The sequence below is a fragment of the Fringilla coelebs genome, assembly GCF_963513975.1.
Source record: "Fringilla coelebs genome assembly, chromosome: 16".
Taxonomy (NCBI): domain Eukaryota; kingdom Metazoa; phylum Chordata; class Aves; order Passeriformes; family Fringillidae; genus Fringilla; species Fringilla coelebs.
In genome coordinates, this window is record NC_140042.1 from 9,809,968 (window position 1) to 9,880,076 (window position 70,109).

Here is a 70,109-nt window from a genome sequence, read left to right on the forward strand (position 1 = left end):
TGTGAGTCTTGGGGAAGAAGTCTCTGGATTCTGGAGAGCAGAAGAGTTCAGTTACTGATTTTTTCCTTGCATCACTAATAGCAAGTCTTCTTTCCCACATTTTAGTGTGAGAATGTGATGACAGAGTTGCTATTAAATAATTTAATTACAGTACTTCTGGGAGTATTCTAAGGTTAGAAATGCAACATTTCACATTTAACATCTTGAAATTATTTTTCCACTTTGCAATGCAAGTTCACAATCATTTAAAACCCACAGATTTTGACATACCTTCAAACAGGTTATTCCGTGTTTAACAGACAGTGGTTCCCACTGTAGTGTAAATATAATATAATGAAGCCTTCTTAATATTCCATTCTTCCACAGAAATGGTTCTGAATTTGCTGATTTGTAGAATTCTTTTGTTTTCACCCCTCCAAGGGAAACACATAGCAATTTAAATCTTATTACAATAGGCTTGCTTTTCTTGGTTACATTTCACAAATATCTTGAAAATAGTCCATGGAAAAAAAAGGTGTGCTACTCACAGGATGACAAAAAATTATTATATTAGGAAGAAGGAAAACAAAAAAAAAAAATCTTACTCAAACCATTTCAGACGCTAATAAATAAAAACAAACCAATTCCTAAGAAAATGTCTTTAATTATCATGTTATGGAAATACATATTTTGGTTTTATTTCCATGATACAAAAATTTAAATATCAAACATTTTCTGAAATCTACCAATGCAGATCCTTTTTTAAACAAATAAAGGGCTGGTGCAGTTAGCAGGTTTATCACATTTACCAAAAAACAGTTTTTACAGAATCAGGATTTAAAAGTGGGAACAACAGATGTGAAAACAAAGAAAAATTACCTCCCACCAGGAAATTAATGTTTGAGAAACTTAAAAGTTACAGTTTTTTGAAAGGGTAGGTATGTGTAAAGCTGGTATTTAGATGAATACCACCTGCACTGGGGGTGGGGGTAGAGAACAGAAATTCAAAAAATGTTCCCAGATAAAGTAACAGGTAGAAAGCAGTAAGTAAAACTGCAGTTCTACCTGCTTCCAGAATGCTGACAGCATACTGAAGCTGCCTGAAAAAACAGTTAAGTATTAGGAGAGCTGTGTTAACTCCCCAAGCAAAGGAAACAGCCTAGCACAAAATCACAGTGCCAGTTCTTGTACAGTTCATAGCCAGCATGCCAAAGGAGGTGACCAAAGGACATTGAGTCTTGCTTCTTAAACCTAACATCAGTTACAACAGCAAGGATTTCACAGGATCAATGACAAGTCATATACTAGGTGATGTACACACGAGTAAAATTGACAGTGATTGTTCAAGAAACAGTTTAAAATAATTAAACTGATTTTCAGGACACATACTGCTTTGTTAACACCACTTTATTTAAATAAAGTATGGCTTCCAAGAGGTGTATTCGCTCAACTGCTTTCAATCAATTCCACTTTTTAAGGCAGTTGTTTCCTACCATGTTTCAGGGACCTCAAAAATTCCAGTGGAACTAGCTGTGAGGCTTCCTAGAAGACAGAATCATGGAATTAAAATTACATCAAGATTTTTTTTGTTGTTGTTGTTCTTCCAGAGGCTATTAAGACACATTTTCCTATAGAGGGAGGCTCTAGATACGTTACTAGCAAGTCAATATTTACAAAGAGGAACCAAGGGACTGTTTATGATTAGGCATTAAAAAAAAAAAGGGGAAAAAAAAAAGGTTAATTTCAGGTTTCTTACATAAATGGTAAATAATGTATTTTTAACCCTAGTAATTAAGTAATTTTGGTTTTGCAATTACTGGGATGATAAAGTTAAATACTATTTTCCCAAGTGTACTTGTCATTATTTTTATTTAGGCTGTTAAGACAGGGAAGAATATTTCCATCCCAAATTAATTGGAGAATAAAGACGAATCATTAATACCAATAACACATATTCCCATAATGCCAAATAAGAGCCTGAATTTTATACTCAGAATTACAGACACTCTTGTCATTCTGCATATGCTTACAGGCCCCAACTGCCCCACGGAACAAAAAGAAGAAAACAATTTCCAGGCACAGCTTTTGAATCAACTAAGAAAGATTTTACTCTACCAAGTCAGGAGAAAGGATGTCTGGTATACAATACTACTTTCTGGATAAAAGCTGCTAGTGCAGTTATTGAAACAAAGTTTTAATTATGAATATTTGAATATACTTCAATGCAGGCAGTGCTCCAGATTACTAACATGGTATGGTCATCTGGACCAAATTAAGATACGATTTAATTTTTATTATAGTCCAATTTCTGCACGAAACTACTAACAAACCTTGAAATAGAATCAACAAGAAATAGATCTATAAAACTAAAATATTTTCATGTTTAAATTCATGTGATCTAAGCATAGTTATTTACTTTTTTTGCACAAGCTGCAGTAACTCACAAAACAGCAAAAATTACAAGGTGAAACATCATCATCTGATTGTAACCTCCCTGCATTTAGTCAGATGTTCAGTTCAAAGTATTTTGGCTAAAAAAATATATAGGTATTAAAATCTGAAAACACCTACCTTCACACCAACCCTAGGTGAAAAGTCTTCAGCCAAATAAAGCCCAATAAAGGTTATGGTTACAAATAGCACACAGAACACTGAATGTATTAATGCATACATCAAAACAGAGTGCCCTTAATTTTGCTTACAATATGCAAAACACATTGAGTAACCTTAACTACAAAGTCACATAAAAAAAAGAATACCTAAAAAAATTCAAAAAGCTTTATTTTAAGGAAGAAAGTAAGCAAAAGTAATGAATCAACTACATTCTGATTCCTTTGGTTTGTGTCAGACTGGGTTTTGGTTGGTTGTGAGTTTTTTGGTTTGGGCTGAGTTCTTTGCTTTTTGATGTTGTTTTGGGTTTGTTTGTTGAGGTTTTTTTCAATTTTTATATGATGCAGTCTTCAGTTTCAAGAAGAACTTTGAATGTAATAGAGTAAGTTACTACTAGAAGCAACGACTTTCAATTCTGTTCAGGCCTAGAACATTTCCAAACAGAACAGAAAACCATGTGCATTAACATGGTTCCAACACTTACCTGCTGGAACTTGTTCTGTCTTGATCTTTTTCAACTTTTTGGCTCTCTTCTTGCCATCTGGAAGGGACTCTGCACAGGAGTCTGTCTGATCATTTTCTGGATCTTGGCCTTCTCCCTCTTCCATATCATCAGAAACAGTTTCTTCCTCAATAGGACTCATGCTTCTCTTTCCCACTGTACTGGTACCTGTAAAACTGGAACATAGAAGAAAGATGATTGTGAAAAAGTCAAGAAGACACAGGTACATAGGTACACACTGTTGTACATCTATTAAACGCTTATGGAGGTAGAATAATAAACTGTTTTAAGTGGTGCACCATGAAATTACATGATCTGAAAGATTTGGCCTGACTATAAAATTCCTCAAATCTGCTATCTAATCTGATTTTATGTAGATCAAGGTATTCATTTTTTGTATTACTGATGTCTCAGACTTAGCTGCTATTCTGATGAGATCACTCATCTGAAATGTAATTAAATCAGTTCTCTATCCCCGCACAGTTTTACATTTTATTCTCATAGTTATGCAAGCTCTTTAGTCCACTGTCAACAGACACCAAATCATGCACAACTGAAGCCTCAAAACCACATCTTGAAACTGAAGGAGTCCACCTGCTAATGCTAACTTCACCTCTCTCCTGGAACTACAGGTAGTTTTAAAAGCATTTATATATCAAGGTAGAGGAAAACATCAAGCCCTACATATAAAATTTAAATCTGGCTTTCAAGTGCAGAGTCCTGTTATTTATGGGACCAGTAAAATAAAGAGCACAAAAAACTGCACATCATTTCATTAGTAGCATTTGAATGAAGTCTGACTAACAGAATATAAAGATGAACTCAGAGCTCCACTCCATTCAGCACACACTGAAATAACCTTGTGTAGGCTTTTGTTCCACTGCAATGCTATTGTTAAATTTCCTTAAAAAACAACCGACAATATTAAAATCAAATTAGCATGAGTATAAAACAGAATGAGGTAGCAAATGGGCTAATTAAAAAACAGTTCCCATTATGAACTTCTAGATATGTGAACACCAGCTACTGAAATGTCTAATATAATGCTTTTAGAACAACCAATTTTAAAAAGGGAAGTTTTAGATTTATGAACTTTTATTTTTTAATTAGAACTACACAACATGGCTGTATGCATCTAAGCCACATTCTATTGTATGAGTTAAATAAATATTAATACTAAGTTATAAAACAAAGCTTTACAAGGTATTTTTTTTTTAATCAACAGAAGTGAATTACAGTGTTTCAATAAGGTTTCAGCTGAAGGAAGAATTGTTAAATTTTGCAGTATACTTTTGGCTTTGAAATGGAATTTTTTCAGCTGAACATTTTGCAACTTAAAACAGAGTCTGTCTGGGATGTCCAAAGGCAATAAACAAAGATGAAACATATGATTACATCTCATGCTCTTACATCCACTTTAGGAGCACAAACACCATTTGCTTTGATGAATAGCTGGTTTCTCCTCCAAACATTCACACACAGAAGGCCCTCTTGCATGATTTCTTGCAAATCATCATTTTGAGTCATACCACAACCACCACCAATAAAAAGCTGGATAGAACTGTTAATCCTACGTACACACTTCAAGATTGCAAAACAGGCAGAAACTAGGGTTGGAAAGAAAAAAGTCTAGGGAAGAAGGAGCATCGGGAAATTAAAAACTACTATTTTTAAAAAATACAGCTTAGAAAAGCTTGTAAGAATTCTACTTTGGGGAAAGCCATTCTGAAAAATGCATTAGGAAGAAAAAACTCGGGAACCATAAATTATGAGATTTCTTCAGCACTTGGCTCTCAGAAGGGAACTTGCACTCACTGCAGGAAGAAGATCCCTTCTTGAATGGTCTTATGGCTGAATTTAATTTTTTCCAACATAAGGTTCCTGTGAAGTTATTGCAAATAAAGAGAAACAAATTCTTGACCTTCCATGCACATTTAACTGGGTACCAAAGAACAACATAGAAATTAATTTTAGATCTTAGTCCTCCTGCATATACCTTCTGGGAAAAAAAAAAGTCCACCACCAAAAAGTGGCAGCACAAAACACAAAATAGACATATTTTATAAGGAAGAACCATTGTCTTCCTTTCTCACAGATAATTTTATTTTCTATTCATTCACTGATTGCATGGGTTATAGAGGGGAAAGGGTTAATTTTTTTATGTCTTGTTCTTTTTTAATCTTAAATAAGATTTAAGATTACAGCATTAACATTATTTATGTACTTAGTAGTAAATGAGTATGGTTGCATATATGAGTGGTGCTACAAACAGCACCCTGACTTGACAGAAGATGCAGCACTCATAGTTTTAGTCAGAATATTGTATCCTTTCCTTGTATTTCATACAAGTCTTTTGGGATTGCCCTTACTCTTCTTCACTCTTTCCAGACTGATGATCAGGAGAATAAGTAAGTACAAATAGAGTAGGGTATCTAGTTTTCCACAGAGCATACCCTATTTGACTTTTCCTGCTATGGTTTAACACTATTTTGCTAAGTAAAAGCTCTTAAAGCCATGCATTTAACAGTCATGGCAGAGCTGGCAGGCAGTCATTTGCAAAGCACAACATAGCCAGTTCCATCTGTTTGCTATGTGTGTTCTGAACAGCAACAGATTTGGACAAGGGGATCCTATTTACTACTTGAAGTTTTGTCAAATGCAGCAGTTTGTCATCTACTTCTCCATCTTACATTAATAATTAGGCATATTTCCATTGAAATCAATTTTTATATTTAAGGGTAGTATTAAGTTATATGCAAGGGATACATATTAATTATAAATAATTTTACCTTGTGACAGCTATTAATACTATTGAACTTTCTTTTCTGAAGAGAAGTTTCTCTACAATACAGAACTACAGTTTTATCAACAAGACAAGAATTAAAGAACCTTTGCTACATATTTATCAAACTGTCAATTTAACATAAAAGTTCCTTACAAGAAATACTCAACAACTTCCTTACTGAATGAAAAAGTAACCAGGACACATTGTCATCATGGAGACAAACAGCTATCCTGCAGCTGTGCTCCTTGGCAGAAGCTGATGCAGCAAGCTCATTAAATAATAAATAAATAAAGGATGTAGTAACATGAAGCTATTATAAGGGATCAGCTGCTGGATACATCACAGTGCTGAGTGCTCAGCTAGATATGACTTCAACTAATGTGGACAAATATACATGCACACATACATATTTGTCCCAATTGTTTATATAAATATTAATATTACATTTTATATTTAAATTACTGTATATAATAGATAAAATAGAAATATTTTATATACCTTTAGATAGAAATATTTTTATATACCTTCTGGAAAATAAGCGTTCGTCTTGAGTGAAATCAAAGACCATGGTTTGCAGTTCCACATTCTAGCTAAACAAATTACACTTCAGAAGAAGCATTTACAAAATATAAATTGACAAAAGAATTAAATATAACTAGCAACAAATAAAAATAAATTAAGTAAAACATGTCAAAAGACCTGCATGAGAGGGAATTCAGGAACCAAATCACTTTATTAATGGAATAATAAGAGAACAAAAAATTATGTAACATCAATTACAAGAGATCTGTCAACAAAATAAAGGCTGCTATCCAAGGCTATCAAGTTGTTGATCATGTGAAAACAAAAAGCTACTTCTTGTAGAATTTTACAACACTAGGTGAAAAAAAGATTAAAAAATTTCAAGGAGAGTAAGTGCTTAGACAGACAACAACCAGTGCTCTGACACTGGGGTATGTCAAACTTTTCAGGAAAGAATTTACTGAAAGTTTTGTTCAGCAATTTCCCAAATGACATATTTGTGGTGGATCTAAAACTTCTTTGCAAGACAAAGACAACAGCAAATCAGTTTTCTGCATTTCCTGTTCTTCATGAGCTGCCATCATTATCATCTGCCTTCAACCTGCGAGGTATCCAAACTCCAGCACTCGTTGAGAGGAGACACTTCCTCTGGCAGAAACAAAACTAGAACTTAGTGTTTCTTTGCAGCAAACTCAAGATGTAGTAAGTATTTCCAGACTATTTAATAGTCTACCACCTTAGTTATAGAGCTAAGCCTCAGCCACCTGCAGGCTGGTGCCAGGAGAATCCTTAAAGAGCTGCATCTCCTCACAGCATGGACTCCCAGGGTCCCTGAGTACAACAGTTCCATTAAACTAACTTCATTTGATACGGATTGTATCATCATTCTTCCATATGTTTTTTTGAATCAAACATGTCTATAGCACATTTAGAATTCCTACCATGACAAAAGCCATGAACATTTGACAGCTTGCCAAAATACACACCTGCAAAATCATAAGGTCACGAGAAGAACAGAACAATTTTAGTAGATTTGTTATTCAACAGATTAACATTTACAGGAAGACATGAGAACTAGAACTTAATGCAGCATTCCAAGCAAGATAAAGCAGAAATACCTCAGCACTGGTTTTATGACCACCAAATTTGGTTTCTGTAACCACAGGGCAGGGAGGAGAAGACAACATCCCCAAAAACCAACCAAAACATCTGCTTAGAGAAGTAACTTACACACTACACTCAAACTTATTCTCATGTAGAATTCATAGAACTGGGGGGACAGTGCAGGAGAAGAGAGGGAGAAGAATGGCAATAACTTGGTAAGTTATTTATACAATTATATTAACACTAAAAAATCTCTTCACATGCTCAGCTACACAGATGACTGAGAAAGAAGCTGCCTGTTACCACCATATCCAAAACCTGTCATTAGTATCAGTGGATAAATATGGAACAAGAAATACACACAGCAACACAGGGAACATACTGTACCAGAACCAAAAGCATCATGTCCTGACTTAATTTTGTCCTTAAATTATGAACTAAAGCCCTTTTCAAGCTTTACACTAAAAGCTTAAAGCCATGCAAGTATCATCATTTGCCATCCTATTTCTGAAGCATAAGGACAACTTCATCAAGACTGCTCTAGAAGAGAATTTAGACCATTCTTTGTGGCACTATTATCACCATGGAAAGTCAGCCCAGAACCAGCGTGGTCTTTAAAAGGATATACGATGACAACTAAGTGTCCACGTGACACAAGCCATTCACAAATGCCATACAACTAAAGAAAACTATTTTGAGGTTTTGGTTATAAGAAATTATGCTGCTACATCAAGCTCAGAAGCTGTGATGTGACCTGCCCTCAAGATCCCAGCATTTACAAGTCTGTCTGATTGCATTCGTGATGCAATTCCCTCTGTTCCTTTACCTATCGTCCTGTGACAGCTGATGTACCACTGCTGATTTATATGGGAAGAACTACATACAGAAAAAATGTCCTGTATTAGTTAAGAACTACCTGACAATTGCTAGATTTTGGATAGAGATGCAGTAAGAACACGAGCTGGCAGCGCAGACATCTCACCTGTTAACACAGTAGTATCCGCTCTGGGAAACGTAAGGTGTGCACTGGGTTTTTAACCTCTTCCTCTCCATCTCCTTCCAACTATCTTCTGTACATTTTCTCTTGGCCTGTTTTTCTTCATGTTTTTTCTCCACATATTCTGCATATGTCTGGATCCTATAACTTTCAGCATACCGGCTGGTGTTTACAGCTATGGAGGAGGAGAATGACATTATATACAAAACACTTAAATGACAGCATGCCCTCTACTGAAATAGCTTATTTTGAAAAGCAGAAGGCTGCAAGCTATTTGTTCTGTTCATAAAACAATTTCTAGTTCCATTGTTAGCAATTTAAAAAAAACAAAACAGACCCAACATGCCATATTCTCTAGAAGTCACAATGTCTGAACTAGATGCTCAAAGATCTTCTCAAAGTCAGACTTTGTGCAAAAAGAGTTAAATCTACTTAAGACATTTCTTTTAAATTAGAAACGATCAATTCTTCAGTCGTAACCCTCTTCCAGATTGCTTGTTGGCAAGAAAAGATTTCCTGGATTTTTTCCCTTTTAGTCTCATTACTTAACCCAGCAGGTTTATTTTGCAAGTCTGCCAGGAAAAGACGACATTTGCAAAGCCTTTGCCAAAACTCTGTTTGATTGCTGTGAAACATAAGCTTATTTGAGCTGCATTTTTGGTTGCACAAGATATCCATGGAAGAAGCACTTAACTAACAGCCAGCTGTTCCATCCTTGTATCTTTCAAATGTCTGATCTCCCTTTAACCAAAAAACACTTCAAGTTCAAGGTAGAAAGATTTCTGTCAATGCAAAATTAGAAGCACTTTAAAACTAAAGAAAAAAAAACTTTCACTGCCTCCACTCAGTAACAATTTAACAACATTCCTTCAAGCCCCAGCATCTTCACAGCTCTCAGCCTTTAGTTTGTGAGCCAAGCTCTGGCCTGACGCCATCCCTGTAACAGATGAATCAGCAAATTAAACTGACTGTCAACTGGTGTCTTCTGCTGCTTTCAGCCTAGCTCTCTGAAAGAGAGTATTGTAAACCTACGAGTAAACCAGTTTAAACGTAAACAAAGCAAAACAAACCCCCCCTCCAACCTCACATTGTTTTTCTGCACATTTTAAAATACTGCAATTGTAGTGGAGACAAAAATCCTGATTTTATTATGTACTTCCCATTTTTTAGAGCCATTTCAGATGCATATCCCACTTGGGGATTCTAGCTGAGTTGTTATAAATGTATTCTGTGCTACCTCTGGTGCAAGCACTAGAGATGGCAAACTCCAGCACAAACTTTCAGAAAAGGTGAGGAAGATGGGTGGATGTGTTTTTTCTCCTCTTTCAGGATGGATCATCCATTCTGTATTTTTGCTGTGTAACAGTGAAATAGATATCTATAATACCTGCCATGGTCTAAAGATGCTGCTGTTGCAACATACATAAGACCAGGCAAGAGTGTTGACTATTTAATTTTAATCCCAAGTACAGATAGCAGTAGTTATTATTAACAGCCCCATGAGACAGTTGCACTAACCAACAAGTGTCAGACATACCTTCTTTCATCCTCTTTATATTTGTTTTCAGCTGCAAAGTTACAGGATCTGTTTGTAAGAATTAGGACAATATTTATTGCCCATGAAGTTATGGGGCAGGCATCATGAATGAATTAATAAGGCTCACTGGAGTTTACTGCATGCCAGCCAACATTCCTTGGGGGAAAATTTGTTTACTTAAACTCAAGCATGTTTTTACTTGCTAAAATCAAGCACAAAGTTACCATGGATCATCTGATACATACTCATTTGTTAAAACACAATAACATTACTTGTTTTGCTACAAGATATGAGCCAAAGTTATGGGTCTGCCATTTAATTCCCTGATAAACTCAGCCCTTTCTCAAGGAAGAAAAACAAATAATTTGAGGCCTAAATGTAATTCTAAAATAAATCTGTACAAGAGTCAGTATTTTTGTATAAAGTCAACTCTACTTTCTTGAAATAAGGCATGCATTTTACAGCAATCCATTCATATGGTACATACAAATATATTTGTGTGTATATATATATAGCATATATATTTAATATATAAAATGTTACATGCTGAATATTTTGCTTCATCATTGAAAAACTGATATGAAGCCATATGGAAAAGTCTAAAGAGCCACAGAGATAAAACAATCTTGCATGGTCTTGAATTGAAGAGCAGCTCCTTGCAGGAGTTTAATACATTTCCTCTGATGCTTTTTTGATGGATGCTGTCCATATTGCCAAACAAAGCAAATACAGTTAGGTCGTTCTGCACTCCCAACAGAAGAAATGCACTGCTGGAATGCTCTGTGAATTCTAACAAACTAAAGAGAACTCAGGGGGAGAACCTTTCTGTGAGAAACCTGACCTAGTAACCAACACCATGTGGCTGCATTTCACATTAACTAAAGCCCTAAAGTTTCTGTTTCATAGCAGAATAACAGTAATTGCAAATTATTTTAGGAAAAGCATTTCTAGAGGATGGCACCTTCCCTCATTACTAGGGAAGACATCAAACAGGCTGACTGTCATTGAGTGGTCCAAGAGGAATGTGGACAAAGATACCTTTTTGTCAAGTCCTTGCTTTTATGCAGAGCAACATCCTGACAGATGGCCACTGACTAAATTAAGCCTCTTAATAAAAAGACAAATATGTTGGTGAACTGTGTAGGTAAAAGAAAAGCCACAATATATAAATACAATAAACACACAGAGCTATACAGATTAAGGCTGCAGTACTAAACACTTAAGCTTATGAAATACTTCAGTAAAATTTCCCCTGTGAAGCCTTTAAGTGACCTCTGTATGGAGGCTGCATTAACCTTATCTGATCATGTTCTCCTTAAAACATGGGAGCACTGCCTCAGCCAGAGCAACAGAGTGCAATGAGTGAGTAGCTAAGGCAGTATTTTCTTTTACTCTCAATACTCACCATATGGTTCCACAGCCCTATTTATTGACTACTAGGGCTAGTCATGCCACATGTAACAATCCAGAAGTTTGCCATGATGACAAAAGTGCACATGCATAGTCCAGTATTTCAAAGTAAAACTCAGGAGTGGAAGCAGCAGTGCTGTGTGCCTATTTTATCAACAGAAAGCAGAAGACTCAACATCCCAAATCAGAGGGCATCTTTTAAATTAACCTAAATGGAATTAAATTGTCCTCTACACAACATTCAGGGCTGAGCTCTTCCACAGCAAATGTACAAATATACTCCCAGAGAAACCATAAATCCTAAAGAAACATGTACATGATCACGTAACCATGGGCATTATCAAGGTGTAAGCAGAATTCAACTATATTTTGTTAAATATTAGTGAAATTGTCAGTGTAACATTAATGGCCCCTTTTGTTAACCTATATACAGTTTTCAGTCTTTCAAGCATACCTGGACAATTTCTGCTGCAAGGCATTAAAATGTTAACAAACATGACTAATTAGCTGAGCAGAGTATCTTAAGTATATTTGATAAGAGCGATTATCTTCAGGCTGTACCCAAACTGATAACACCAATTTGTACATGGTGCTGCCCATCCCTTTGTTTTCCTCTCCTGTACCAGCTTAAGATAGAAGGTGCCTATACAGACTCTAAAGATCAGCTCAAAGTCAGAAACCTCTTTAAGAGATAAGCATAGAAGTACACCCATAGCAACATCTTGCCTTGTATTCATACTGTTTGACAGCCTTCCAAGGCTTTTTACAAAGTCCAGAAGATGCAGACATTTATAGGAAAAGGTTAAAAACCAGGCCACATGATAGTTTTTCCTAGGTTCTTCACTTAAGCATATCTCACTAAATCACAAGTACAAACAGTGACTTTTATTACCAAAACAATTCATTAAAGAATTTAAGATGAGGGAATAGAATAACAGAATTTATTTTAAAATGCATTTATTACAGAAAAAAAAACCCCATCAGATCCCAAACCAACAAAATACCAAGAACTATATGCAATTTTACAGTACAAATCACACAATTTTTGATAATTGAGGTTGCTTTAATTTATCAGTTTGGTTGACTCACTGCTTTCAGTATATGAATTTCTACTAACCTGATTTCATCAAAATCTATGAAAGACTATCATCACCTGAGCTTTCAAACAAATAACATTTCCCAGCATGTAGGCCACAGAACAAGCCTCCCTGCTTGTCAAAGCACAAAAAAAGACAGAGCAGTGACAAAGATTCAATTTCAATAAATCAGTTATTTCCAAAATATGTACTTGCTATAACCAAAACAGAACAAAAAAACCAAAACCAAACCTAACAACAACAACAACTACAAAAAGCAGTGGTGAAAATGTATACGCCAAGCATTTAGACAATGGATAAGTATCTGAGGTGACAGCAGTGGGGAACTTACTGCTGCAGCATCTAGGCAGGCTTTAATTGGCATAATTCTTTATCTGAAACTTCTTATTAGAAGTTATTTCATTTTTATATCTATATATGGATGAAGAAACAATGGTTCTTGCTGCTATGGAGCAATTGCTATAACGAGGCTGCTGGTGAGCCCTCAATATCCTCTGCAGAGCTATGAATGTATGAGGAAGTATGAAAAACACTCCCAGGATGTTCATAAGGAATTACAGAGATGCAGTGATTGTACATCCAGACCCTGAAAGCTTCTTTAGTTGAGCTTAGTAAGGATAGGTGATGGTAAACTCAGTGGGGTTTTCTCATCTGTTTTATTTCTTTTTTTAATTGTGGGAATTCTGTCTGAACAGCTCTTAAGTGCAACAAAATTTTAGCCAGTTAATCAGAAGTGCTACATATACTGCTGCTCACACTGGCCCCACAGCATTTGATGCAAGAGTTTCAGTACATGGGGGTGACACTACCAGAACATATCCCAAATGATCATCTATAATGGCCTACTTCCAGCCATTGTTCCCCCAAGTAAGGTTATGGGTCAGAACTCAAATATGCCCAAAAGAACTAGTAAAACCACTAAGAGCTTCTGGATTCATCTACAGTCAATCAAAAATCTTTAAAAAACTCCACCCCAAAGCCATCCCCAAACCACAAACAAACCCAACCTAAAACCCAACACACTAAGAAGACTGTTTACCCACATAAATAACAGCAATATTTTCAAATGTTCCAATAAAAATTTAAAAACTTAGGTCTGGAGAGACTGCACATTGTTCATGCACAGACTGTAGGCACATTAGCAGTCCAGGCTCTTTGAACACTATTACTTTGCACGTGTTCTACAATAGCACCAAAAGGCTTCTCACTGCATTTGTTCCTTGTAAATGTAAACCAAACTAAATGTGCATCAGTCCAAAGGGTACTTGGAGGTGAAGACCACAAAAGTCTTTGAGAGTCATACTCTGTGCAAAGTAACAGTAAACAGCCTCCATAAATACTGCACCAAGTGAAGAAACCAGCACTATTCTACCTACGGGTTTAGGTACTTGGAGGATCATGGAATGAAACACAAAACTCTCAAGCAAGTCCAATTGGGGCTTGTCTTTGCTGTCACACATGTGCTGCAGCTCCTCCAAGCAAGTCAGTGGCTTTGCCATTAGAATCACAGACCCTGCTGGCTCAGAGCATTTTGCAGGAGTCAGTTAAAGTCTTAAGGCTCAAGTAAACCCAGCAACACTCACCTATTTGTACTTGCTCTGGCTGGCTCAGTGAGACAAATGCTGATGTATCATCAATCCACGAAACCTGAATGTTACCTAGAAAAGCAAAAGAAATTTTTATGACTATTTTTATTTCAGACTCAGTCACAGACTTTTATCTGATATGCCATGACATAAAAAAGCCAACTAAGAATAACTGCACTTGAGAAGGCTTTTGTCTGCTGTACAGGTGTATAGTTCATACCCAGTTGCACAAAGGGCTGGAACTGTTCAGAAAGTCAGGGCAGCATGAGCATCCTGTACACCCCAGAACCTCACATCCTCCCTTCATGGCTTCTACACGAGTCTACGAAATAAACTGAAGTGATTTTCTGGGAATTTCAGCCCTTTACTCAAACAAATAATGGCTCTTTGAGTGATGATAAATTCCAGTTGAAAGGGGTAGGTAGAGGATTGATCACACCAATGGAGAACTCCACTGTTGGGACACTAAATTTTCAAACTCTGATTTGTGTGAATCCCACTATACATAATTTCCTGGATGTGAACTAAAAATTTAATTTGAGTCAATATGAGGACAAATGCACAAAATCATGGACCTCATTTGGAAGCTGTTACAATGGAACAGTGACTGGAAATAAGTCCCTCTATTCATCAAGCAGTTAGTGCATTTTCTATGTGAATGGCTTAAAATGTCACATTAGCACTAAAAGAGCTCATAATCAAGCAAAAGCAGAGGAAAGGATTCCCATTCCAGATACAAGGTCTTATTATAGTCTGAAATCCATTTACATCTCCTGTGCTTACATCTCCTGTCCTTATCCAAGTGCTTTACTGTTAGTACAACTCAGATATTGAAAACTGGTGCCATTTTTTTCACGTAGACTAGAAAATCAAATTATATATAATGTTACACCACCATTTAACCTTCAGACATTACAAGGTTAAAAACAACTATGCAAAAAGGCTTAAAATACATTTATTCTCAGTTGTTTAATCTATTGAAATCTAATTTAGTCTACAGGTTACAAGGTTATAGAAGTCTCTTCTGAAATCCAGCCAGATTATAAACAGATTTTCTAATTATAAAAAAATAAAAGCCTAGATAGATTTCATTTGCATGCTATACATTTGAGTAGCCAGCTATTTAGGAATTTAAGTTATAATCATTTTGATCATTGCCAAAACCATAATTAATTCAGTATGGTCTCTGACATCTCCCTGTACTGAAGGGCTAAGTCTGCCATTAAGATGAGCCTACACTATGAAGTTAGAATTTCTTCAAACACTTTTTAGGGCACATCAATTCAATTTCTAATAATTTTGCCTTTGAAGAACACAGAACTTTGCTGCCCATGGATAAGGCTCTTTGGTGTAGGGAGAACATGCTTTTGGCAGGACACTAACATTTCACAACGCAAACAAGGCCTGGGCTGACTCGTGATTGCAGCTCAGAACTGTAGTGAAATTTGGTAGGACCCCAACATGAAGTTTCCTTTAAAGGACAGGAATTACTGTACTAATTCATATTTCTCTAAATGCATGGATAAATCTTTGCTCTAAAATTATTTATGTATGAAGTTCTCCAATTTTGTATTAATAATTACAAGATTTTCTAAACAATCATTTCAGACATCTGAGACCGTATTCTGTTGTAACTGTGTAACACAAACGCTGTCCAGATTGTATCCTTTTCCTATATATACAGTTTATTAATTTCAATCTACCTGAGCAGACTGAAAGATAGATCAGAAAGAAAAATTCTCCTGAATACCTTGCAATTGTGCCCTCAGTATAAAATAAGATCAGTGATAGACAAAAAAAATCTCCTAAAAGAATTCAGCTACTATTCAGGACTTCAGCATCCATATTTTCACTAAGTGCCAAATAAAAATAAATTAATAAAAATCCAACCTATTGGTGGCACATAATTTCAGTATCACATCCTTATTTATTGTTCCAGAAAGGTCAATGCATTCCATATGACTTCTGACTTGGTATTTTTAGCTAATAAAGGGTTTCAACACCTGTCAACATATCTTGCTTTTATACTCAGATTTATAAATTTTAAATACAGAATTTAAAGAAAATCAAACATTAAATAGCAGACACTGAGTTCCAATCTGAAGCAAACCACAAGAAATGCTCTTATGCAACTCTCCATGCTTAAGAAATGCTCTCTTCAGACTGCCACATTTCATCATTATTAAGAAGTAAGAATTTAGGAGAGATAAGATTAATAAATTAAATCATTCAGCAATACTGCTAAGCACTCAGTAAATATTGTGCATTTCAGAAGTATGGTGAAATGCAAATAAAGATCTGGAAAGCAAATGCAGCTGCAGTACAATATTTAGCAATCACCAGAGCCCCGTGCCAGCTCACTGCAAGGCCAGTGCCGATAAGGCATGGACAGCAATGTAATGGAACAGCAGCTCTAGAGAAATAACCAGGACATTTCTCTCTCTGCACTTCTAGAATACATCAAGTCTTCAATACTTTGAAGAATGCTGGTGGTGACACTGGTGGTGACACTGGTGGACTATGACATCAAGGTGCAAGTAAAATGTATTTCTTCTATAAAGAAATTTGAAAATTCTTCATATATTAGCTCAAACATGCAAATAAGATTAAATCCACAGAATAACATCATACTAATGGATTACATCATAGAAACAGTTTCCTTTTTATACTCTGTTCTTGTACATTTCCTACATGACTTCGACTGGTAATTAAGCAGTACTTTTTATAATACTTTGACAGTATGAGTTTTAATCAAAAGCCCAAAGACATTAATTTAAGTAGAACTTAAGGCTATACACTAAAGCTGTATTCCAGCAAATCCTGTTTTAATGACTTCCTATTTCACATCAGCATGACCAAATAAACAATGCAAATTGAAGAATTAAAGTCTTCTAAGAGACTGCATAGTGCTGCAAGTACTTGCATAGTGAAACTACATTCACCCCTTAGACTATAAAAACATCTTGCACGAACAGGTGTCCACTTGGTATGCAGGCAGTCCTGAGGGATTTCAGAATCATGAACACTCCTTCTACAGTAGCAAATGTAAACCAGTTCCAAGTGTGACACTGCAGCCCTTTCAGCTGTTTCACCACATTTTGTTAGAAGCTCCATGGAAGATTATAACTCTGCTTGAATTCATTCTAAAATAATTTTTCTGTAAAATACGACTAATACTGCTTGATTTCAAGACACTTTGCTTTAACAGATGTAATACCTTAGAATAATTCATGTCTGCTACTGCCTTTTTTTTATTTTGTAGCTTTTGGCAAATCACTCAACCTCACGCTGTACCACTCTGCCCCTATCCACTCACAACTACAAAACCATGGGTACTTCTGTATTCCCGAATTTTGGAAGGAATAATCTGCAGTTTATTTTGAGATACCATGGCAAAAAGACTTTTAAAAAATATAGATTAATTATCGAACCTGAAGTTTGTAAATGGAAATATGAAAACATTCAGCTCTAAAATCTGGAGAAGTGCGGGAATTGGCAAGCCCCAAAGCGAGCCTTTAGCGGTGTGTGAGCGCGCCCCCTGGCGGCGGTGCCCGTCCCACGCACGGGAAGCGGCGGCGCCGCGGGGCACGAACGGCCGGGAGCCGCGAGAATCCTGCCATTTCTACATTCTCGAGTTCCACATTTCTACATTCTCGAATCCTGCCATTTCTACATTCACGAGTCCTACATTTCTACATTCTCTAGTCTCCCAGGCGGGGCCATTAAATCCTAGCCACTAGACTGATCCCTGCTGCAGTGAAGGTCGAATGCTCACAAGGAACTGAGGGAGCTGGATGCAGCTCCAGAGACCCTGCAGAGACAGAGTACCAAGCCACAAGAGATAAGGAGCAGGAGACCACCATCTATTAGTTCAGCTGTCCAGGTATCTACATTTCATACTTCTACTTAGTAGAGCTACAACAGCACTACTGGTCCTCAGTTATTAACTACCCCTTTTGCTGTTACTTCTCACTTGGATGGTTCACAATCTGGAAATCAACTTGGTTATTTTCAAGCTTGCTTGCTTGCCTAGACTCACATGCTGGAGTTTGGCTTTACACTGACTGGAGGATGAACCTTGTTCCTAAAGCCTCCATCTGCCCCACACCAATCCCCATTCTGTTTTTCCACCTATATAAACTCTTACTTCCTACCAGGAGAGGCTGTAAATATAAGGATAAAAGATCCACAATATTCAACAAACACCAAAATAAAGATTTCTAAAGAGCAGTTAATAAGAACAGTACTTTTCAACACATCATTACAAAGTCCACAGGACATCAAATTAAAAAATTACAAGAAGAGATTCATCATTACCTACACTAGGAATAAGTCTGCACCCATAGACTAAAAATAACAAAACAAACCAAAAGTTTACCTTATTAATAACAACAACAACAAAAAACCCCCAATAACAACAACACCAACAACAAAAAGACAGACTATATCACTCACCAAAGGCACTGAAAAGCTGGTACAGGTCACTAGTCTTCCACTCTTTGGGAAAAGTGACATGAAGAACATGATCTCGTTTGGGCTGCACTACAAAACAAAAATGCTTCTGTTAAAATAAGAGTCACTGCTAGTATCTTTAGAATATCCTAAAACAGTTATCTAATGTGGTTATGTATTTTCTTTCTTCCCTTCCCTTTTAAAATACAATAACAGGCCAAGATTTATGAAACTGCATCAGGTACAGTGAGAATGTGCCTGCACTTAGGCATGAAAGATATACTAAATCCTACTAGCTCATCTGTTTAGGAAATTGAAACCTGACAAACAGAAACATACAAATTACAACAGTCACCTAGTCAGCTGTGTCTCAGCTCTTTTTTAAAAATACAGACTCCAAGTGCAGCTCCCACAGAAACCTGGCTGTACTCTTTAGGTGGCTTTGCTTCTCTGCAGAACGGTCCCCCACAAACAACCACCAGACTGCTTCCTCAGCCTTCAGTGGGGTTCACATCTCAGAACAGCAACTAAATGGCTAAACCAGCCAGCCCAACGTGCCACCCCTGCAATGCTTTCTGTTTGGAGGCTTAGAAAGCCTCCTTGGCTCAGGTTCTCCTAGAATATCTGCATCAGTCTGTTCTACAGGAGTGGCTTTCAGATAAAAGAGACAGACTTTCAGAGGCAGACTCTTTTTTGGCAACCCTTCTTGGCAAAGTATCAAAACAATCCTGTAAGTTGGCCAGCAAGTGGAAGTAGCATCTTTACAAATTAGTAGCTTTGGCACTCTCTCAATGACCCAAAGTATTTACCCATTCTTCCACTCAGTATCAAACAGTTGGGGAAGGAAGATGCAATGTAATTAGATTACCATTCCAGCAGAGCCAGAGCTCAGTGATCTGACCACCAAACTGAATTTAAAATTAAATTTATGCCCTTACAGCATGTACTTTCCTCTCCAACAGTTACTTCCATGTCTCTAAAACTGCATTCTGCTACTATTACACTGGCATCTAATAGAGTCACACTCCAGCCTGAGCTTTCCAATGCAAGGAGTAGAAAATGTGTCCACATCAGTACTGCTTCCAAATGGGTATAATTTTCAAGACACTGTGTATCTGACTCCTCAATATAAAATTAAGCTTTTATCTGATCAATGACCAGACTGACCTCCAGGGCTTCACATTTTCCTAAGTCAAGGAACCCTCAACCAAAGTTTTCCCCCTCATAATGAAACATCCCATAACAAGTAAGGACATTTACATTAGTAGAATCTATTTTAATTTAAATATATTATCAACTAATTACAGCTTCAGGTCTGTAAACTGAAAAAAACAGAAAGGTAAAAATGTTTTAAGTAATATTTTTCCACTATCATAATCCCATGCGGCAAAAGAATCCTGATGTTCAGGCTGAAGGTAAGGAGAGGTACTACTGCACAGCAATTGAGAAACAAAGTGGCCACAAGATTTTCAGAACCATTTTCTACTCACTAGTTTGCATTCTGTATTTACTGCTGGGGTGAGGGGTCAGCGTTAAGATCCCATTTTTTATGTGATATGGAACATAAGAATACTAACCCAAAATAACAATAAAGCTGTTTATTTCAAACTCTCATTTAGTAACATTAACTTAATCTGCTCTCGTCAGCTCCCTTTATAATGCAGATTCTCTGGTCAAAGTTAAAGAATTTCTGGGTTTACTACTTTGTTAAAGGAAGAAAAGGGAGCAGACACATTTGAATAATTTCATAAGTAGCTAATAACCTAAACACAGCTGATAGATATGCTGATATCCTTGCTTTAGATAGACATAATTAATCTTTACATTTCCTTCTCCAGGAGTGTGTCAGAATGGTACTACTTTTACAATGAGAGAAGCTACTTACAGTCTGGTCCTTCCAAATTGAGATATGGTATGTCCATTACTCTCATAAGAAATAGCCTAGAAGCAAAATGGAAAAGAACCTTTAGCAAATTTCTGCCTGAAGACCTTTTCCTTTTTATAGTTTTTTTACATGTTTCTTCTGAAGAAGCAGAATAACCATCCCAAACTTATCCTAAGGTATCTTAAAACAAAACAGACCCTCTAAGACCAACCTCTCATCTAACAACCAGATTTGAGTTACTTGGCATCATGCCAGGAATTTTACTTATTCGAGAAAACAAAGGCAAAAAAGGCTCAATTTGTTACTGCTAAAACCGATAAGGACAAGTGGGGAAGGAACATTTAACAAGTGGCAGCTCTGTGCAGTAAGAGCCCCTTGCACAGTGGGTAGTGCAAACATTGCCATCATTCTAAATACACATAAATCTCCCCGTTTTCTGAGCACTTCACCATGCTTTAGACAGAATGGATCTTAAAACCCCAAACTTCGTAAGCCATCATGACTTCTTTGGAGATACATGTTAAAGAGGAAAAGACTCATTCCAGGTATCTGAAGAGTTTCTCAGAACATTCAAGAAATGCTTTCAATAAAAGCTCTTACTCAGCTCTGAAAACTGTTTCCTTCCAAAGTAAGATGAACAGCTTAAAATCCTGTTATAGGTACAGATGCCACATTGATGTTACAAAACATTTGCTGTGTATAGTGTTCACTGGAGGGCTAAAATAAATAACTTTTTCAACATAACTTTAAAAAGCTTCTAAAATGCTTATCAGATTGCAGCTACAGCATTCAACTAAGTACTAACTGATGTAAACAGCTAGTTTTTCTAAGTATACAGACTGTTCTGTAATTCCCTAGAGATTCTTTGGAATCATACCACACTCACTAGTAGTTCCTAAGAGTTTGAATACCATGCCCTTATGATTCCCTGTATCACTGATAAGTCTACTGGAATGCAGTTGTTAACTTGGTTTTGCTACCAACAGGAGAAAAAAAAATGCAAACACTGGGGTAAAACAGATTGTATGGCAGGTTTACAGGTGAGCCACAGGGTTTGAAAACTGGCACCACTTGTGCCACACACTGTCCCACCTAATTTATCCTGAGTCTTGGCAAAAGTGGAAGGTTTTATTTAAAAAAACAATCAAACAACAAAAAGTTGTTTTAAGCCATGTTATTATCTACTAAAAACACAACAAAAACTTCTGGGGAGACGACTAGTTAAGCTTCCCTCCCTAAGGTTTTATCATACTGAGGAAACAATCCAGTGGCCAACCTCAAGAACACACTTATGCCAAAAAATACATTTACCTGAAATTAATTAGGATCAGGTTTTTATTCCCTGAGACAAAACCTACATTTATTTGTTTGGCCAAACAATTATGTCACTAAACACCACATACACACACACACCCTATAGTCTAAATACTGATTTTAGTATGAAGTGCACTTCAGGTGTGTAACAGCAGTAACTGCATCTTGCAGCACTAACTTACACCACATGTAATACAAACACCGAGCTCCAACATAATCCATAATTAAGTGTCCATAACTATGGTTCTAGGATTCCTCGTCTATCTGCAGAACATTTAAATTAGTAAGACTTTTCTGTATGACAGCATGAACTCTATATTAAATTAGCTTGATTCATGAAGTTGTGAGTTAATGGTGTGAGAATCAGTGTCATAGCTATATTTCTTTAAAAGCTAAGCAGACCAAGCTAAAAAACTGTTATTTCCTACACTGTTTAGGGACTACAGCCAGACCACACAGTCAGAGGACAGAGATCCATTTCTCAATAAGAACTCTGAAGTATTTTGAGGAAGCTACTTGGAAAACAGTTGTTTCTGTGGCAAGTCAAACAGAATGAGGAGAGGAAGCCATCATTGTGCCAGTCACAGCAGTGCATAGTCTCAAGGAGTCAACATTGCTCCTCTGCACTGAGCTAGGATGAAAGTTTTCACAGCTGTGTGGTGAACTGTGCAGAGAAACAAAAAAAACCACTTTTTTTTTAACCCAGCTCAGTTTACCAGTCCAGGTCAGTGACTACTTCAGCCATGTGTGGCTGCAAGCACAAGAACAGCAACTGTTTATTCCTACAGTGAGAGTGGGAAATTATTGGTCAAACTACACAAAAACACACCAATCTCCTTTTGCAGTAATTTTGCAAAGAAAAGTAAATTAATGTAGAAAAGCTGAGGGATTTTCAATACATGCTAAAGAACATGGCTCCCTATGAGAAACTTTCTACAAATATGGCACAAACCCAAGGAATTTGCATGCATTTTGGTTTCTGATATCCATTGTATAAAAAACATTTCTAAGCTAATTTCTATTTCTGCAGACCATGATCCTATTCAGCTCAATAAAATATGGTGTTCTCATTTCTCTACACTGCTTCCACCCCCTGCCTCCAGGTACATCAAAAGAATAAACAGCATTCAAACAACCCAAGGAAGTACACAAGAACATTGTCATTAAAAGTTTGTGGGGCTTGTGGGTGGGGGCAGGAAGATATGGAAGAGCCATTGCCCTAATCAGTCAGAAAATTTCAAACCAACTCGAAAGTATGAGACAATAACAGTATCCAAATTATACACATAAGAGTTTAGATACTGCAATAAAGAGTCCCATCATCTCAACTCATAAATGTTCATTGGGGATTACTCCCAGCAGACAAACAGGATTTTTCAAAGATGTTGTATATACAATAAAGCATAAAGATTACAGAAATGCATCTCTGGAATTTCTGCCTTTTTGAGTTGTTTATCTATAACTTACTGCATTTTGCCTAAAAGAGCCAAACAACCCTAAGGGAAAGTCTGTTTTTAATCAGTTCCACTCTAACAAAAGCCCTAAAACTAAAGATTTTACCTATGTTCATCATTAATCTATATGAATATGAACATATATCCTGGCCATAATTGTTGAACAGCCAGCCAGGAAGTTCCATAATTTTGCTGACATAATGAAAGACATCAAAATTACTCTTGAAAAGAGAATTACGTTCATTTGAAAGCTAAGTTCATAAAAATCAAAGCTTGACTTTTTTAGTTTTAAATTTACTAATTTAAATCACATTAGTGACAAGCCCATTCAAACAGGAAACATTTCCAAAGTCCTAGCAATGACATCAAAGTTTAATCACTAAACTGTAGTTAAGTATTAACATCTAATATACAGATATCTGAAAATTAAGACTTTATACACAACCCAAAAAATCACAGTCTGTTTTAAAGAACATTTTCAAGATGGTCTGGATAATAATTTGAAATTCAAACAGAGAACACTGCTTTCAAATAGCTGGCTTACACTAAACTCCTCTGCTCAGCTTCTTTCAGGAAAAACTTGTGACACAAGGTATAACTTTCATTTGTTAAGCTTACTGTTTGCATGTTGTAGTTTGTGTTTTGCTTGAAGAATATGACTACAGCACAAAGGAAAAGGTTTCCTTGTTCTGACTGCTGCCCACAGGATCAGGTAGAACTTCTGGAGGAAGGAGGAAGATATTTTTTTTTCTTCCCAGCAGGAAGAGAGGATGCTCAGCTAGGGAAATACTCTACCACAAACTAGAGACAAATAGCAGGCTGGCTGGCAGCCCGGATCATACCTGCCAAAAAGCCCCAGAAGCAACACACTCACTAAGGGACCTTTAGGGAACTCTGAACTGCAGAGCCCTGGATGCTACAACAGGTGCTAAAAACACCACGTGCTGCAGACAGAGACCTGCAAGGACTGACTGAACAGAGCAAAAGACTTGTTCATTTAAACACCCCATAGCTCTGACTTCTGACATGTACTTAAACATTCTTTATCAAAAAAAAAAAAAAAAAAAAAGAAAAAAGAAAAAAAGAGTTGTCTTATTCTGGTTTGTTAGTTTTACATTATAGGAGAAAGAAAACTAGCTTGAAAAATACAAGCCTTGGTCTGCTTGCTGTAAGGAAAAGGTGAGAGTCTCACCTCTAGGCTCTGACTTAGCTGATGTGGCAGATGTTAGAATATGGCAAAGCTTCTAAAATTATGTGAAGGTAAGACATGGCAAGTCTTCCAAGTTTCCATGATTTAAAAATAATATATAGCTTTTCTAAAACAAGAAGCTACAAGTTCTCAATAATGACAGAATGGGCAAGCATTCTTTTATTGCAAACAGTAATTTTCATTTCTTGCTTAAAAAAGGGAAAAAAAAAAGGCAGCTACAGTTTGTTAACTGTTCCTTTCTTTACAGGCAGTTAACCCTGAAGCCAGAACAGACACAGCAGGCTTCCTCTCACTCACTCTCACAACTTTGATATGTCACTTCTAGAGCAATGTCACATTTCAAGTACACAATTAATTTGAAAAGCTTAAATTGAACGTACTATTGTGACAGCTCTAGAAGTTGCTGTTTGTACTCGTTGCAAATATGCATTTCTAAGAAGAATTTTGGTTAATTATTGAAAAATTAACCTGCTCAATTGGCACCTACTACTTGGCATATGGGTTGGTGTTCCAGAAAACAATCTAGTGACAAATCCCATCTTAAAATGAAATTGTGCTGATCAATTCTATCTTTACCCTCACATTCAAATCAAGCAATCACTGTGGGTCCATTTTTCATCTAGGGAATATTTGTAGCATCTGCTAAAAGATATGGAGTTACTGCCTCACATGTCTCAGTGTCAAGAGAATCACATAACTGCTGTCACTGTAATGATATGATTTTCAGAACAATGAAAGGTGAAAACCACTGATCGCAATGATTTTCTCATTTGTGTGGGCCATCTGAAGCTAAAATAATTAATTTTGCCAACTCTTGTATTAGAGGTTTGAAAGGATGGAATTGCTCCTGAATTTACCCAGACAGAGTAAATTCAACACTAGAATCTTTTTAATTTCAACTCCTTTTTCTTTATGTGATAGATTGCAGCATCTTTAGAAGTTTCCTAAGGTAAAATCTACAGATGAATTAAAAGGACTGACTCTGTGCATAAAGGACGAGTTTTCTTTCAATTTGTTCAAGGAGTTTGCAAGAAGATCCCATTCAAAAGCAAAATACTGCCTATAGCATCATCCCATAAATCATACATGTATACTTCTTATGCCATCTTAAAAATGGGTTACCCAACAATGTCAATACCAATGCTTTGTGTTATTTGGACTGACAATACCACAGGGATATTTTAGTTTTTCCAGACTGCTGAGCATACTCAGTTTTCACTATCACCGGTTACTGAGGGTCCTACAACAAAGAACACCTGACCAGTTTTTCTTCAGTTCCACCACTTCCAAAGCTTACTCCAGAAATAATGACAAGGCCATTAAAGCAGTCCAGGTACTCTTCTAAGTGTCCTTTCACAGGTCAGCAGAAAGGAAACCATCCTCCTCAAAAGACAAGGTATTGACTTCATAGCCTCTCCAGCATTACCAGTACGAATCAGAAAGCCAAAAAAACTTCCATTTAAAGAAAAACGCAACTAGCTATTGATTGCACGGCTAGAGGGAGATCTGCTGAAGCTGGTGTTGTACTTCCTTGTTTTAGCAGGTTTTTTATACAACTACTTACTTGTTAAAAAAAGGTTCAATGAGTTTTGATCTAGCAGACACATGGTTTTTCGGAGGACTGAGGAATGAACCTGATGAATGAAGAATAAATTCAGTATGTAATAAGCAGGTACAGAGAGCACCAAGAAGAAGGTTTGGAAAAGATTTCACATGTACCTAGGAAATTAGCCATGGAAATGAAGCACAGTCCAGTAATGTAAGCATCATATCCTGCTTCATGGAGTTGTTCAGATGCTGTATTGTAACTTGGAAATCCTTCTGCACTTTCTGAGGGGAAAAAGACATTTATAAATAACTATCAGAGAAGATAAAGTTAGTCCTGTGTGCTTACCCACAGGCTTATTTTGTTAGAGAATAACATCATTTGGGGAAATTCATACAACTTTCAGAATCTTTGAATTTTCTTAAGTTCTTAAAAAAGCAGTTTTGTTTGGCATTTTAAAATAAGAATAGGTTCATAAGATGTAAAGTCTTTCCCATTAAAAAGCCCTTAATCCCCAGACCTGCTCAGCCAAAATGGAGCATTAATTGTAAGACAGTGACAGCAGAATTCCCCACAAAGAGTCTCTTTTTCTGACTTGCACTTAAAAGAACAGTCTAATTAAAAGCTTCACTATTAACCAGATAGATAGGTCAGATTTTTCAAGATATTTAAATGAAGACTAAATGGAGTGATTTAAAGATATCTTTCTTGACAAATGCACTTGGTGTTTATGCTCTGCACATTCAGCAATATAAAAAAGTACTGCTCATCTTTATTTTGATCAGGCATTGAAACTTTCCCTTTCAACACACTCCACTCTACAGTACTGCTCTCCCCTTTTCCAAATTAGCAGCTTAAGAAAAATTCCAGAACCTTGAGCTAAGCTTGCCCTTTGATTAAATATCCTTCTGTTCACCTCAAGGCAAAAACCCCTTTTTCCTACTAAAACAACTTTAGTAATTTCTAGAAAACACACGACTGGTCACTGCTGTATAAGTTTTCTTAGTTTTGTTTGTCCAAGTGCCTCCTGGAGTGCTCTGGCTTTGATCTAAAGGACAATCAACAAATGAAAGTTTTGAACAAATTTCAAATTAATTCCCAAAAATCAACCTACAAGAAAGAAATCCATCATTAGAAGATGATGAAACTGCTGTTCACTGAACTCATCAATTTTTTGTTGTCTAGATTCCTAGTAAGTTCCAGGTACACTTCTAAATATAATTGCACTGTATGTACAGTGCTCTCATTTAAAGTCCCTTCATCAAGACACTAAGTACTAGCAGGGAATTTATATTTTAGACCAAGAACAAAAATAATCAAAACATTTCAGAAATAGGAGCATTTTGATACATCCTTACCAACTTTAGGAGGGCTGAATGGAACCTCTTTTAAACGTTTTTCCAGTTCTGCAAGTGATGTATTATTAATGAGCTCCTGCAAGAAAAAGCTATCATTAATTGCCAATACCAAGCACATTTTCCCTGGAAACTGAAATCGAACAGGATCAAATGAGTATTTACTGCTGCCACCTGGTGTTCTCCAAGGATTTACACATAGCCCTATTTCAAACTAATGCACCAGAGGTGTGTCAAGACAAATTTCAGTTACCTTGCCACACTTGCATCGTAAGCATTTATTAATGCTGCTCAGAATTATTGAGGGATTATGCCAAAGTAATACTTCTATTTGAATCTGGTTTCATGCAGGGTACACGTGGCAAGGGAAATGGCAGCACAAACAGCAGGGCAAATATTCTAAACACTGATCATAATGGTTGAAGGCATTCAAGGTGAATATTGAAATGTGCTTGCTGACTGGACATCACTGAATAGTTCTACAATGTAAATACTGCTGATTTAAATTAATAGAGACAGTGAAAGAAGTGTGACAATCAGCAAGTTGCTCCTACACGTCAACTTAGTTGAGCAGCACCAGTGAATCTACTGATGAATTATATCCATAAAATAAAGAGCCACAAAGATGTATTACAGATTAATTCCTTACTGAAGTTCTTAATCAAATATATATTGTCAATCAGTACAATGGAAACATGCAGAATCAATAGCCAGAGAAAGCAAAACATCTCACACAATCTTTCTTAAAGTTGTCTGAGATCTATGAGGACCAGATTTCCTTTGGTTCTCAATCAAGCTTAGCTGTTTACACTCATCAAGTCTGCAGACTGAAAAGTTATCAAGAACTAAGTACAATGAACAAGCTCAAATGATGCATTCATTTGGCATCCCAAAAGCAGGGTTACATAACAATAGGCTAAAACCCCAAGCATCTGATGTAGAATCACAAATATCAATATAGCTCTACCAAACATGAAACTTGTGGAGGTTTCTTACTTTTCAGTAATCCAAAGCTTCTATTACCACAGCAGTGTGCAACACAAACCTGACAATACCTACAGGTATATTTAATAGCACTTCCTTATGCAATGCTCTGGAGTCACAGAGCCATGCACAATGAGAGATGCTGCTTCCTCAGCATGTTTTTTAATTAATTCAAGGGCACATTAATTCAAGGGCACATGGGAAAACATATCTCAATACTTCTTTAGAGGAATAAAACTCATGCTGTAAGAGATTTTAGGAGAAACCTGTAATTTTTTTTCCTCCTGCTGACTACCCGCTGAGCAAAGGCCACAAGAGAACCTAATGATGATAAGGCATTTTTCCAGACAAATCTAAGTCAGCATTCTCAGTACTCTAAGGCTTTGAATATACAAGCAGCTTCCAGATCCTATTTGTTCATGAACACCACTTTTTTTATCTCCTGAGGGGACATTCTACTTAACAAGAAGAAAATCATCTACTAATCACATTTTACCTAGCAAGAACTCTACATATTTTAGAATCCAAAGCTGCCAAGTTACCATTAAACTTCAAACAAAAGTGACAAAAGTCACTAGCAGGAAAGTAAAAATTTGCATTCTATAAATTCTGTAAGTTTAGATAAGGGGTAAAGAAAAATAATTCATCTACAATAAAAGGAACATCACAGAAAATATTGTTCAACATCTTTCTCCACAAAGAAGTATCATTTGTTTCAATACACATGTATTAATGCAATTTTGTATCTTCAAATCATTCCATAATATTAACTTACTTTAAAAGGTTGTGTACTTGCCATCAGTTTAGTATCCAGTAACCTAGAAACAAAATAAGAACTAAATAGGTTGAAACAGAAGAATGCCCATTTTGCCAAATCCTCAAAAAATGTTTTAGTGTATTAGCTGGGAAACAGCAGATACACCCTACTGAAAATTACTGTTGGATTTGGAACAGCCAAAACATTCCTTGGCTTTGTTCAGCATGAAAAAAGACAGCAACCAAGGAACAGCAAGAGATGCAAACAACTAGTAGCAAACAAATCTTGTTCCAAATGAAGTGTAGATTCAAAACACCAAACATCATGCCCAACCCAGGGGAATGGCAAGGGTGCATCTATTGCCAAGAAGTGAAGCAAAACACTGCTTTTCTGGAAAAAAAAGCTGCTCAAAATTACTTTAAAAATTGTATTTATCTAACTTGATCCCAATTTCCTTTCCAATAACAGCTAGGGTACAGGGCTAGGACAAAAAAACATCAGCTTGCTACAACTATACTGAAATGGTTGAAAGTTTGAACTAAGAACTTACCGGGGAAAGACACAAGACGTTACTTCCTTGAACTCACTTAGGTCCTAATTTAACATTAAACCAGAACATAAAATCCAAGTCAGTGAACTGTTTACAGTCTCAGGAGGACAGAGAGCATAGCTACAATTATCCAAACAGCCTCTAAAAGTGAGCTACAGTAACTGAATTCTCACTGTAAGAGATCTATTTGTCAGCACTACCATAGACACCACCTGCAATTACACACAACTACAGATTAGTATTTCTGATCTGTCATTAGTAATAAAATGTTCTCTCACTGCCAACACCTTATCCTATTTTATACCCTAGGCTACTTCTGATTCCAGCCCAGTTAACAGCTCTTAAGTGTTCCCAGCATTTTGTATTTCAATGGAATATAAGCAGTCACTCCAGGTATGCAGGGACTGCCTTCAGGTTTAGATCTGCCAAGGGTCAAAAACACAGGAACTCCTGACAATTGCTCACATTCCAACATCCAAACTGGTCGCAAACTTCTTTTTCCCATCTTATGATCAAGTCTTTCCCCAAACACCATGTGAGCCATCCTTCCAACAAGACCTTTGGCTTCCTCAGACAATGGTTTTGGTGCCAATGCACTGCGTAGTTTAACTGTATAGTCCAGTCATGAACCGTTAGACAGCCCTGCTGCAGTGTGCTCCCTCCAATTATTCTGACATTATAACTCTTCATCCCAGTGAACATCAACCTGCTACAAGACTGCTTATCATTTTAGAAAGTGTACTATATTATTTAAAACCACACATTCCCATTTTGTAAACTACAAAGGAGAAAACGCCACGTAATTGTGCTGAAGCTCCACACCAGTATCGTATAACACATCAGTAAGTTAAATACACCTGACATAAGCAAAAAGCACAATTCTACTATCTGATTTGAACCTTTTAATAATGCAAAGGAGATCAATCCAACTGAACTTTCTACATAAATATTTATGACAATAAGGCAGTAGCCCAGAAGTACCAAATTTTTTTTTTTAATACTTTTTGACACTTGTTCACAGGCTGACCAATTCTTCCATTCAGAAGAAAGCGTGGAGATAATATTAAAAGACAAATATATTAAGGCATTTATTTCATCATCCGAACACTCAAAAGATTACTTACATCAGGTAGGGGGCAATAGAACTGATGTATGGTGTGCATAACATCCAGCAGCATGTTGTGCCCAATAACAAGTTTGCCCTGTGAAAATAACATTAAATGTCTGTTACATTTCCAGTCCTGGCCACGGCAAAGGGCATCTGTGAAAACCCCTATCCCAGACGCCAGCCAAGGGCACATGGGAACAAGTACACATCAAACCTCCCCATTTGCTCTCTGCCTGCCCCACACATTCCTTCATTCTCTCAGAGCAGCCACTTCTTTTTACTGTACTCCCACCATTTATCACAGGCTTTCACAGCAGCTTCATATGTTGAGAAGACGCACTAGAACAGCGACTTGGCTTCCAATCTATTTAAGATTGAAGTCAAGGCATTTCTTCATCAATCACCTTTTAATTTACTTGTACAACAACACAGTATATTCCTTATGGTTATAACATACAATAGTTATTAAGGGAATGGTCTAGCTTGTCACAGTGCAGAACCTTTCATGCCAGATGTTGTAAAAGCAAGCTCTTTGAAAAGCCCCAAGCGGTTGTTTTAATTTTAAGTTTGATTCATTTGACATGATAACAGTCCCTCTTTGACAGCTTTTAACTGCCAAGAAAAAAAAAGGGAAAAACTTCAAAATCTTTTCAGAACAAAAAAAAAAACCACCAAAGCATATTTACATAAGAGCCCTAAGAAATTGCTATTCTTGACTCTTACAGATAGTAAGATTTTTCGTGTCATTCTTTATTTGAGCTTACTTAACCTACTACACTCAGCCACTGTAAAACATGAAACAATATAAACTTAAAATGTCACTCTAACTTATATTTCATCTTCTCCTCCAATATGTAACAGCAAAAGAATCCTTTCTTTGAATTATTTATTTTTTCTTACAAACAAAGGTAGGTTAAAAAAAAAATCACATTAACTTACAGAATTAGCAATGGCGTGAACAACTCTGGAAAATCCTACAGCATCATTCAATTCTTCCTGTAAGCAAAGATTCTGACATTAGCGAGACACAAATAAAAATACTACCACAACTGTGCCTGCAAACTGCCAGATGCCCCCAATTTGCCTCAGTTTCTCAGACAGCCAAGAACAGATCATGAAGGAAATGTCAGTATTTGGAAGACAGAAGAGGTCAAAGCAGGATGCTGCTCACAGGATTTCCATTTCATATGTAGCTCTAGTTCACTGTCAAGTAGGATGAGTCACAAGCTGCCGTCCTGGGCTGCCCCTGGACAGAAGCCAAGCAGCCACTCTGCCCTTTGCTCACGCCCCTCACCCGAAATTCAAAGGCAGACAATAAGATTTGTTGATAAAGATAAGGAGAGCCCATCCCCTCCAGCCTCCTTGCTTTTGGGGAAGGGTGGGAGGGAAAGCCTCTGTGCAAGTGCTATTCAGCAGCAGACAAAACACATGGATGGTATCACTGGTGTTTTAGCCACAAAGCAAATACAGGCTGCTGCAAAGGAGAGTAACTTCTCCCCAACGAGAGCAGTAACAGCTGCAATCAGTTCATTGTCAGCACATGATATCCAATAGTGCTCAGCAGCTATGACACTGCAAACAGCTCAGAAGGTATTACAATCAACCTACATATTTTCAGCTGTACTTTTTACATATATTGTTACACATGCAACAGGTTGAATCCTGATTGTCACTCCTATTAAATCAGACCATACTTTTATGCTACCACAAATTGAGGAACAAACATTCTTCATTATTTATATAAACAAAGCCAACGAGAAATATTAAAATGTGCAACTCACATTATATAACACTATAGTTGTATAAACTGACTTTTGCTTAATTTGGGGGGTTCTGACTACAGCACAAATTGTTCTGTAATGGATTTTTCTTTCTCAGGTCTAGGGAAGCAGTTTCTGCCTTGTGTTATCCATCTTTATTCAACCAGAACTAAAATTCGATAAAAACATTCACTGTTACTTCAGCTCTGAAAGCTGCTAGTTTGAGGAAGTAATATCCTTACTAAAAACACTTCAGAAAAACCTACTGTAGTAGGAAACTGCTCCTGACCTGCCTTCTGGATACAGAGATGTCATATTAGTTAATGTCACTTTAGATATCTCTTTCCCTCTTAAAAGGCTTTCTGCATAGAAGTATTATTTACTCCACCCAAACTGATTTTATCTAGGTATATGAAAGCATAAATCACAGGAGTTTGATCAGGAACTCCCACAATTCAAGTCTTATGACCTCCTGAAATTTGCATCACTCAGTAAGCAAAGTAAAAGTCTAATAAACAGTGAGAGTATCTGAATACACCACGTGTGACCTCCTGATCAGTTTGCTGCCACAGCAGTAGCGTGCAGTGTGGTTCTATCAAGAAATGACACATTCACTGTACAGGACACTAACTCAGCCAACCAAGAGCAAGCAAGCTTTGTAAGAGAAGGGAAGACTGTGAATCCAAACCATGTAACAACTTGTTCAAGAATTTCTGCAAGAAACTGACGTTTTCTCTTACTGGGACACACTTCTGTGAGAGCGGAGAGTCATATGAGGAGGTAGTCACTACTCCAGAATACTCATTCAGTATTCCACAAATTCTGATTTTTAAAAAATTTTTAGAGTGCCTTGCAACTCTTTTTGCTCTGTTGCAAGGCCTAAGTTATCTGGTAGAATTTATAAAATCAAATTCAGCCAGCCACAGGAAACCAAAGGGAAACAATACCAAACCTACCCTGCATTTTTGCACTGCTGAGTGAAGTCAGAGATTCTCACCCTTCCTCTCTCACATAAACTAATGGAATTGAATTTATTTACCTGTTCTTTTGCTTGTTTCTGCTGCTCTCTTCTTTTTCGTTCCTCTTCATCTACCTTAGTAATAACAATATATCTCTCCTTCTAAAACAAAAAACGTATAGTTTGAGGAATGACTCTGAGAAGTTCAGATTTAAGGCTGCTGCAAGTTTCTGTAAATTTACATTGTAAAGAAAACTGTGATACCTCAGCAGCAGTTACCTGGCAACACAGCTGTTTCTATTGTAGGCACCACATTATCACCTACTCCCAGAAGCCTATTTTAGAAAGCTGTATTTGCTTCATCCCCCAAACCTGATTTTTCCTAAACCCACTTTTTACTTCTCAAAAAAGATTATCAGCATTTCCTTGTAAATAGTTTGTTTCAAATACATTTTGAAGCAGAGATCTGTGCTGGTATGTGAGGACACAGCACATGATGTTGCTGGTTTTCCTCTGAGATCACAACCTGCTTTTCACTAATAGTGAACATCAGACCCTCTGTATTTTAAAACACCTTTTAGTATCCATTTAAAAAGTAATATTAAGCCACACAAATACATGCCCACACTCCATATGTTGGTCAGATAGAAACTAGTTCACTGTATTCAATTTAAAATGCTTTGAATTTGCATTAAAAAAGCTCAAGTTAGATATAAAAATCAGGAGAGATGGTGAAACTGAGACATACAATTTCCTTTCAACAGAACAAATGTTAGAGGCGGTAACAGGCCTAGCTACCTTATCTGACTCCAGAGTTTCCACGTGGATACCTTTTGGATACCTACGTCAAAACAAATGAAAAGTAAATATTAATAGTTATTCACTTGGCATTTAGCATGTTGAAACCACAACAGTAATTTAGTAATTTCATGTCTCATTATTTCCATAAGTCCTAGGCCTAAAAGAACTATTACAAGTTTCTTTTTAATTTTAATAGTGCAACATTTGAAGCAATAGGCTAGTTTAACTGGCCTCCTTACATTACCTAACAGTAACTGGCACTTACACAATTTCCCATGCTATTGTTGTGGAACCTGTAATTTCTTATTTTGGTGATATTAAGTAAACATCATATAGATATTTCATCACAGTCTAGAATCTTTGCTTTCAAGAAATCCAAAACAAGAAAGCTCTCATTTACTTGCAACCCCAAGACAACTTCTTTGACGACAGCATCTCTTTAATACATCACTTATTTAAGGACTTATTAACAACCCTGAACTTTCTGCTACCAGTAGATTTTAGTAGGAATTATTAACTCAAATGTCATCACCTCTGCTACAGGGTTTAATCACACCACTACAATCATATTTAATTTGCAAAATAACACTATTCAGAGCGCATCCAACTAATAGCAAAAGTAAGAGAATATTGTCTTTTCCTGCTTAACCACTAGCAATTACTCTCATAATCTCATTAAAAGAAACTAACCACAACTGTGCAACCACTTCAGAACCAGCAAGCTTCCTTGTCCTCTGGCTACTCCCAAAATTAGTACTGGAGAGCACACTCCAAACACTGTTGTGACTCCTCACACAGTTTTGAGCCTCCATCTCATTTATGAGCTGCCTCATGCCACAAACCTTGGATGCATCAAAACATTGATGCACAAGAGAATACTTCAATAAACGACCTGTGAAGAGGTCAGGACAAAAGGGCAATCAATAACTTCATTCTTCTGCTTTCATTAGCTCCATGCTACCTTCACAGCTTGGATTTCTCTCTCCAATACACACACAGTGTACACTGCTGTACTCTCATAAAGCAACAACCCTGAATGTTAAAAAAACCACCAGAACACATTCTTCCACCCACTCAGAGAAGATGCAAGGAAATGTATCAGACAAACATAAAACTACATGCTACAGGAAGCTACAGATGTTAAAAAAATGACTGAAAAATTGTTGAAAACACATCTGCATTTTTTCAGATTAGTTCTCAAGCTCACTTCTTGAGATCCCATTTTCTAGAGAGAAGCCTTATTTTATCTGCTTCCAGTGTAAGTAACAGTGTGCCAGATTCAGTCCTGCAACACTGAATTAACTAAACATACAAAAATAAGACGTGCGTATTTTCTACATCTTACTACTGCAGTCAGAACAGTGAAAATCTTACACTAAAGCCTTGAAGTTTCTCCTAAGACTTAAGAGATACATTTAGGCAATATACTAAGTTATCAGAAGTGCTTATGCTTGGCATCCAACAGAAAACTATATCCATACCAGTACCTACTATTTTTTCAGTTAAAGCCCACAATCTCTATAAGCACATGCACTTTCTGCTCACTAAAAAACCTAGCATGCTGCATTTGTTACATAATTCTAGGCTGTGCTGTTCTATTCAGAGATTTTACAAAGGCTAAAACAAATTCTAAGCTTTAATATCTAAATTAATAATCATAAATAAGTTTAATGTAATTAATCTCCAGAACATTACAGAAGTCTTCTTTTAAAGGGAAAAATAAAGTCTAAATCAATCACACCAAGGTCAAGCAGATATATCTTACCCAGATTTCTTATCAAAAGTACTAAAAATATACAGTAAGGCAGTATTACCAGTAACTTACTTCCAGCTCAAGGTCTGATAAATTAATTTCCTTTGAAATCTAAAACCAAAAGACAATTGTGTTACTAATAATCCTTTTACAGAGTGTCTCCTAGGAATGATTTCAGTTTAAGCTAAACTTTTTCTGAACATTAAGCTGAACATTTGTAGAAAGATTTTTAAAGCAACAGTCACTGCTAGCAGAACTATAGGCTAGGAAGAAATTTACTGAATTCTGATGTTCAGCTGCCAAAATGTAAAAGCATTTACACCATGTTCTAAAGTCACCGTGTATCTTCTCATCAGAGAGTATTGTGTAGTCATAATCACTCAACACAGATACAGTGATGGTACCTTATCCCCAGCTTCACCATGTTCTACTATTCCTAAATTAGTTTTTTAAAACATTTTTTAAATAATCATACTCTCCAAATATCTAGTTTCCAAAGCTAAACAGAATTTTGGGAAGGAAACCTACTAAAAACAGTCACACACTGCCAACTGTGAACAACCAATAGCTCAAAAGTTTCTTTATAAAATGCATCTCCAAGGCTTATGGATCACTTCAGCAGTAACAAAAGGCAGCTCACATATAGAAGACATCTCTTGACTATACTTAAAATATTTTGCCACTACGTGCAGAAGTTACAGCTCAAAATAAATTACACCCCCTGTATACATTACCACATATTCTCAACATTCAAAAATTAGACAAATGTAGGTTTTGCTACAGTTAACCCAAGTAAACATATTCTTCCCTGTCACTCCCCTAATTCTATGACTAAACTAAAAAAATTTTTCAGAAAAATGCAATGTCAGAAACTGACCCTGTACATGGCTCCAGTTCCAAACTTTCGCTTTCTTCATTCTTTAATAAGTCTTCTATCCGTTCCCTGGAAGAAACAGATTATTTGCTTCTGTATCTACTATTTAATTTTTTGGAAGTTTACAGCTGTCCCCAGAAGAAAGTACTTCGTAACAAAAAGAGCATCATTTTACAAACAGTGAAATAACAGAAATGGCTTCAACATGTGAAAATATCACTACTGTTAATATTTTAGTTTTAACATCAGAGGATATTAAACAGGGTTACTTACACTACTTTCTCTACAAATTTTTTCTGATCTTCAGGAATTGTTACAGGGCACTTTGTGGAATTAGGAGAAATGTATGACAGAGATCCTGCACCATTGGCTTGAGAATGTTTTTCATCATACTGTTCCCTTAGCTGTCTCTCTTCTTCCTGATTTAAATACGGAATTCCTAACAAAAAAAGGTAAAGCTCATCATAATTAGAGACTAATTAGAGATGTGTAGGGATTCAAGCATTTGCCTCTGTTACACCCCTGCAGACTGAAAGCAAACCCTTCCCTTTCAGTGATCTGCAGTAGATGTGTGTCTGTCCAGCCTCCCAGCACGTGCCAGGTTAGCTGGTACCACTGCACTACAGAGCCTCCTCTGCACAAGGCATGAGCCCCAGCACTGCAGAGCTGCAGGTCACAAGCACTGAAGTACTGAGCGCTGCTCTCCTTGCTCTGTGCATCTCCAATAACAGACTGCAGCAGCCCCAAGCACAGCGCACTGGGATCCCTTTCCTGTGCATTCCTACTCACATATTACACAGCTCCACACCCTGTTACTCTAGTCACGCTTTGCCTCCATACAAAAAAAAAACAAAACCAAACAAGCTCTCATGTTAGTGGGAATTCCGTTCTGCTGAACTATGCAATGAATTCTTAGAAAGGGAGTTACCATCAGCACAACAGTAGACTGGATAAGAATAATTCAAGAACTTCACTGTGTGTTAAGACAGTATCATGGATGGCAGCCTTTTTTCTTTTGCAGAAAAAAATGAAAGGTGTCATCACAAATTTTGCAGACATTGAAAGAAATTGAAAACAAACCAAAACAACTCACCGTTGCGAAAAACTTTATTAAAATCAAATCCTTGGTTTGCTAAAAAATCTATACTTGAACTCTGCAACAAGAGAAAAAGGCTTTACAATTGGCAAAAGTAGCTGTGGCATCAGTTATTTTCACACTTTAAAAGAAATTATACAAAGTCCAAAGCCAAGAACAACTGAGTTTGTGACCCTAAAGAAGCCACTGAGAGTTTAGGCTATACTACTTTTCTTATTGATTTTCAACTTCCATAAGGTAAAAGAACCATGAATATGGTAAAGGATAAAGATGAAAGAACAAACTATGTGGAGAGAGGAAACAAAAGAAAGCAAAATGTGGTTCAGGAGAACAAATCTGAGACCAGAAAAATGTTGGCAATTGCCTAGGAAGCAGTGAAAGCAAGATAAGCAGATGAGACTAAAGGATCAAAAAAGCAAGGAAACTGGAAGTTCAATGCGAAGAGGGAAAAAAATAGAATCATTTTGCCAAGTTTGGAATACTATCTCAAATTCCAGAAATCACACATAACAAGATTTAAAAACTGAAGTCAAGGATATTCCCTTCAAGCTTCCATTTTTGGGATTGCTCTTAACAGATGCTTATTTATTTTATAAGAAAAAAAAACCCAATGCAGAAACTTACATTTTTCTACCTTTAAAACTGAAGCTTGTTTCAGGTATACCTTAACCAAAAAAAATTAAACTGCTTTTCTACTAACCTGACAGACAAACTTGACATCTGGTGAATTTCTGTTAAAGGGTTTTGGAAAAATATAGAAATTAAATGACTTCATTATATACCTGTAGAAAAGATGAGTTACATGTCAATACAGCTTGTCAGTATTACTTTAGAAAATCCTCAATTAAGAAAACAAGAAATAAGAGAATTACATACTTTTCTTCTGTGTCATCATATTTAAAAGTGCAAAGGCCAAACTGAAAGAGCAAAAAATCCATGGAATGCTGTAAAATGAAAGAAAAATGTTGCATGAGAATAAAACATCTACATATTTAAACATTACCAGGGTGCATCCTCATATGATTTCTCTCCATTTCAAAATAAAGTGAATCTTCTTAACCAATGTTCATTTCGCTGGTAATTTGAAAGTAAACGCACCAGAGTTCTTCTGCTAGTTTTCATCCCCATTAATCATCTTACTATTGGCCCAAGATGACTTTAGCATGCAGTTCCATTCCACAAAGAGACAAGAACTGAGCGAAGTTCCACCTCTCTCTCCTCCTGTTGGTCACACAAACAAGATGCTGCACCAACAGCAGCTTCAGTCTTCATTTTAGTCCATGTAAACACTTTACCTTTTTAAGTTTCTGATACCTTTCTTCTGGAGTGTCAAAGCCATTTGTTAATGCACTAACAGAAGGCCCATCACTGATCCCTGAAAAGGCAGAACATATTTTGCTTTGTGTAAGCTTTTCAAAATTAACCACAGCAAAGAAATGCAAAAACTGGCAATTTGAGAAAATGCTTTCACTTAAAGTATGTATTACAAATATTTAATTTGAGGAAAATACTGCTGCAATAAGCCACTCATTTTAATAGGGGTGTTCTAGAAGTAAAACTCTCCTGCAAAAGCTCTGTCATTCTGGCTCCTATTCAACATGTCAGTAGCAGGCCAAGACCTACCAATACCCTAATGTAAATGGGCTTTACAACTCAATGAAGGATCAAAGCCAAACTAAAAATGGGAAGTGTTGCCCAGAGATTTATTGAATAGTGACCTTAAGCAATATGCAACAACTGTACTTCCACAAACACCACATGTAACAAAACCTAGTCTCATCAGTGAACTGAACTCTGCATCCCAAAAGTGACATACCAACTAAAGCATCTCTCTGCTGCTCATACCCTCAGGGTTTCACAAGCACACACGTTCTTAGCGCTGCCCTTCCCTGTCCAAACACTTGCAGGATCTTCCTCACTTATTCCAATCTATGGCTTTCATGACACACATAACGCCTTCTGTTTTTTTTACCTTGAAGTGCAACAACTATCAGTTGTCATGCTGAAAGATTACTGTGGGAGCACAAGCATGATTACTGTGGGAGCACAAGCATGACCAAAGCCTTGCAATCGCACATGTAACAGGTGGTTTAACCTCTTTGTGGTGGCCTCAGCTTTAGCTTTTTCAAGCCAACCCTGAGACACATCACAGGAGTGAACTCGGGCACCGAAGTCAAACTACCCGCCTCAGAGACTGCCAACAGTTCACAATGACAAAACAGGTGCAACTGTACCTGAAAACTCTCCATCGATGGCCAGGAAGTCCGACTCTTCAATGGCTTCATACACTTTGTTTAGATTATCCTTAAAATCTGCGGGTAAAGGGTTAAAACAAACTTGAGACTACAAACGACATCCACCGGCAGCCCGGCGCCCCTAAGGGCCTGCCCGCCGCCCCCTCAGCCTCGGGCCGCGCCTCCCCGCCCAGGACTGCGCCTCATGGGTGAGCGGGGCAATGGGGACCCTTTCGCCATGAACGAGAGGCTGAGGCCGGAGCGGCCGCCAGCCCAGGGCACGGACGCCGGGACACCGGAACAGCTTAGCGCCAGCTAAGCTCGGGACGCGGGGCCGGGTGGTCACTCACTGCTCCTGATCACCTCCATCCCGCGTCCCCGCCCGCCGGAGCTCGGCCCGGCACCGCCCGGCACCGCCCGCCGCCGCCGCCGAGCGCTTCCGGGGCCGCCCCGCGCGCCGCACGTGAACGCGCACGTGAGCCCGGGCCGCCGCCATCTCCTACCGGGGCGGAGCCCTCAGGGCCGCACCGCCCTGTCCGGCCGGGGCTCGGCGCCGCCGGCTTTGAACGGCGTCTTCAGCAGCTCTGCCGTGTGGTCTGAGCGGGCCGTAGGACCGGAGTGGCTGCAGCGGGGCTGCCGGGGGGAAGGAAGTCTTACACTAGCCGCGGTTCTGTGGTGAAATGTCATGGATGTGGGCCTCGCTCTCAAAGCCAGAAATACGAAACTAGCACCAGCAAGGAAGAAGGCATGGGACTCTGCCTAGGAGACACCAGGAGGACGGTGGAGAACTGCTAGCGACGATGCCTTAATGATGATAATTCCAGGGGAACTGGAGGCCTTGCCATATTACAGAAGGAACGTCTTCCTGTTCCGAGCGGCACTTTGACAGCTCGCTGTAGAAGAGCAGCAGGATGGGCCCGCAGCAGCGCTGTGCGAGGAAGAGCTGCCCCGGAGAGCAGGTGCTGCACAGGGGCAGAGGGCAGGAGCTGTGGGCACGGGCGGCAGAAGAGTTCAGAGTTTGTGCTGCAGGGCTGGAGTTCAGAAGGCTCATAAAGTATCTTTTCCAGAATTCCAGCAGAATGAAAGCAAATGAAAAATTCTCCACAAACTGTGCTTACAGAAAAAAGATAAATAATTAGGCAGGATGTACTGGAGAGAGCTTTTAAAAATTCTTCAATATTAAGCTTTGCCTTTTCAGTATAAGCCATTTATTCAACAGACATTCCCAACAAATCATCTAGTATGATTAAATGGCTCCCGGTAAGATATTATTAAAATGGCAGAGATGTTTTTATTTTGCAGTGAATTGGCTGAAGCCTAAAATTTTCATGTCGCTCAGTTTTTAAGGGGCATTTCTGCACTTTCTAGTTAAAGTGGCACTTTAAAGTGATTGATGGCTGTTTTAGAAGCCTGACGTTTTCCCACAAGTAGCAGACAAATCTGGGAACTCTTTGCTTCCCTCACCCACAAAATAAACTTTAAGTCAAACAGTAAGGTACTGTAATTAAGTGCTTCAATAGGAATTGAAGTACTATGTCTTACAGATTAGACATTTTTTACTTCAACATGCATGTATTGTTACGTAAGCAGAAGGAGCACCCAAAAAGTGGGAGAGGGCAATACAAGCAGTTAGTTCAAGATTCCATGGCTTTTTATATGTCAAAAGTTTTATAAACTGGAACAGAAAGGCCATGTTTTCACATCATTTAAGCCTGCTGCACAGACTATCAAACACTTGTATGCTCTTTTACTTTACTGAACATTGAATGTGAAACTAAGTGAAAAGACACAAAAAAGTAGTAAAAAACTATATTCTAGAACAAGTCTTTTGGGCTGCATTTTCACCTTGCATACTAAGGTAGATCTAGATGCACTTCCTCAGATCTAGAAGGTTGAATTCTTTCATGCTAAAGATCTATTGATTGGTTCTCTGGAAAAAAACTGGATAATATGAGAGAGAAAACAATGAGAGACTATTTTCTTTCTTGAAATAGGCTGGAATAATTAACTGAAATGTCATTTGAACTGGACTTGTAGCTTGTATCAAACTGAAACAAAATCTTAAAAGAAAATGTCACTGTTTTGAACAGTTGAAAAAATACATCTCAGAGGTATACTTTAAAAATTCACAGAATCAATTAGGTTGGAGAAAATCTCTGGGACCTCTGGGATCATTGAGTCCCATCTGTGACCAAACACTACCCTATCATTTAGACTGTGGCACTCAATTCTACGTCCAGTCCTTAAACGCCTCCAGGGACGGTGATTCCACCACCTCCCTGTGCAGCCCATTCCAATGTCTGATACCCTTTCATAATGCCCAACCTAAACCTGCCCTGGTGCAGAGTAAAGCTAAGTCCTGTCACTGGTTCCTTGGGAGAAGAAGCCCATCCCCACCTGGCTACAACCTCCTGTCAGGGTGTTGTAGAGTGAATCAATTTTTTTTGGACTAGTCAAAAAGAATTTCGGTAAGGGAATAGAGACTGATAGAAGTAATTGTGCATGTGACTCTTATGTGCTAAGAGTAGTCTCTGTGCACGATGCGTTAGCACTGCAATCAAACTAGCACCTGAAAGTCTCATTTACTTCTAAGATTACACCTCGAATCTCTACTGTAAAATCAACCTTGAATAGTTTCTGCGAAGGAATGCTGCCTGGGTGCGTAGTGTACAGTAAGCAAGCGTACCTCAGTTCTCACGAATATAGAAGTGTGTGTTTTCCCAGAAATGGGAGTGTAGCAGTGCTCACGACCCGTGATAACGCTTGAAATAAAAGGCGAGCGGCTGCGGTGTTGGCCGGCCGCTGTGGCGGGGGAGGAGCCGCGCTGCCGCCGTGCTCGCGGGGCGGAAGCGGCGGGGCGGGCCCGGCCCGGCCCCTCCTCGGCCCGGGGCTGCAGCCGGGGCGCCGCGGGGCCCGCGCGAGCCGCAGGGGATCGGGCTCGGGCCGCCCCCGCGCCGGCCCGGCCGGGCAACGCCGCGGGCCCGGACCGCAGGTGCTGTGCTTGAGGAAGCAGCGCGGGGTGCAGGAAACTGGAGCTGGGAAGAGACAGGAATTATTCTTCTGCTGGCTCTTACTTGGCGCAGACTGAGCGGTGAAATACTTTTCCTGTATTTTCCACGGAAATTCTCTTGCTTCTGTCTTTCAGGGAAACTAGAAGAATGTTTTTAGGGGCAAAATCTTGTCTTTATTTCTCTTCTTACAAGTGCTGTTTCAGGTTTTAGATAGCCAACAGCCTGTGCTTTGCCGTGGAAATACAAGTTTGGAAGTCTAAGAATTCTAATTTCACTATCGGTTTCTGTTTTTGAACTTGTGCTTTTTTCGTAATTTCTGTTCTTTACCTGCTGGCGTGTTTACCTCTTCGTGCTTGATCTGGGTGGCAAGTTGGTAATTTAGCAGTAAGCAGGAGCCTCAAGGTGGAGAGTGTAATCATGTTTTGGTTTGGTAGTGTCTGAGAAGAAAATTGTCTAGTTCTTGGTATCTTCTAAGATATCATGAGTGATGAGTGAATGATCTGGATCACTGTTTTTCTTAAGAAATATACTGCTGACTAAGAGACTGGAGGAGGAACATCAAGCAAATATATTTTTTGTAAACTTGGAACCATCTTAAACTCTTATCTGTGCATTTTCTGTAATGTTAACAAAGTAACTACAAGTAACATTAATGTGGAGTTTAGACCTTGGCTGACAAGGTGTGCAGATCAATCCCTTATGATTCTGAAGCATATGACTTGGTGGATCAAACTTTTTTTTTTTAACATTGCCCAGCAATGTCTAGCATTGATCTCTGTTAGTAATGTTTTCTTCCATATGCTCAGAAAGAAGAGGGATTAAGTGAATTAGATCGTTACATTATACTGGTATTTTATTTTTGTATCCGCTGATTATACTTTTTAATTATGTTTTCTTTGACTGGTTTCTTTTACTGAAACTTTGATTAAAGCTACTGTCAAAAGTCATGTGAATCATAGGGAATAATTTTGTATCACTTTCATGTATTTTATAACATGGGAGAAGAAAGCATAGGGAGATTGAGCCTAGCTATTTACATCTAGAATCTGCTTTTGATTGTAGTTGGCAATGAATATATTGTTGAAAAAGTAGATCATGTTTCATTTTGGGGCGGGCTGAGTTACTTAAAAAATTTAAAACCATCCGAGTGTCAAAAGCGGTGCAAAGATAAATCACATTGCTTACAATTCTATAATAGCTGTTTTCATGTTGCTTTGCAGAAGTAGTGCCTTATCTGGATTGAAGATCTAAGAGAGCTTTCTGTTTGTGTAAGGCATAAAGGAAAATGGAAGAAGGTGAGACTTTACGAGAGGAAACAGAGAGGGCAAAAGTTGAACCGTGTGCTACTGCTGGCCTGGGCCGGCAGATATCAGTCAGTGAGTTCCTCTGCCACTGCTGCTACGACATTCTGATCAATCCCACCACCCTGAACTGTGGGCACAGCTTCTGTAGGCATTGCTTGGCCTTGTGGTGGGTGTCATCCAAGAAGAATGAATGCCCGGAATGCAGAGAAAAATGGGAAGGATTCCCCAAAGTTAACATCCTCCTCAGGTGAGTGAACTATTTTGTGAATGTCTTCTTTACATAAATAAAACCACAGAAATTAGCTGTCTGGTTTCTTGAGCTTGCTGCAGGTATTCTTAGATAATTGGTAATCTGAACTGTCACAAAGAAATTTAAATCCTAAAGACTTTCAGATTGTGCACTTGTAATGAATTGTTTAAGTCCATGGAATTAAGGGGTAGGGTTGGTTGGTTTTGTTTTCAGGGTGGGCTTTCCCCCCTCCCTTCTACATTTTTTGGGAGCTGGAGAGGCAGGATCCTCAGTCTTCTAATATAGCTGGTTGTTTTCTAATAATTCTGAGTTAGATTGATCTTGGGTAATTGTGCAGTAATTTCTGTAATAGGAATTATGTATTGGAAGAAGTGTGATCATTTTGCAGAACAAAGCTAAAAATATCCACTTGGTGTCTTGGATTACTCACAAGTTCTTTTGTTAATAATAATTTATCTGGGGTTAATCATGTTTAAATAAATAGATGGTAGGCTTTTATATGTTGTCTTTTGTTTAGCATTTTTTAATAATTGAGGCTTGCCAGTGGCACACAAAATTCTAATTTTATATAAGAAATAACTTGGGAGTTATGTGATATTTTAGCTTTAGAAGCTAAAGAAAATGGGTTTTTGGCAGTGATTGATAAAATTCTAAATTTACTAAGCTTTAATAACTAATTTTTTCTTGCTTTTAAGTCTTTAGTAAAGGCTGGAAAACAAAAATCCAAAAATTACTCCCTTTCCTGAATATTAAGCTTCAATGGTTGCAGTATAATGACAAATATTTTTGCTATTAGGGATGTTATTGAAAAGCTATTTTCTGATGCCATTGAACAAAGAAAAGAAGATATTCAACAGAACAGTGATGTAGCACGCAGCTTAGCAACTTTCCAAAAGCATGGGAATGACCAGATGCCTACAGTTCCAAACACAGGAAGAATTCATCCTCGAGGAGGGTTTTTCTCAGGCGTTCTGACAGCTTTAACTTGTGTAGCAGTAAGTTTCATCTGGTTGGTTTTCCCTATTTGCTTCCTTAAGCATGCAATCAAATATTCTTACATTACATGCACAGTAAAAACATTGTCAGCACAGAAGACACTCCAGCTGGGCAGATTAAGTAAGGTGGCCTTCAGAGCTGTCTGTCAGGAACTACAACTGCAGTGTACAGCAAATTGAAGTTAGTGGGTAAAACTTCAAAATACTTACTTAAAACCTGAATGTTCTAGTCTCCATAAAATGGAAGACTCTACCTGTCAAGCTTCTTATTGTATGTTTAGTTATATCATTCATGCATTTGCTTTGCAAGTAAAAGATCTTTGTTTATTTATCTTTGTAATCTACCTGTAGGTAGTTCTACTTGGCTATCACTGGAGTAGCAGAGAATTTGAAGATGATCTTCTTGTCCACAAGCCTGTTGCTAAGTGGACTGCTGAGGAAGTGATACTCTGGCTGGAGCAGCTGGGCCCTTGGGCTTCACATTACAAGGAAGGATTTTTACTGGAGAAAGTAAATGGAAGGTGAGAGGCCTTGTGGTCAAGGACAACTGTTATGTGATTGGACTACTGACAGATTCATTAGGAGTGGCTTATTGTGAAATGACTGTACTGTGTTACATAGATTGTGGGAATATTCTGTTGATGTATCAGAATAAATTTCAGAAGAAATTTTAACAGTTGCTGTTGAAAACTTTAAGTAGTAGATACTTAGCAAGCTACCTGAAAATTTTCTAAGAACTTTTTAAAATGCTGACAATGGAGACTGAAATGATACCAAGAGTAAAATGCTACTGATGTATTATCCACCCCTTGCACCTTTCCTTTCTTGTGGAAACAGGTATGTGCTATATGCATATGTATTCCACCCAAGAGCCATGCTGAAAGCAGGCAAGAGGAAACTGGAAAAGAAGGAAATTTAAAGCCCAGGCTCTGAGATGCAGTTGGAATAGAACACTTGATAGGCAATGTAATGATGATCTTCTAAAGTGTGCCAACCCAAAGTATTCTCTGATTCCTTAACCCAAAAGGTGCTACCTTGTATCAGTAGCTTGTTGTTTCAGTATGCAGTTGTGTATTTGTTAGTCATCTATTTTGGTGAATAGGCACTGTTTATCTTCTTAACTCTTCTGCTTTTGTAGACTCCTCCTAACACTGACTGAAGAGGATTTCACCAAAGAGCCTTACAGTGTAGAGAACAGTAACCACAGGAGAGCTATTATAGCAGAACTGGAATGTGTGAAAACTTTAGGTGTTAAACCACCACAGAACCTTTGGGAATATAAGGTAAATTTTATATAAAATGTGTCATGTCATGTATATTAATTATTTTTAAAGTAATACCTTTAAAAGAAGATTCTCTTAAAACCAGGAGGAATGTTAAAGTAGTGGAATTACCTGTGTTAAAACTGCTCAGTTTAATGACCTGTTGTATTTGAAAAAAAACTCTTTGAAAAATGATTGTCAGAAAATCTAAGAAGTGGCATGTGCCTTTCATATTGTTTTTTTACTGATTGAAACTTAATAATTTGATATCTTTTAGGCCGTAAACCCAGGAAAATCACTCTTTCTTCTGTATGCACTGAAGAGTTCTCCAAGACTCAGTATGTTATACCTATATTTGTTTGATTACACAGAAGCTTTCCTACCTTTCATCCACACAATTTGTCCTATGCAAGAAGACAAGTATGAAGATACTGTCACAAAACTACTTGTAAGTATTCAAACATTAAATATGATACTTGCTTTAGTTATATAAGCATTTTAAGACTAGCAGCATAAAAACACATGATGTAATTATTCATCGTTTTATCTCTTTACACTATGACTAAAAAGAGCAGATCTACAGAGTAAGTAGTTCTTTGATTTTATTGTATGCAATCACCAGTGTTGCAACCATGGCCTTTAATAGCATTGATTTTAGGCTTTTAAGACTTTAACTGTGTGAAACTGATTCTTCTGAAGTTCACATGACTACTGAAAGTGATGTTCTAATCTAATGGAAATTATTGCATTACAGTATTACCTACTAGCAGGTATAATAAATTACTGCTTTCAGTGTATAAAACCCCCAGCTTTTCAACAAAAGACTAGTGGAAATAAGCCAGTATTAAGTTTAATAGAAAATTGATTAACAGTCTTTTTGTCCTAATTTACAGGACCTTAAAGATCCTTCTTGGAGGCAATGGAGAGAATTCACTGTAAAGTATTTATTTTTGCCATACCAGCTGATAGCTGAATTTGCTTGGGATTGGCTAGATGTGCATTACTGGACCTCAAGATTTATAATTGTAAATGCCATGTTGCTTTCTGTTCTGGAATTGTTCTCCTTTTGGAGGCTGTGGTCAAGAAGAGAATTGAAGTAAGTCTTACAAAGCTTGTGGAAGAGGGTAGGAAGTACAGGACCTTAGGAAGGGGAAGTAACAGCCTTACAATTTCACAGTTGCTCACTGGAATGAGTGTCTAACCCAAACTCTGAGGTTAATAATAACATGTGAATCTGCATTCCCACATATGCTACTGCTTGCTCTTGGATACCTTTATTTCTGTGCATGCTTCCAAGGGTTTCTTAGAGGTGGTTTTACTTATCAGATGTAGCAAATGTGGAAACAGCAACAAGCACGTGCTTAACCACTGGGAGATATTAAACCTTACCTTGAGAGCTGCCTCTTATGGTGCCTGGTATTAGCTGTCAGTTGAGAACTAAGTACACCAGAATGTAGTCATGATACAGTGTAGTTATTATGGGATGAGTCCTCAGACTCATAAATAAGTTCAGTTATACTGATACTAGTTCTGATAATTTATCAAATTTTCTGTTTTCTGTTACTACCTCAGTCTTAATTCAAGCATATTAACATTCATAGTTGGTGTGATCTTTGGAAATGGTATGGGAGAAATTCTTGTTTCGGTGTGTACTGGGTTTTCCCTTTGCCAGCCGATAGAGGGCAGAAGGTGCCCAGAGCAGCACAGGGAGCAGGGACAGCCTGAGACACAGAGCTGTGGTGTGGCACTGGAACCTGCTGGGCTTTGGGGTCTAAATGCACTGACAGTGCTTCCTTTTTAGATCTGCTACTGCTGGATTCTAGGGAAGTTTTTCCTGGAGTGCAAAATGGTGTTTTTTACAGGTACCCGAGGAAGGCCCAAGTAATGCAAAGCTGTAGCACCTATTAGGTTTTCTTAGAGCTGGGTAAAAACAAACCAGAAAGTTCCTCTAAGCCTTTCCCTTTCCTTTTTCACAGGACTATTCCTCACAGAATGTGGAGACATTTCTGGAAAGTCTCAACCCAGGGACTTTTTGTTGCCATTTTTTGGCCTTTTATTCCTCAGTTTGTCTGCAATTGTTTGTTTTACTGGGCCTTGTATTTTAACCCAGTTATAAACATTGATCTTGTGGTTACAGAGATAAGGCGTCTGGAGACACAAGTGCAGTGATTGGCATTGGAACTCTTGAGCTGTTTAGCCTCTAAAAATGGACATTTTGAATAAACTTTGCTTTTCTTCTTTATGTATGTCGCAGTGAAAATGGTGGATTATGTTATTTTAAACATGAAAAAGCTTTAAGATAAGTTACTCTTAAACCAGCTGATTCTAAATTGGAGGATGAAGGAAAAAATGAATTTTCTATTGGAAAAAAAAGCACATTCCTGTATAGCCATGTAAAACTCATAGAATCATCTCACCGTATTTGTATCAGATAAATTTCTTTATTCTGTCCTGAGCATTCTGTGTATTTTCAAGCCTGCCTTAAAGTCAGTGTCTTCTGCACTGCTGCAGTGATTTCTTTCTTTTTCTTTTTAAACTTAGCATTTCATACCAGCAGTATATTCCTCAATTTCAGTTTGCCAAAAGAATGCCCTTCCTGGACAGGCTTGATGTTGAAAGAACTTCATTTATCTCAGTCTTCTTTACATGTAGCATTGTGACTGCCCTATACAGTCTCACAGTAGAGTTTGTTCCAAAATTCCTGCTGTTGAAGGCAAAGGCTATTGAATTTTCTTGTGTCTTGGAAAATGTGATAATTACCATGGAAATTTTTTATTCAGCTCAGTTAGACTTCATAAATAGCTCCTTTCATTCTCTCTTCTTGAATTCTGTTGCTAATTCTTAAATATCTCATAAAAAGGATTATTTTGGAAAAGTGACCTGACACTGTAATTACTTATGGCAATATAATGTGTGTGTATCTATGTCTGTGAGCAAATATTGACTGGGAAGTTATTTGTGTAAGCAGGATTGATGTTTGTTAATGTATGTTCCTTTGATGAATCAAAAGGTAAGTTTTTTTTCAAGAACTTTGTCCCCTTGCAGTCTGCATTGGTTTGTTTTTTTGTTTATTTTGTTGGTGTCAGTAATGTGAACTAAATTTGCCTATGAATATTTTTCGTGATTAAAGATCTCTCTTGAAATCTTCACTATTCCTGTAGAGAATTTGGGTTTTGATTTTTGTTTGGGTTTTGATTTTATTTATTTTAATATTGAAGTACATGTAATTAGCTTTGACTTGCGCAAACTTGTTCTTTAGCCCTGCATCTTTGAGTAGGTTGAGGTGGGTGAAAGTAGACATAAAACATTCCTGGATCTATAACTCCTCAAATCAGCAGGTAGCAAACAGTGTATTATTCTTCAGTTCAGGGTACTGATTTCTCTTCCCGAAGGGTTAAAAATAACTGTGAAGTGACCCTAGTTAAAACCAGCTTTACACCCTGATGAGGTGTATATACTTCTGAGCTTCATAAACTCTTGCTGTGCAGGATCAAACACTTGTGAGAAAGCCAGTTGGTCCCAACAACTTCTACCTTTTTTTTCATGTTTCTGTTTTGGTGATGGTTTGCATTTGCATTTTTAAATCTGGCTCTAAAGTTCTAAGGGTAGAATTCCTCCCTGTGCTTGCAGGAAATTCAGGGTGTACATAGAGTAAGGAGTCTGAGCCTTATCAAATAATCAGTTAGTGAGAAAACTACTTAAAAAGTAAATGCTGGGAAAAAAAACCCAATTCTATGATTCTTCAATGCAGGTAGCATTACTCCAGGTGAATGAAATTCAACACTTCAGTTAGGCTTTGTAGTAGGTGTTTAATGTAGATGAGAGGGCTCTTTGTGCTGACACTGTCACTTCATGGACTTTTTTCAGTCAGTTCAAAGTTAACAAATGCTAAGATTTGTTAGTGGAGAAGTTTGATTTGTATTTTATAGCCAGTGGAGGGGGGATAAAAAGTTCACAGTGAATGATATTATCAATCTGAAAAATCTATGAATCTGAATATGAAAAAAAATTAACATTGTCAGTTACTCCTTAAGCTGATAAATTCAGATTTCTATTGAGTCAATAATAAGTGCATGGGAGAAAGCAAATAACAAGAAAAATGTCTACTTTGCCCGTTTTGAGGTGGAGAGGCTGAGATGGAATGAAGGAGTATCAGGAAAGGGGAAAATAATTTCTTGTCATTACTGTGGCCAAAAAAAAGTCATTTTAGATTTAAATATGTACAAGAGTCATGTATCTAATACCTACACAAAGGCTGAATCTCACCACACAGAAAGTCTGGCCACAAAAGGTATTTTCTATGGTAGGGAGCTTTAGAAAAACATTTGACAGCTTCACGGTCACATTCACATGCCATTTTTTGACATTTATCTTCTAGTGAGTCTGAAAGAAAACACAGTAAGTTTGATATTAGTCTGAAGAAATTAAAAAACCCCAATGGAATACCGAGAATTGTTCCCTCATGTTCCATATTTGCAGTACAAAGGCCTTACATTTCAAGTGCAATAGGAACTGAGCTTTGGTAAGACTGAGAACCTGTGCATCAGTCAGTAATCCCTGATCTTGGCAGGTGAAAATACAACAGCCAGATGAAGTCTTAAATACTCTTCAAGTTTTTTAATAAAGGACCTCTGATAATTGATCCCTCTTTAGAAAGTGGTATGGGATACTCCCTGCCTTCCCTCTTGCTCTAGTGAAACTTGTTTTTGGGAAGATACTCCATTCACATACCCTTTATAATCTACTATAGGATATAGCATTAAAAATAATACATGGGATATATACATGGCATGCAAAGGTGCTCCGTGTCCACCCTAAACTGCCCACCTTTTTTTATTAAGGGGTTCAGTAAGAAGTTAGGAAAAGTGTTTGTGTGATTAATCCATGTCTTGTCATGTTTGTTTTATAATTGTAGTGTTGTAACTCAACAGATTTCTTGGCATGAGTGTTTCTTCTTGGCATGAACATTTTCTTCTACAGCAACGTATTTTGGGTTCAGTGTGCCAACCCAGAAGTGTGTGGTTTTTTTCTCTCTGTAACTGTGTGTAAACTGAAGAATCCTTGATTACATTTTGTTTGAGTATTTACCATTTTAAAAGCTTAGCCAAATCACTGCTTGAGATTTGTCCAGGAACAGAACAAGTGTTCCGTTTTCTGAATGAACTCAAATTCTGCTATGAAAGGGAAGTGTTCTTAATGTTTATGCTGGTGTGTTTATGCTGCAGCTAGTTACTCAATAGCACAGATAGCATGAACAACATGATAGGATAAAAAATGAAAACATGTTAACTGAGAACTATTGCTTCTTCTGTTCTTCTCCTGGTATTGCTCCAGACTTTATCTTCTCCATGCTATGCCAGGGACTTGGTTTCCTGACACTGTGCCTGATATCCTGGCCGGTATTATGAATATTGTCAGGAGCAAAATCTTTACAGCCAAATAAGTGTGGATTGTAATGTGATTAATTAGTGTGAGAGAAGATGTTTTGTCCATCTGGGGTAGGGGAAGATTTGAGCAAGTAGAGATTCTGAATGAGGTAGACACTTAGGCAAAGTAAAGACTGAATATGAAGGAGGAAAGGAAGTAATGTCCAAACTTTCATTTGTTTTCAGATCTGGCAAATTCTAAATTGAGTATGAAATGAGAGTTTTGTGTTTTCTGTAAATGGTCAGCTGTTGCCTTTAAACCATGGTAGTCAGAAATCCAGACTTGTTTTAAACAAGTTTATGTAAGGGTTTTTGCATTTCTGTAGTGCAAATAATAACCAATTTTTAAGCTCATTTGCATTCTAGGTAGAAGCATAAAATTATATGCAAAGTAACTGACTGAGTATCTGATTTTAAAAACAAAACAAGCAAACAAAATCCCAAACAGCACACAAACAAAAAACCAATATAAAAATCTGACAGCAACAAGAAAAAAACTCTGTAAATATTGGGGGCTTGTGAGAAGCTACAATTTCAATGAGTATAGTGGAAAGCATCTGCTAAAACTTTGGGAGTTGTGAACAAATAATGCAAAAGAAAAGCTGCTTTTTCCTGTTAACCATTTTTTGGGATTTTTCTTTCTTTGTGAGTTCTTTGTCCTTCCCTTACCCTAGCATGGCAAGTATATTTTGGAACAATCCAACAAAATTTATCAGGATGTGGTCAGCAATCTGTTGCAATTTGTACGCTTGTGTTATGTAAATATTTTCAAATTAATATTTGTTAATTTAACTTCCAGAAATAAACATACTCATCAAATATTTTATTACCTCATTGTTTGAAACTGTAATCTGTAATTATGAATTCATTCATAAATTGCAGCCATCAGTGCAACTGATCAGGGATAAATATTCCAAAACCACGTCCATTATGAACTTACAAACAGTGGGGAATATTTTCTGCTAAGCAGGGAAAACGTCCTTTTTAAACTGTCACAATTTTCCTATCTCCTGTTTGTAGTTGCTCTCCAGCTGCAGACTTGCAGGGAGTTAGCATAACATGGGTTCCTTAGCAAATGTAAATGCTAAGTAAAAGGATGGTTGTGGTTGTGTTTTCTGAAAAGGTTATAGATGCTTCTAGCTCACAGTTTTGTTTGCTTATGTCAGTCAGAGAGAGGATTAACTGTGCTTTCTGGAGGCACAGTGTATCCTGGCAAAAAAAGTTACAAAAGGAAGGATGGTAAACTAAGAGTTTTACAGTTAATTAAGAAAATACCTTTTTAAAGAGTTAATTAGTAGAATTAAGAAACAATCAAGCCAAACAAATAACCCAACACCAAAAAATTCCCAAGTGCTCACTCACCACACACAACAGAATTGTCTTTGCATTCCCAGTGGTAACTTTCAGTCTTTGGCTGACAGCCTGCTTGTTCTGCCCTCCCATAGCAGCAGTCATGGTGAAAGCAGCACCTGAGAGGAACAGAGATAGTGATTTATAAATCCCACAGTCTGGGTGGGGTTTATCAGTGGGTTACTACAGCTGTGGAATAGAATACTCAACATCGGTGAGTGTACAAGCATTACCTGCTCAGGAACCAAACCAGGGTAATGGTTTAATAGATCACCTGGAAAAAATAACTACTTTCTCATGTAATAAGTGATGAGAAAAATGTCTGATGTACATTGAACTAATTGAATTTTCAGAGCATGCTCAGTTATATGTGAGTATGCTTTTCTCCTAGCCCCTTCCACAAAATGAACTGTTAGCTCATTATCATCAGAAAATTTGGAAAGTTGCTCAAAATTACTGTTTCAAAATTGTTCTTGTCATAATTGGCAAAGATAATTTTTAGGCTTTCTATTGACACTGTGAAACTGAACAGTACAGGTAAGAATTAATGGCTTTTTAATGCTTACAAAAGGCATTAAAATATGCTGGTGTAGTGTCTCTGGTGTGGAGTCATTGCAAGCCCAGAAAAGCAAGGAGAGGAGGTAACAAGGACCTGAAATTAGGCAGCTTTTAAGTTTTTGCTGCAAACTAATTGCATCCTTTCTTTTGACTTGCTGGAAGAACTGGGTGTATCCACAAAGTGCGTGCATGCATTCATTCATTCATTCATTCATTCATTCATTCATTCATTCATTCATTCAGTTTCCTCCTGGCAGACTAAAACCATCAGATTACAGTAGGTAGATGGTGTTTAGATTGCCTGAGGAACTTGTGTCTGCAAAAGGAAAAGTTAATGCTGTGAGCTCTCCCTTTGCAATTACAGTTTTTCCTGTGCCTATTAAGTAATTACTTGGTCATTCCCCACAAATCATTGTGTAAAGATCCTGTGGTACATAACAGTTGAACAACACTGCTCCGTAACTCCATTTCATGCATAGAAATTTTTTTCAAAACCCCAAACCACACAACAGAACCCCAACCACAAAACCTGAACAAACCCCAAAATCATCTTTTCAGTTAATGTTCAATTATAAGTTATATTGATGATAGTATGCTGTGATTTAGTACTAAATGGAAAGGTTTGGGTTTTAGAATTATTTTTCATCAGGTTGAATTTTGCATAATTCTTATGTATTATTTTGAATACTAGTAAGATGGAAGACAGTAAAATCAAAAGACTTTTATTGCCTTTGTTTTTTAATTTTTACTTTAGATAGCTTCAATGTTTGAACTTAAAAGCTTCTCCAACAAGACGTTAGTTATTTAACTCTTTGCTGAAACACAACAGCAAAGAAACTCAGTTGTACTGTGAATCATGTACAAATGCAATGAGAATTTGAATTAAAGGCAAGATCGTGTAGATCTATAGCAACACAATTTGAATGCCTCAGAGTTTTTTAGCAATCTGAGCTGGGTTTAAAGTCAGTTCCCTCTTTCAAATAGGCCTAATTTATATTTTAGTCCTTTTATTTGTCATCTGCATTCAGCACTCAATTATTCAGATCAGTAGTTACTCTCACCAGTCTACTCTGTCCATGGGCCATCCCTTTCCCCCCAGGCCGCAGTAGCATCCGTAGCGCAGGTAGGCGAAGGGCGAGCGCCCTGTGGTGCACCTGATGGCTCCGGCCAACTCCAGAATTCCCCTTCGACTTCTCACACGGCCTTCCCCAAAAGTGCCTTTAGAAACTGTGCAAGAAAAACTGTTATGGAATCTAACATGCAAATATGAAATAGTTGGGATTGTTTGGGGTTTTTAAAGTGTTGATAATAAATTACAATACTTAAAAATAATCCAGTTTTATTTTTGACACTTTGGGGCCATGCTGCATAAGCCAGTCCATAGTGAGCAGAATACTGAACACTGAGAAGAGCTGCAGTGGTTTCCTCCCATGGAGGCAGTGTACCATGGCAGACCAGTCATTTCCAGTCTTCCAGCTGGTGAAGGCCGGCATGTGTTCTGTGGCCCAGGCCCACCCAGTTGCTAAGATTAGCTGCCCCAGGGTTGCAGCGTTTTCTCTTTAACATAATGTGCAATTTTGCCCATATTATTTTGTAGAATGTAGTGCTTTACATTGGAAGGAAAAGGTCCTTTATGATAGGGTTTTGGTTTTTCTCATTTTTAGACAAAGCAGCCAAATAACTGGTCGGGATGGTGTGGTGGATGTAAGGAAGGGAAATGGATGGGGTGCTTGGAGTTTTTTCCAGGGAAATTAGAAAGGTGGGTTTTGGTTATTTTCCTGTTTACTTTTGCTTGGAGTTGTTGTTGAAGTGATTCTCACTGTTATTTCTCCAGAACAAAATTTACTTTAGGAACTATATTTTAACCATCTCATATCAGTACTAAAGCAGGAGATCCCAAGCAGCAAAAAACTGTTGGGACATTGGGTGACATTTTTAGGGGTTCATGTCATGCTGAGAGATTGAACTAACACACTGAAAACCCCAATGGTAATGGGCAGCCTCTCCTTGCAGTGCAGGCTCCAAGCTATTTACAGCAAATTTTAAGAAGCTGAATGACTACAAAATAAATTTGTTTTAGAAGGCTTCTGATTAGAGTTTCTTCTTAATTAAGCTAATTACTTATTTTGGTATGAGGAGAACAGTTTATAAACCTAAACTCCAGTACTAGTTACAGATTCCCAAAGGCATTAAGATTTAACAATTGATAATACCTGTGATGGATACAGACAGCAGAAAAAAAATAGACTTCATTGTTGAAGGCTTTGGTGGTTCCTTTCCTACAAAATAACTATATGATTATGCAGTTTTTATATAATCTGCATAAGCACATAATCTATTATAATAGCATAATAGAGTAACCTTTTGTAATAGATTATATCATAATAGATTATATGATTAACTATAATCAGTTAATGGAAAATCTGACAGAAAAAATACCGGTCCCAACACAGTTGGGTAACTTGAAATATTACTCAATGTGGGATGCTGCTGACCTGTGGCACTTGTAATGTCATGAAACAGTGGGATTTAAACACCTCATGAAATCACCTCAGTAAGAAATTCAATTGGTTTGTGTGTGAGAATGGTAAAAAAACCACTTTAGGAAGAATCTGAGGCAGCATCACTTTCCTGACTAGTGAGCACACCCAGATCTTGTCTCTCCTGTTTTCTGGGCATGTGATCTAGGGGCAGAAGTGTTGAAACAAGGGTGTTTAAACTTGCACATGCAGCTTTGGCCATGGATTAAAAGCAATCATATCCTGAGGAATTAAGAAAAGCTTCCTTGCTATGCAGTCAATTGCAGTTTCACTTCAAAACTGCTGAGTTGGCACTAAGCTTCCTTGCTTAGACAGTGAACAGGATCTGTTATGCATGGCTCCTGTTCCTGAACATTACCTGTGTGTTTAGTGTGAAGTTTTGGTTCTGGGTAGCAGAACCATCCATTTGGTTATAAACAGATTCATTTTATGATAGCATTGAGAGTGTTATCTTCATTGTCAGTACAAGTTCAGTACATTCTGAGCTGAAAACCCCACAATAAGGCTGCAGCATTACAAGTGACAACTGGTTATGCTCTTCAGTGTCAGTACTGGTTACTCTTGTAGACAGCCAGTAATGTCTGGAGCTCTCCCATGGTTAATGGCAGAGCTGTGTTTGCTCTGCATGACCTTGGGGATTCTGAAAAAAGTGAAGCATTTTTATGTCTCGGTTCCTGATAACTGGAGAAGGATGGTGTAGGAGAGATACCAGTCATTAAGAAGAAAAGAATGCCCAAATCATATTCCTGGTTTAATCAGAGAATTGTTTGTTAACTTGGGACAATTCCCAGTCCCTTGATTTAAATCCATGACAAGCAGAACTGGTGAACTCTGATGAACTCTCTGACCTAAGGAGCTCAAGTATAATATGCCATGCATCTTACAGGAAAGGTCATAAACTTTTTGTCCTTGTAATGTATTTGTGTTACAGCATCTGGACATCCAGTTGTGAACCTGCATGGCATATGGATACTCTGAATGTGATACTCTGTTGCAACAGCTTTATGAGCTGAGTTAATAAAAGCAATGAAATACCATCTGAGAATGCACAGAGCTACAGAAACAATCAGAGTATCGATATGTTGATGATGGTGATAGTATATCCTGTTTTGTGAGTTCACAAAGAATTTTTAAGCCATTCTTTCAAAGACTGAGGGTACAGAAACATTTTTGTATGGTAAATATATATAAAATTTCCTTTAGGGGTATCTATGCAGTCATAGTGCTCCAGTAGTTCAGAACTTGAAACTTGGGAATAAGCAGACTTTCTGATGCATTTCCAAAATCTTGGAAAAAATAATTGTATGCCTTATAGAAACCTTAGGTTTTGCTTAGATTTTTACATCTTGTTTCATAAGCCATCAGGAATGGCCTTTTTCACCTCATTTTATTGCCCAGCCAACTTACATGCTATCTCCACAAACTCTGGTCACATGTAAATTTTCTGGAAGGTTAAATTTGCCTGTTTTGATACTTTGGACCAGTTGGGAAACAGGTAAATTGCATTTCCCGTGCTCCTCACTGCCCACGGAGTGGGTGACTGAGGTGCCTGACTCAGAGCTATCGGAGCGCAGCCAGGCTCTCTGTAATGAGCGCTCCAAGCTGGAAGAAACAGTGATTTCATTGCTTTCCTTAATGTTCTTCTGGGGTTTGTCCCATGCAAAGGATGAAGTCTGGAGGATGATCAAAATGCAGAAGGAATCAAAGGGGCAATCTGAGGTCAGGAAGTAGAATTGGGGCAGGGAGCTTGGTGGGCCCTAAGTTGGCCCCATTATGCAAGCACCTTACCTTATGGGCTTTAATCACAGGACTGCCTTCCCCCAGACCCTGCTCCATTCTGTGCCCAGAATCTGTTCTAGGAATTCATTGAGGTTCTTTTCTTTAGGATCCTGCTATTTGCAAGATTTGGTGTGGTGAATTTGCAAACTGTGTAGGAATGTATTAAAAAAACTGCAAGAGAATCTTTTACTTAAGGCAGCTGATTGCTATTCTGGAAGACAGGATTTTATCCTGTCAGCTGTCACAAAGGTTCAGCATGATGTTAATTTAATCACTTTAAAACAATGCCTATTGATGTTTACAAATAGTAGGCTCCCAACCTGCTGAATATCCTGGGATTGGAGCACCAAGCTACCACAGCACTCAGTGAGAACCAGGCTTTGAGTAGTTGGAGTTCCACCTAATTTTTTGTAGTTGTAAATTAAATTGGGTTCTACCATGCCACCATGGGAACCTAAAATTAGAGGATGCTTTTTTGTGTCAGCCCACATACCTATCTGAAAAAGAGGGATGATAATATAGTTTCAGAGAAATTAGTACAATCAGATACTGTACTGATGAATACCTCAGAAAACCTATGAGGAAATAGACTGTGAATTGTTACAACCAGTCTTTAACACTGATTAATAAATAGGATGTAGGAGACAAAAAAAAAATAATTAAATATTTGCAAAGTGACTAATTGGCTGTGTGAAGGTGTGAGGCAGGGGTCCTTTAATTATATTCTCACATCATAACTTATTCATGAAGACTGATTCATTTTTCAGAATAACCCAGTTAGGGTTTTGTAGGCGATCTCAGTCCTAGCAATTCCTGCTTCTGAACTGCTTAGTAACTCAAGTGCTCCGTGACAGCTCACTCCAATACCCAGAGAAAAGCAGGGGTAAAGCTACTGACTTTATAGAAAGATTGTTATTGCACGTGCAAGCTGCAAACTGATTTCAAATACGGAACTTCGTTAGCGGAGTTGAACATTACTGATGAACTTTACAGAAGTGATGCGGCCCCTCCAGCCCCGCTGCCTTGTGCAGGTGCGGTCGGCCGGGCTGTCGGTGCAGCTCCAGCCGCCGCTGGCAGCGGCAAATCGGGGGCTGCCTTGGGCGGGTCCCACCCAGCTGTGCCCGAGCGGTGGCCACCAGTCACAGGGACTGCTCCGGCGTGGGAACACAGGCAGCTCCCGTGAGTGTTTCTCCTAACACCCCTTTCTCTACCCCTCTTCCCACCCGCCAAGTCCCATCCGGTCGGGTCCGGACAAGGGAGCGCATCCAGCAGATCCCGCGGCCGCTTCCCTGCCGGGAAAGGACCGTGTGGATGCCGAGCCCCGGCCCGGAGCCCTGCTCTACTCACCGGCCGCCGGCAGCAGCAGCAGCAGCAGGAGCGGGGGCAGCGGCGCCATGGGCAGCGACGGGCGGGGGTGCGGGTCCCGGCAGCGGCGCTGTGCTCGGCAGCGGAGTGTGTAGGTGTGAGTCGCAGCCCGACGTGCCGGCTATAAAAGGCTGCTTTCTGCCCCGAGCCGGGTCCCCCGGAGCCCAAGTCCAAGCTGTGCTGTCCATCTGGCCAGAAGGGAGGAGCTGCCGCTGGAAGAGCCGGCGAGAGCTGGGACCTGTCACTCGGGCAGCGGAGCGCGGTGCAGGCACAGGGGTCACACCCCGCCGGTCTCTGATGGGGGCCGCCTCTCCGCTCCTCCGCACCTTCCTGCTCTGGCAGCTGTATTTTCTTTTTGAATTACAGCAGTTCCTAGGTAATTTAATCCAGATCTAGAAGAGGAAAGCAGGAACTGTGTTGTAAGTTAGCCTAGTGGTTAATTATAACTAGTGCTGAAGACGTGCTCTATCTGGAGTCTGCATCAGCCAGACTCCATCTACTGATTGCTCCTTTCCTTGGATGACTAAAGGACAACTAACTCCTAAACCGGTTACAGATATTTGTAGCTTGATAAAAACTTTTTAATTGTACCTCAAACAAAATAAACTCTCAAAGTGAGTAATTTTGTTGTACATTGTATATTTGCATATTTTTCCATTCCCTTTCCAACTCTTGTATTATTTTGTAAAAGATAAAACTAGGTGTCTTATTACAATCAGTTTCATTGCTTCTCTAAACACACAGACAATACCACTTGCTTTTATGTGATCTTTTTCTGTGTTCACACTTTCCAAGTATTTCTTCAGACCTTTTATTACTACACTGAAACCAGTGCCTTTCCTGTCAGTTGTTCAAGCAATCAGGAGCCCTGAGTATTAGAGTATTGATTTTGTGTGCATGTGTTTTGTCTTGTGGTGCTCATACTTATTCTTTTTTTTTTGGCATTATTATATTCCAGGATATCACCCCCATAGAATTCCATTGAGGCCTACACTGCTAGGATATGGAAAGAGAAATAAAACTAGTTTTATTTATGGAACTTACAAAGAATTTTTTATTTGTCATGTCATCTTACTATTGGAGAGAAGCTGGTAGTTTGGTGGGGGGTTTTGTGAATGGTGTTTTCATCAAAGAAGTAAGATCATTTTTTCATGCACATACTGAGGAATAATTCTATTTTTGCATTAAAATCCTCTTGATTTCTGCATTATAACATTCATCTTTATTCAGGAGAGGTAGAAAATCATATGTGATATGATTCCAAGAAACAAAAAGCATGCACAGACAGATCAGATTTGTTTTTGTTAAGCTCTCATTAATCCAAGCTCTCTGAAATGTTTGTGTTGGCACTGAAGTGAGGGTAGCATGGGATAAATGTGGAACATTGATTGGAGGCAGAATGTTGATATACCATTGTACACCTGGTGGGCCTTTGTGCAACCTCTGCAGAACACCAGGCAAGGTGTGGCAGCTCAGCCAGGACTGTGCACGGCACTGTGCAAGGCCGAGGGTGCCTGTGGGAACTCCACACAGCAGAAATAAGCAGGATTCCCACCAGAGTGCTGGTGTTCTGCAGAGAGAGGAAGGTTTCTGGAGGCTTCCCTGATGCCTGCAGATCTGTACCAAGCATCCACAGGTGCTGTGTGCTGGCACAATGCTGCCAGCCCGTCCCTCTCCTTCCGCCCCTGTGCCTGGCTCTGGCCAACATGGGGAGCACAACTGCCACTGTGTGCCCCAACACAGCTGGAGTGGAGTACGAGTGAAGTGGCTTGTGTGGCCACCAGAAAGGCTGCTTGTGACCCTTTTAAGTGTTGGTAGAAAACCCATCTGTTGGGGATTTTTTTTTTTTTTTAACATTTTTTAAAGATTTCGTTGCTATTGCCATCAACTGGGTCAGGACAATTTTCCTATTACTCATGGAGTCACATCGCTAATTACTGTTACTCTGGTCTCGCACTGTCACTTATACTTCATTTGTTTACCCACTCTTCCGGTCAATAAGTCACACCTATTAGAACACTTTAATGGTGTCCGAGAGCTGCTTAATGAAACTTCCACTTGAACACTGTCCCATTCAGCATACCATTGCATATGACAATGAAAACAGTATCCAAGGGAGCAAGATGAATTACATTTCATGTTGTTCTTCAGCACGCTGACTGATGCAATGTGTTAGTGCAGCTGATACGTTTTTCTCTGAAAAAAGGAAAGTAGCCTTAAAACCACTGAAAATCAAATGAGACTGAAATGCTCAGACTACACAGAAGGTACACAAAGATGTGTGGGACTGAAACTATGTAGTGATGAAGTAAGGAATGCAAGTCATGAGTTCTGATCCCTCTGAGTATAGTAAAAAGTTCAAAGGAGAACATCCAGTGAAATTGGTGAGAGGGGAGGAAATCTGATAGAAGGAAATACTTTTATTGAGGCAGAGCTAGATTGTCCAGTTAATTGCCAGGCATATAGCTTAGAAAATATACCAGTAACAGACTGGAAGTTCCTATGGATTGCAATGATTGAGTCATATTTTTAAAATTAGATTGATTATCTTTAAATTTCTTAATTAAAAAAAAAATATATGTAGCAGTGTAGACCTGTCATATTTCTTTTTATAGTGTTTCTTTTCTTCTATTTGAAGCACTTGGAAACGGGCCTAAGTCTATGTGACAAATGGCATTTTCCCTCTTACTGATGAATTCTTTCTGTCTGTCAACTGGAGCTGTGCAGGGGCAGGGAGAAGTCTTTGCTTTTCAAATATACTTTCTCAAAAAAGGCTGCATGTGTCTTATGATTGCTTTAATTGTTTTTAAATGTGAGAAATGGATTAATATAATTGAGACACATGGCTGTACTGAGGAATATTCTCACAGCATACACTGTTATAGGGAAACTTGTTAAATGAGTTCTAAAAGCTACATTTCTCAGGATGCAGGATTATGTACATGCAGGAAAATGACAGAGTATAATAACCCAAAATGTTCAAATGCTCATGGAAAGTACTAGAATGATCTAAAATATAGTTAATGTAAGTGCAAGTTATCCACTACCCTGTGATCAGGTGAAGGTAGTGATCTTATGAGAAGTGTAGCAGTAGATTTACTGCTGACTTAACAGCTGAAAAGCTGTATTTTTGTAGTAAAAATAGTTCAAATAAATTTTTTTTATTTAGTAACAGCAGTTATTTTTCCTGAGAAATGAAATAGCATGACACCTACCTTGGTCAAATGTATAAATACTCTGTATTTAGCTTGTTGTGAACCAATGTAGAGTTGCTGCTGATAAATACAGAAGTACTAGGGTCTGTAGGTGTCTAAGCAAAGTCCTAAAAAATGCCTAGAGCATTAAGCATGTGGTATTTGGCATACTGCTGCCTCACTGAATTAATGAACTAATAAAGAATGGTGAAAGAAATTATTTCCCCATTTTTAGAGATGGGAATGGAGGCAGGATGATTTACTTAAGGTGCTTTATGATGGCTGTAGCAGAACTGGAAAACAGAAATTTGGTGTTTTGCATCCCAGGTTAAGTCCCAGATTGGGTTCTTCTGTTCTTCTCCTTCCTGGAGGAAAATAAGGAAAGAAGCACATGCCTTACTGTGAGGGTATCAGAATAATTCGAACTGAAGAGTTGCTTCCCAGCAGTTAAGTCAAATGACTGTGTTTACTTGTTGCTATACTTGGTAAATGTCTCTGGGTTATCCCACATGTTCTTAAACATTGGATTGGGACACAGGTTTTGCTTGGAATATATCCTTTACAATTGTATGTTCCTTCAGATACTGAATGTCCATGTAGTACACAACTTCTTTATCATTGTTGTCTTCATAAAAAACCCAAACCAAACGGCCTTAATTATCTGAGTGTTTGGAAACATTCAGTGCCTTTGTTCTCATTTTTGGAGGTTTGGCTGGGTTTCCTCACTTTCATGTCCTTCCATGTTTTCTTAGTTCCTTTTCACAACCAATGCTTCCTGTTTACCAATGTTTTCTTCAGCTCATGTTGTTGGAGATGTTGTCCCAAAGTGTACAAGAGTTATAAAGCCAAGTTTGGAGAGACAAGCTCCATGTGGAAGATTAGAAAACATTCTGCTAAGCCATTTTATAATATTTTGCAATGCACATGTATTATCTCAAATCCAGTTCTAGCATGCACAACAAAATCCAACTTTAAGACTCTACCAGCCTATAGCATAACTTGTAATGTCTCTGGTAATAGCAAGTCTCTGAGTAGCACATTATGTCCCAAGAGAATTTTGGGGATCATGTCAGTAGCAGTGTCCTTTCCTGCCCTTTGGCAGCAGTGTTATTCTGTCCATACTGCAAAGACACCATGTAGAGCGTCACTGCCCATAACAGACAGTTGTGTGGAAAGGTTGTTATTACAGAAATGTTCTTGAAACTGCTAAAATGTCTGCAGAGGAGCTGAATTACTCCTACAGTTTTCTTCTCTCTTCCTACTAGTTTTGGTTTTTTTCCTGATCCCCATTTTTCTCTCTGCTCCTCTAGTACAAGAGCTGCTAGCACAGAGTCCATTCCATCCATACAACCACCCAGGCAAGTAGTGAGATCCCAAGAACATCCTCAGAGCATCATGTATTTACCAGTGCAGTTCTGTCCATTTTTATGGCATGGAAATACATTGCCTATCTTTGAGCAAAGGCACACACTAGAGATGCTGGGGAAAGACTCTATAAATAACTTGCAGCTTACTTGGCTCTTAGGTTCTGACAGTCATCTCTGCCTTCCAGAAGATTTGCACTCTCTAAGTCAAGTTCTGCATTTGGCATTTGCATCCAAAAAAAGACTCACGTCCCGCTTCTTGTGGAACCCAGGGCTACTTCTTATTTTTATATCTTGAGAAACTTGCATGTTTCTAAAACAAAATTTGAAGCCTCCAGCATATCTCTGGAAGGATATTTGACTTGCTTTCTTTATATAGGTTACATCAACTTGGATTCTTGAAATGGCTGATATAATGACCAGGATGATGGGATACAGTGACCTCTCAGCACATTTGTGGGTGATACCAAATTGGGGGGAGTGGTTGATACACTGCAAGGCAGGGCTGCTACTCAGACCTAGTCAGACTGGAAAAATGAGCTCTTGGGGACCTCATGAAGTTCAGCAAAGGCAAATGCAAAGCCCTGCAACTGGGTTGGCATAACCCCCCAAGTGGGACAGGCTGGGAACTGACTGGATAGAGAACAGCTTTGTAGAAAAGGAGCTGAGGATTGTGGTGGACATAGAATGTGAGTCAGCTGTGTGCTCTTGGAGTTAATGTGCCCAGCTGCTAACTGGGCTGAGTAGCACTTGTAGGTTTGGAGGGAACTGATTCTTCCCCTCCATCTGACACTTGTGACACCACATCTAGAGCTCTGTGTCTCATTTTAAGAAAACCATTGACACACTAAGGCAAGACTACCAAACTGCTCAGGCAACTGCAGTTCATGTCATACAGGAAGATGAGAGAGCTGGATTTGCCCAGGATTAAAGATGGTGAGTGGAGATCATCATGCTGTGAAGCATTTTGTAATGGAAGGGTGTAGAAGAGATGCAACCACATTTTTCCCAAAGGTGCTCAAGAAGCAATGAGCACAAGCTACAGCAATTCAATATAAGAAACAAATTAATTTTTTTTAAGGATCAAATACTGAAGCAATTTGCCCTGAAAGGCTATGGCAACTCCATCCTTCGGGATATACATAACTCAATTGAACATGATTAAAAGCAAACTGCTTTAATGGGACTTGCCATGAGGAGAAAGTTGGACTACAAAGCTTGCAGAAGTCCCTTGTCACCTACACAATTCTGATATTGTGATGTGATAGCAAATACCTTCAAATTAGCAGTTCCACCCTGCCAGGGAAGGAGACTCCAATATCACTTCCTTTTGCCTAAAGGTTTTTATGAAACCATGGCCTATAGGCAGGGAAGGCAGTAGGCCTGTTCTGCAATAACAAATTAATTGATACTAATTTTTTCCATATATCACCAAGTAAAAGATGCAAATGCACTGGGGAAATCATCTGTGCTGAATCCAAAGAGACTTGAGATTTTGCCTGCTTTTATTATCTAGACAGCTTTGTCACAAACAGAAGCAGTGCCCTTTTCATACTTTCCTACCATTTTAACTCACTGTTATGAAATCCCTTTTCTATGCCTTTGTCCTTGTTGACCATTTCTGAATCTTCTTCCAGTTCTATTTTTACTGAGACTGGGGGGAGGCTGCAGAATTGAATGCAGTATCCAGGGTAGAGACAGAACATGGATTTATAGAGACTGCAGACTATATTTCATTTAAGAGAGAAGAAAAACGAATTCACAGGTCTGTGTAACTTTTACCATGTCTACTGGCTTTTTCATTGTCTCTAAATGTTTTAAAAAGCTTGAAAACAAAATGAAGATATTTTCATTACCTGTTTATTTGTTCACTTCTTAGTTGTTTTGTTCTTCACCCTGTCAACAGTGAGCACCCTATTGGTCTAGTCTGCTTGTCTTGCAGCTTTCTTTCAGGAGCATCTGTGCAGTTTTATGGCAACTAAATAATGTGTTTATCAAAGGAAAGGTGAGTAGAATGTAGCCCTTGATTGTTCCATTCTAATCTGCACAAGAGCCCTCTGTCTTTAAACACCATCCAGACTGCTTTGGGAACTGGGAAGTTACTGAATTTATTGTTGAGGGTCAAAAAATCCCTGGAAGTACTGAGGGGTAGGGAACAGGGGATTAGCTAGAGAATTTAGGAGTAGGAAAAAAGTGAGTGTAGGAAAACCTGTATCTTAAGACATGTAAGATCAAAAAGGTGCTGGATAGTGCTGAAGAACTGAGTATGTGTCACTTGTCAAGTAGGTTCTGAATCTCTCATCTCCGAGTCTCTGTGGGATGGAGCCCTACTTTTATTCTTTGCTTTTGCAGAGTGGTTGGGATGAGGAGTAATTGAACCAGAGAACTGTCAGCACTAACATAATGATTTGCTATATCTGAAATAAACTAGATACTTCAAATCAGCCACACGAGGAAAGAGTCATTTGCTGAGAGCATGCACAGAGTGCCAGTGCACAACAGGAATGCTAATACTCAATAAAATGTTGTTTAGGCACCAAGAGGTGCTTGATTTTCAGTGAGAAGTGGGGACTCAGTATTGCATTGGAAGGCAACAAATGCCACGTGTACTATACAATATAAACAAATTGGAACTATTTATATAACCTATAATTATAAAGAGTTAAGCTTTTGCTTCTTTGGAATATCAATTACTGTCTTAAGAATACATTTTTCTAAAAAGAAGAAAGATTTTATAATTCTATAGACTTTGTATTTCCTTTAAAAAGATCAGTTATGGACAAAAGAAGACATATTCAGGACACTTATATGCAAAAGACTTGTGGACTCATTGCCACAAGGAGCTAAGGAAACAGTGGAGTGTGAAGGAAGCTGCTGAATTGAAGTCCCAGTACCTTGTACATGTGACAGTGCTCAGGGAAGATGATATTTAACTCTTACAGAGTTCAATCAATGAATCTTCAAAGACAAATAGAACTGTTGCATAATTTCCATAGTACAGATTGAAAACTAGCACACCAATGGGTTTGGCAGTCTTCAGACTTGGTCATTCTTTTTGATTTTATTTTAATACAAGGAGGATGATCATCTGGTGACTGAGCACTAGAACAGATTGCCCAGAGTGATTGTAGAATTTCCCTCACTGGAGATCTTCCAGAACCAGCTGGATGCAATCCTGTGCCATGTGCTCCAGGATGACCCTGCTTGAGCAGGGGAGTTAGACTGGATGGCCCACTGCAGTCCCCTCCAACCTTACCCATTCTGTGATTCTCTGACCTGATCCAAATACATCAATTGCTCCCTTGGTTTAATATAAAGCAAGTTCCTCATGTGGTACTATATTTACAGATTTTCATCATGAGCCATCTAGAAAAACTCTTATCTACAGATCCTGTGACTAATAAAGTTCATATCAACCTAAACAAGCAGAGCTGCATTCTTTCAAATAACAAGTATGAAGACTTTTGTTCCTACATATAAAGGAGAAAAGGTTTTAATTGCATATGAAATGCCATCATGAAATGAAGAGACCAAATGCCATGAAATGGCAATATACCAAACCAAGTGCCTCCTTGCATTTACTATATAGAACAAGGGAGTTGGCTGTACTGTGTGTCCCAGGCCTTGCTAACTGGCAACAGGATGTGCAAGACAGAAAGGAAAAAAGGGAGTGAGGAACCAGTCCCAGGAAAGGTTTAAAATGAGTATTTTTATCTTCAGCTGTTAGAGGTGTGAATCTTACTAAATAGATTTAAATTCTTCTGAGTACTTATCCTACAATACATATATGTAGCATCCAATCAAGGGTGATCTCAAACCAGCAGTCAAAAAGTGGCTGTTGGTTTTACAAAGTAAAGTAGTTCACTCCTCTGACTCCTTTGGTAGCTTTCTAGTTTCAAGTCAAGGTTACAGCCTTCATGATTAGCCTTTGAAATAAACAGACATTTTCCCAAATAGCCATATTGCAGTCTTCACAAAAGTCCTTCAGATGGTAGGTACTAAATATATTTTTACCTTTTTAGGGTGTAAACCAGCACATTTTAATTGTGTCTCAGTTACTTAATCAAAAGTATCTTCATCTAAATTATGCTCAATAATAAAAATTTTGTCTAGCTTCTTTTCTGGCTATGATACCTCAAAAATAGGAGTAATATGGTACATACAAAATTTTATGCTGACCATATTCAGATTACCTTTTAAAATAAACAGCTTATGCATACTTGACATTTTTACTTCACAGAGCAAAACAGTTCTATGTACATAGATTATTCAGAATTTTATGCATCTGCACATAGGATCTGCATGTTGAAATGTAATGGTGATTTGATGCTGCTGTGATGCTCACAACCATCAAATTTCCAAATTCTGTTTGCAATTCTTTATTGCCACATTAATGTTTTAAAGTTCCTCTAGTTATCTCCCCTCTCAGAAAGAAGAAAAGATAAATCCTTATTAGTTTATGCACCATGTAATCCCTAGGAAGGATTTACCTGGGACAGATAATCTTCATTTATGTTGAAGTCTTATTTAGAATGGAGGGTCAACTTAATTATATAAGCAGGCCTAATTTTTATTCTGTAAAATATTAGATTGAATTTTTGTTTAGATAGGTTCTTCCTGACAGCCACTAAAAAAATACCTGTGTAGTTTTTATCAAAAAACCCAACAGCCAATACTGCACATCACTCTTCCAAATGTAGGGACATGCACAGATAACTGTGTGCAGAGATGCTGCTGAACATCCCTTTTCTTACCATCAACTGGGCTTTTTCATTTACTTATTTTTGTTGAAGCAACACATATTTTGTCTACAGATGTGTGCAAACATGTTTTGCATATTCATACAATAAAGTTGAATTCAAATGTAAAACAATGTAAAGTAGTAAATTCTCTGTAATGACTTAATTCCTGTTCCTATGGGAGGGAATGCATCTTAAGATGTAAATAATACAAGCACTAAAAAATCACTTCTTTCATGTATGGAGAGAAACATTTTCTACCATAGCACATATATTGCATCCCCCCTCCCTCAGTTTTCTGTAATCTGCATAGTTAGCTGATTACTGCACAACTGGAAGGACTGGAATTAGGTGGGTCCTTTTATGATCATTATGACAGCAAGTTGAAGGAAGAGGAGGAGCTGCAGCAGTTCTAATTTTACTTGAAATACTGGACTTAGAAACCTATGTGAGAACAGCAAGCATCACAATCCCCTGGAGAAGGGTTGACCTCGAAACAAGTGTCACTGCTTACTGCTGTGCTGCTGCTTTCAAGTTTTTGGTCTATGAATTTTGTTTTTCATCACTTTTTTTTCTGGCCTCTGCCCATCATTTTTTTATCTTTAGCTTCTTAAGTCACTTGTCATTTGTTCAAGGAGCTGAAGCTCAGGTCATCTGATCTGACTTGTATGCCACAGGCCCTGAAATTTCTTGTACCAGCCCAAGTAATTTCTCTTTGAGCAAGGCATATTTTCTACCTGCTTAAAACATGT

General features: G+C 38.1%; 3 protein-coding genes across 8 annotated transcripts; 1 reads left to right on the top strand and 2 right to left on the bottom strand.

Annotated features, from left to right (window-relative positions):
* Positions 1 to 573: 573 nt before the first annotated feature.
* Positions 574 to 40,646, bottom strand: PARN (poly(A)-specific ribonuclease). Of its 3 annotated transcripts, none has more exons than XM_084216730.1 (24): positions 40,584 to 40,646; positions 40,221 to 40,298; positions 39,282 to 39,361; positions 38,863 to 38,930; positions 38,687 to 38,768; positions 37,984 to 38,044; positions 37,164 to 37,329; positions 36,894 to 36,959; positions 36,089 to 36,127; positions 34,261 to 34,303; positions 33,544 to 33,624; positions 31,684 to 31,740; positions 30,761 to 30,838; positions 29,637 to 29,680; positions 29,105 to 29,147; positions 27,349 to 27,424; positions 26,164 to 26,274; positions 26,009 to 26,078; positions 20,467 to 20,522; positions 18,585 to 18,671; positions 14,127 to 14,201; positions 8,485 to 8,674; positions 3,074 to 3,267; positions 575 to 1,521 (listed from the first exon to the last, which is right to left on the bottom strand). In XM_084216730.1, the coding sequence occupies exons 4-24, from the start codon at positions 38,922 to 38,924 to the stop codon at positions 1,469 to 1,471; spliced, it is 1,734 nt and encodes a 577-aa protein (XP_084072856.1). In that variant the 5' UTR covers positions 38,925 to 38,930; positions 39,282 to 39,361; positions 40,221 to 40,298; positions 40,584 to 40,646; the 3' UTR covers positions 575 to 1,468. The 3 variants fall into 3 exon arrangements, with proteins under 3 accessions (XP_084072855.1, XP_084072856.1, XP_084072854.1); XM_084216728.1 differs by having other exon boundaries at positions 40,571 to 40,638; XM_084216729.1 differs by lacking the exons at positions 40,221 to 40,298; positions 40,584 to 40,646 and having other exon boundaries at positions 574 to 1,521; positions 39,301 to 39,361.
* Positions 40,647 to 40,774: 128 nt separating this feature from the next.
* Positions 40,775 to 51,256, top strand: BFAR (bifunctional apoptosis regulator). Of its 4 annotated transcripts, none has more exons than XM_084216717.1 (8): positions 40,775 to 41,179; positions 44,452 to 44,782; positions 45,582 to 45,780; positions 46,132 to 46,301; positions 46,919 to 47,063; positions 47,320 to 47,490; positions 47,936 to 48,138; positions 49,019 to 51,254. In XM_084216717.1, exons 2-8 carry the CDS (start codon positions 44,517 to 44,519, stop codon positions 49,209 to 49,211), a joined length of 1,347 nt encoding a protein of 448 aa, XP_084072843.1. In that variant the 5' UTR covers positions 40,775 to 41,179; positions 44,452 to 44,516; the 3' UTR covers positions 49,212 to 51,254. The 4 variants fall into 4 exon arrangements, with proteins under 4 accessions (XP_084072843.1, XP_084072842.1, XP_084072841.1 ...); XM_084216716.1 differs by lacking the exon at positions 40,775 to 41,179 and adding an exon at positions 43,103 to 43,212; XM_084216715.1 differs by lacking the exon at positions 40,775 to 41,179 and adding an exon at positions 43,114 to 43,311 and having other exon boundaries at positions 49,019 to 51,253.
* A 23-nt stretch (positions 51,257 to 51,279) lies between these two features.
* On the bottom strand, positions 51,280 to 60,175 carry LOC311160180 (phospholipase A2-like; the record flags this gene model as incomplete). The annotated part of the gene is made up of 4 exons (XM_084216720.1): positions 60,043 to 60,175; positions 55,438 to 55,603; positions 53,831 to 53,937; positions 51,280 to 51,425 (listed from the first exon to the last, which is right to left on the bottom strand). Exons 1-4 carry the CDS (start codon positions 60,089 to 60,091, stop codon positions 51,280 to 51,282), a joined length of 468 nt encoding a protein of 155 aa, XP_084072846.1. The 5' UTR covers positions 60,092 to 60,175.
* Between the last annotated feature and the right edge of the window lie 9,934 nt (positions 60,176 to 70,109).

Coding starts and splice junctions, on each gene's coding strand:
- PARN (XM_084216728.1), bottom strand. Junction 31,741..33,543: donor AGAAACAAGCAAAAGAACAG/GTAAATAAATTC, acceptor CTTTGCTTACAG/GAAGAATTGAATGATGCTGT. Junction 30,839..31,683: donor TTCACGCCATTGCTAATTCT/GTAAGTTAATGT, acceptor TTATTTTCACAG/GGCAAACTTGTTATTGGGCA.
- BFAR (XM_084216717.1), top strand. CDS start 44,517: ATGGAAGAAGGTGAGACTTTACGAGAGGAAACAGAGAGGGCAAAAGTT. Junction 45,781..46,131: donor CAGCTTTAACTTGTGTAGCA/GTAAGTTTCATC, acceptor ATCTACCTGTAG/GTAGTTCTACTTGGCTATCA. Junction 48,139..49,018: donor TGGTCAAGAAGAGAATTGAA/GTAAGTCTTACA, acceptor CCTTTTTCACAG/GACTATTCCTCACAGAATGT.